The sequence below is a fragment of the Oryx dammah genome, unplaced genomic scaffold, assembly GCF_014754425.2.
Source record: "Oryx dammah isolate SB20612 unplaced genomic scaffold, SCBI_Odam_1.1 HiC_scaffold_28, whole genome shotgun sequence".
NCBI classification, from domain to species: domain Eukaryota; kingdom Metazoa; phylum Chordata; class Mammalia; order Artiodactyla; family Bovidae; genus Oryx; species Oryx dammah.
In genome coordinates, this window is record NW_024070212.1 from 110,194,456 (window position 1) to 110,265,512 (window position 71,057).

Sequence of the window (71,057 nt, forward strand, 5' to 3'; positions counted from 1 at the left end):
GACTCACTGGAAAATACCCCGATGCTGGGAAAGATTGAAGGCAGGAGGAGAAGGGGATGACAGAGAACGAGATGGTTGGATGGCATCGCCAATTCAATGGACATGAGTTTTAGTAAACTCCGGGAGTTGGTGATGGACTGGGAGGCCTGGCGTGCTGCAGTCCTTGGGGTTCCAAAGAGTTGGACATGACTGATGAACTGGACTGAACTGAACTGAGCTGGACTGAACATAAACCGAGCTCATCCCCAAACTGCTTTGCTCTGGACATCTGGCTCCCTCATCCGTGACTACTCTTGGGCAGAGGAGACATCAGTTGACTGCAGGATAATTTCTTTCACTTTTCGATGATTCTTCAAGTAGCACTCCCCCCCCCCCCGCAAAATGATCTTAACATACATATTAAAATCTAGTGTATGACACAGCAGCAGAAGGAATGGGAGACACAAGGCATGAGGATATCACTTCTGTTCACTATAGAAAAACTAATTCCATCAAGAAACACTCAGGCTGCTAAAATGAGTGGGTGAAAGGGGAGAGGGGCAGGCCGTTACATGATCCCAAAATATCTCCCCAAGAAATACGTATTAAATACAAAAGGAAGGAAAGAAACTTTACTTTGAAAATATCAGAGACGTATTGCTTTCATCAAGTGGACCAAGCCATTACCGCCAGCTATGTGACCAGGGGGCGTCACGTGTCACCCACCAGATTGCAAGAGAGGGCTTAGTGCATGTGACACACTCTGACCACGAGGAGACGCTGGGCAGACCCAAATGGAGGTCCATTCCGTGAAATGACCGGCCTCTGCGCTTCAAAGAATACATAGTCCTGAAAGTCAAAGAAAGACTGAGGGGCTGACTTGGATGGAAGGCGACTGCAGAAGCAAGAAAGCTGGCTGTGATGTGTGATACTGAACTGGAACCTTCTCCCTAAACGATGCTCCTGGGACATTCGGTGAATAGTCTCCAGCTGGAGGAGGTACAGAAGCTCTTTGTTCTGATCCTGCAGCTTTTCTGTAACTTTGAAGCTGTTTTATGTTAAAATGTTGAAACAAGCTAGAGGATGGGACTGCCAGCCGTTGAAGAACAGAATCTTCTGCTTCCTGCCCTGAGAGCATCAGACAGTCCTCCCCCAGTCCTCCCCCGCACTCCTGTCAGAAACAACTGGATAACTGGAGGAAATGCTCAAATGGCCTTGGGGAGCAGGCAGCGGGAGGAGAGGGAGGAAATGAAGTGAGTTCTACAGTGGCTCAGGTGGTAAAGAGTTGCCTGCAATGCAGGAGACCTGGGTTAGTTCCCTGGTTGGGAGAAGGAAATAGCAATCACTCCAGTATTCTTACCTGGAGAATTCCATGGACAAAGGAGCCTGGCGGGCTACAGTCCATGGGGTTGCAAAGAACTGGACATAATTGAGCAACTAACACTTTCTTTTCTTATTCTCTCTTTCTGCCAGGAAGGTAAAATCCAAACTGGCACAAAGAAGGGAAACCCAAGTAGAGCCCAGTAATCTCCCTGAGTTAGAGTCAGAGAAAGAAATTTGCAGAGGTCAAGACAAGAACTGACAGGACAGAGCAAGCAGGCAGGGGGAAAGCAGATGAAGAGCTTTGCATGGGGTTCCCTGAGTCTTTGGCGAAATACAAATTGTACACGCAAGGAGGGAAATGCTGTGAGGCAGATGGAAACACTGCCAGGGAAGGAACAATTACTGCAGAGCTGAATGGTTCCCCAAACTCAGAAGCATGAGGAATTGTATTTCATTCCCATCAGCCAAAGTGGAGAGATTTCATTGAATGCATAGGGTGTTGGGTAGAGTCCAGACATGCCACACCTTAGAAGTGGGTTAAATTGGTCATAGAGGAAAGGCTAGACCAACCTTGAAAGTGCTTCAAAACAAGCCTTAAAAGAACAAAGTGATCTGCAAGTAAACTACTAATAACTGCTTCCCATAAAAATTCCCACACTCTTTATTAGGTGTTCTTTAAAGCCCCTTTCCATCTTGAAAGTCCATGGTTTTCTATGCTGATCTTTTTCAGTTTTAGCTTTATTGAAGTATAATTGACATATATAAAGTGTACACTGTGTTGATTTGATGTATGTATACATCGTGAGAACATTCCCCGTCTTGTTAATTAACATATCCATCACCTCACATAATTATCTTTTTTCTTTCCGTTCTTTTTTGTTTAAAGGTCTACTCTCCTTGCAAATTTCTTGTAGCTGAGTAAGGATGAAGTAATTCTTATTGCCGCCACTGGGTGGCACTTCCAGTTTTTAAATCCCCTGCCTGGCGGCAGATTTGAAATCCTCTTCTCTGTAGCTCCGGGAGTTGGTAATGGACAGGGAGGCCTGGCGTGCTACAGTCCATGGGGTTGCAAAGAGTCGGACACGACTAAGCGACTTTTTCACTTTTAAATCTATGTTCGAGTTTGTCTTGTATAGAAGAGAGTGCTACTGCTGCTGCTAAGTCGCTTCAGTTGTGTCCGACTCTGCAATCCCATAGACGGCAGCCCACCAGCCTCCCCCGTCCCTGGGATTCTCCAGGCAAGAACACTGGAGTGGGTTGCCATTTCCTTCTCCAATGCATGAAAGTGAAAAGTGAAAGTGAAGTCGCTCAGTTGTGTCTGACTCTTCTTGATACCATGGACTGCAGCCTACCAGGCTCCTCCACCCATGGGATTTTCCAGGCAAAAGTACTGAAGTGGGGTGCCATTGCCTTTTCCATAGAAGAGAGTATTGGTAACTAAAAGCTTGTAAGATCTGGTTGTCTCCTGAAACTCTGGGATGTGGGAGAAGTCCGAAGCAGACTCACCTGGAACATTAGTGAGGGGGGTTCCCACACTGTCCCTCCTCCTAGGCTCCTGACTCACCTGCCTTCTCCCCTCTGAGGGGCAGGTCCAGTGAGGAGACCCATAGGGCTGGAGACGCCCTGAGCAAGTTCCACGCAGCACAGACCCTCATCTTTAAAGTTAGGGTCACAAGATCCGCCTTCTTGGTATACTCCAAACGTGGGACGCCCCCAGAACATCTTATTTCTAAAATAGAGATCCCCAGGTTCCATCTCCAGGGATCCTGATTCTGGTTAGGGTGAGGGTATTTCCCAGGCTACTGGGAAGACTAAATAAGACTCCACAGGATTTTGGGGAAATCCAGTGAGGCTGTATATGGAAAGTTCCTAGTGCCACGTGCAGCACAGAGTAAGTGCTGGCTGATCGGGAGCTTTAATTGTTTTTACCACCAGGGGTTAGCAGCCCAGGTGCCCATGACTGTGTCTGTATATAGTAGATACCAGTGTGTGCGTTTTCCAAATTTGCTGACATATTGAGTGCAGCACTTTCACAGCATCATCACCTTTCAGGATTTGAAATAGCTCTACTGGAATTCCATCACCTCCTCTAGCTTTTTTCCTAGTGATGCTTTCTAAGGCCCACTTGACTTCACATTCCAGGATGTCTGGCTCTAGGTGAGTGATCACACCATCATGATTATCTTGGTTGTGAAGATCTTTTTTGTACAGTTCTTCTGTGTATTCTTGCCACCTCTTCTTAATATCTTCTGCTTCTGTTAAGTCCATACCATTTCTGTCCTTTATCGAGCCCATCCTTACATGAAATGTTCCCTTGGTATCTCTAATTTTCTTGAAGAGATCTCTAGTCTTTCCCCTTCTCTTGTTTTTCTCTATTTCTTTGCATTGATCACTGAGGAAGGCTTTCTTATCTCTTCTTGCTATTCTTTGGAACTCTGCATTCAGATGCTTATATCTTCCCTTTTCTCCTTTGCTTTTTGCTTCTCTTCTTTTCACAGCTATTTGCAAGGCCTCCCCAGACAGCCATTTTGCTTTTTTGCATTTCTTTTCCATGGGGATGGTCTTGATCCCTGTCTCCTGTACAATGTCACGAACCTCCGTCCACAGTTCATCAGGCACTCTATCTATCAGATCTAGTCCCTTAAATCTATTTCTCACTTCCACTGTATAATCATAAGGGATTTGATTTAGGTCATACCTGAATGGTCTAGTGGTTTTCCCTACTTTTTTCAACTTAAGTCTGAATTTGGCAATAAGGAGTTCATGATCTGAGCCACAGTCAGCTCCTGGTCTTGTTTTTGCTGACTGTATAGAGCTTCTCCATCTTTGGCTGCAAAGAATATAATCAATCTGATTTCGGTGTTGACTATCTGGTGATGTCCATGTGTAGAATCTTCTCTTGTGTTGTTGAAAGAGGGTGTTTGGTATGACCAGTGCGTTCTCTTGGCAAAACTCTATTAGCCTTTGCCCTGCTTCATTCTGTATTCCAAAGCCAAATTTGCCTGTTACTCCAGGTGTTTCTTGACTTCCTACTTTTGGATTCCAGTCCCCTATAATGAAAAGGACATCTTTTTTGGGTGTTAGTTCTAAAAGGTCTTGTAGGTCTTCATAGAATCATTCAACTTCAGCTTCTTCAGCGTTACTGGTTGGGGTATAGACTTGGATTACTGTGATATTGAATGGTTTGCCCTGGAAACAAACAGAGATCATTCTGTCACTTTTGAGATTGCATCCAAGTACTGCATTTTGGACTCTTTTGTTGACCATGATGGCTACTCCATTTCTTCTGAGGGATTCCTGCCCGCAGTAGTAGATATAATGGTCATCTGAGTCAAATTCACCCATTCCAGTCCAGTTTAGTTCGCTGATTCCTAGAATGTCATCTCCTGTTTGACCACTTCCAATTTGCCTTGATTCATGGACCTAACATTCCAGGTTCCTATGAAATATTGCTCTTTACAGCATTGGACCTTGCTTCTATCACCAGTCCCATCCACAACTGGGTATTGTTTCTGCTTTGGCTCCAACCCTTCATTCTTTCTGCAGTTATTTCTCCACTGATCTCCAGTAGCATATTGGGCACCTACTGACCTGAGGAGTTCCTCTTTCAGTATCCTATCATTTTGCCTTTTCATACTATTCATGGGGTTCTCAAGGCAAGAATACTGAAGTGGTTTGCCATTCCCTTCTCCAGTGGACCACATTCTGTCAGATCTCTCCACCATGACCCGCCCATCTTGGGTGGCCCTACAGGGCATGGCTTAGTTTCATTGAGTTAGACAAGGCTGTGGTCTGTGTGATTAGATTGACTAGTTTTCTGTGATTATAGTTTCCGTGTGTCTGCACTCTGATGCCCTCTTGCAACACTTACCGTCTTACTTGGGTTTCTCTTACCTTGGACATGGGGTATCTCTTCACAGCTTTGGAAAACTCAGCAGTGGCCACAGGACTGGAAAAGGTCAGTTTTCATTCCAATCCCAAAGAAAGGCAATGCAGACGAATGCTCAAACTACCACACAATTGCACTCTTCTCACACGCTAGTAAAGTAATGCTCAAAATTCTCCAAGCCAGGCTTCAGCAATACGTGAACCGTGAACTTCCTGATGTTCAAGCTGGTTTTAGAAAAGGCAGAGGAACCAGAAATCAAATTGCCAACATCTGCTGGATCATGGAAAAAGCAAGAGAGTTCCAGAAAACCATCTATTTCTGCTTGATTGACTATGCCAAAGCCTTTGACTGTGTGGATCACAATAAACTGTGGAAAATTCTTCAAGAGATGGGAATACCAGACCACCTGACCTGCCTCTTGAGAAACCCATATGCAGGTCAGGAAGCAACAGTTAGAACTGGACATGGAACAACAGACTGGTTCCAAATAGGAAAAGGAGTCCGTCAAGGCTGTATATTGTCACTCTGCTTATTTAACTTCTATGCAGAGAACATCATGAGAAACGCTGGGCTGGAAGAAGCACAAGCTGGAATCAAGATTGCCAGGAAAAATATCAAAAAACTCAGATACGCAGATGACACCACCCTTATGGCAGAAAGTGAAGAGGAACTAAAAAGCCTCTTGATGAAGGTGAAAGAGGAGAGTGAAAAAGTTGGATTAAAGCTCAATATTCAGAAAACGAAGATCATGGCATCTGGTCCCATGACTTCATGGGAAATGGATGGGGAAACAGTGGAAATAGTGTCAGACTTTATTTTTGGGGGCTCCAAAATCACTGCAGATGATGACTGCAGCCATAAAATTAAAAGACACTTACTCCTTGGAAGGAAAGATATGACCAACCTAGATAGTATATTGAAAAGCAGAGACGTTACTTTGCCAACAAAGGTCCATCTAGTCAAGGCTATGATTTTTCCAGTGGTCATGTATGGATGTGAGAGTTGGACTGTGAAGAAAGCTGAGCGCCAAAGAATTAATGCTTTTGAACTGTGGTGTTGGAGAAGACTCTTGAGAGTCCGTTGGATTGCAAGGAGATCCAACCAGTCCATTCTAAAGGAGATCAGTCCTGGGTGTTCTTTGGAAGGAATGATGCTAAAGCTGAAACTCCAGCACTTTGGCCACCTCATGCGAAGAGTTGACTCACTGGAAAAGACTCTGATGCTGGGAGGGATTGGGGGCAGGAGAAGAAGGGGACGACAGAGGGTGAGATGGCTGGATGGCATCACTGACTCGATGGACGTGAGTCTGAGTGAACTCCGGGAGTTGGTGATGGACAGGGAGGCCTGGCGTGCTGTAATTCATGGGGTCACAAAGAGTCGGACACGACTGAGCGACTGAACTGAACTGAAGTGAACTGTGTGTGTGTGTGTGTGTGTGTGTGTGCTTATTTGCTCAGTTGTGTCCAATTCTTTGTGACCCAATAGACTGCAGCCTGCCAGGCTCCTCTGTCCATGGGATTTCCCAGGCAAGAATACTGGAGTGAGTTACCCTTCCCTTCCCCAGGGGATATTCCCAACCCAGGGATCGAAGCTGGGTCTCCTGCATTGCAGGAAGCTTCTTTACCATCTGAGCCACCAAGGAATCCCAGATGCCCAGTAAATACTGTCAAATGAATGAAAAAACCTTCCAGGCAGACCGTGGGGGTGCAGGCTCCAGAGCCCACCTGCAGGGATGAAGGAAACAGTAAGGCCACCTGCCCCACCAGGGCCCCTCTTCTGCCCACTGAGCCTCCCGTGACCCTGGACTGCACATGCGTCCTGGAGATGCGAGGGGAGGCGGGATGAGGGAAGGGCTGGGGACGGGGGGATGGAGGAGTCCATCCTGAGAAGACAGCAGCCTGGGGGAGTCTACCCAGAGCCCTGAAGCCAGGCCAGGACGAGGCTCTGCTCCCTGCCCCCGGGGCTTCTTGGGAGAGAGCCTCTGCTCCCCGGGTCACATGTATTACATCTGTGGCAAGATCCTCTATGAGCTTCCCTGATGGCTAGTGGTAAAGATTTGCCTGCAATGCGGGAGACATAGGAGATGCAGTTTTGATCCCTGGGTTGGGAAGATGCCCTGGAGAAGGAAACGGCAGCCCACTCCAGTATTCTTGCCTGGAGAATCCCATGGACAAAGGAGCCTGGTGGGCCACAGTCCATGGGCTCGCAAAGAGTCGGACACGACTGAGCGACTAAGCATGTGCACGTGCCTTCTATAACTAGAGGGCTCCAGTCGCCTGGGCAATGAGGAAACCGCGGGCACGGCCCAGCAGCGGGCACCCTGGGCGGTCAGTCGGGATGCAGTGGCAGAAACTCAGGGTGGCAGGTGGGCCAGCCGTGCTCCCAGCTGCTCACCGGCTGGTTGGAGCCACTCCTATGTCTGAATCTCCCTCCCTTGGGCAGAGCAGTTCTGTTTGTCCTCCTAAACCTCAGAGCTTCCAAGAACTAAATCTGAAACCCCTGAGGCATGAGCTGTCCCAGCGATGTGCCAACAGGAAGCTTCTGCTGCCATCCAGAGAAGGGGCAAGTAGGAGGCCCACCCTCCCAGATGGTTCCCACCAACCAGCTGGGTGACTCAGGGAACCATTTGCCATGTGGTTCCCCACGACCTCCAGCAGGGGGCAGCCTATCTGAGAAATTGGGGGGCATGCTCTGCCAACCCTGCGCAGGCTTCCTTAGGTGTGCTTCCGGGTGTCAAAAGAGGATACTGAAGGACAGGGAAGCCTGGCGTGCTGCAGTCCATGGCGTCGCAAAGAGTCGGACACAACTGAACCACAAGCATTGTTCCAGTCTTTGCTGTGATGTAACAAAACACCTGGAACCCAGTGGTGTTCATAAAGTGAAAGTCACTCAGTCGTGTCCAACTCTTTGCGACCCCATGGACTATACAGTCCCTGGAATTCTCCAGGACAGAAGGCTGAAGTGGGTAGTCTTTACCCTTCTCCAGGGGATCTTCCCAACCCAGGGGTGGAACCCAAGTCTCCCACATTGCAGGCGGATTCTTTACCAGTTGAGCCACAAGGGAAGCCCAAGAATACTGGAGTGGGTAGCCTATCCCTTCTCCAGCGGATCTTCCCAGCACACAAATCTTTTACCAACGGAGCTACCAGGGAAGCCCCGTTGTTTTTACCGCAATTCCCAAAGACACAGTGATGGAAAACGGCCACCACCAGTATACTGCATTCACGGACCCTCTGGGTCAGGAGCTGAGCACGGGGCGGTGGCCCTTCTCTGTTCCAGGTAACCTGGGACCTCCCCAGGGGCGACCTCGGTGACTGGGGCGGGAAGACCTGGGTCCCAGAACCCACTCCCTAGATGACTTCTTCGCTCACTTGTGTGGCACGTGGGATGGACTGGCTTCTCTGGGCCCACGGACGATATCCCACCAGGGGCGTCTCTGGCCTGGCAACCTCAGAGTAAGCAGGCATCCTGCCCGGTGACTCAGGGTGGCAAGAACGAGTGTTCCCAGAAGGCAAGGAGGAAACAGAGAGGCCTTTCTTCATCTAGCCTCAGAAGTGATGTTGCATCACTTCCACCACATTCCCCCTCTTTTTGGCCGTGCTGGGTCTTCACTGCTGCTCTTGGGCTTTCTCTAGTTACAGCTCCCAGGCTCCAGAGCATGGGCTCAGGGATGGTGGCACACAGGCTGAGTTGTCCCGAATCATGTGGAATCATCTCAGACCAGTGCAGGAATCTGTCCTCTGCACTGGTCCATCAGGGAAGCCCTTCCACCGTATTCCTTTGATCCTCCAGTCACACGGGCCCATCCAAGTTCAAGGGGTGAGGACACAGACCCTCTCAGTGGGAGGGATGTCAAATCATCTGTGGCCATGTTTCCAAACCACCACAGACACAGATGCAAAAAATTACAAAACCTGAGTACCCATCATGATGAAATTTTCCAACATGAACCACTGGAATTGTTACCAGCAAGATCAGGAAATAAAACACTGTCTGAAGGCCCTCCTGTGTTCCCTCCCAGTCCTTCCCCCAACCCGCATCCCCGATTTCTGACCCTGCTTGACTTGAACTGAATTGTATACTTCAAAATGGTTGATTGTGTGTTTTGTGAATTTTACCTTGCATGCATGCTAAGTAGCTTCAGTCGTGTCCGACCCTTTGTGACCCTCTGGACTGCAGCCCACCAGGGCCCTCTGTCCCTGGGATTCTCCAGGCAAAAAGACTGCAGTGGGCGGCCGTGTCCTCCTCCAGGGGATCTTCCCCACCCAGGGATCATACCCAGGTTTCCTGCATTGCAGGCGGATTCTTTACCAGCTGAGCCACCAGGGAAGCCCCAGAATACTGGAGAGGGTAGCCTGTCCATTCTCCAGGGGATCTTCACGGCACAGGAATCGAACCGGGGCCTCCTGCATTGTAGGCGATTCTTTACCAGCTGAGCTATAAGGGAAGCCCCTAAGCATCAAGGCAAGTACAAAAAAAAAAAAAAAAGAAGATATCTATTAAACCAACATCCCCAGCAAGCAAACATAGAAATTTGATGAAGTCTCAAGTCCCAGCTCTTGACCACCTTTTAGAAAATCCAACCAAAGCCTTCACCAGAGGCCAGCACACACATTAGAAACCAGATTCCTTGCCTTACTTATGCCCATCATCAAACGATCAGAAGCCCTCCTACATCAGTGGCTGAAAGCTGGCTAATAAAAATCAAGCCTTAGGGGCAGGTTAGAAATTTTGGCGGATTCTCATGTCCTTTGCAGTATGGAGGTGGGTGAGGGGTTAAACTATTTTAAAGCAACCCACATATCTCAAAAAAAACAGTACTTTTCATTTCACATGGAGAAGGGAAAGGCTATCCATCCCAGTATTCTGGCCTAGAGAATTCCATAGCCTAGTCCATGGGGTCGCAAAGAGTTGGACACGACTGAGCAACTTTCACTTTGAAGCTTGAGGAATATTACTTCCCTGACCAGGGATCGAACCCTCGCCCTTGGCAGTGAAAGCACAGAATCCTACCCACTGGACTGCCAGGGAATTCCCATAATAAATAATTTTATGTTTAGCAGAATTTGGTCTGGGGCTGACTTTCCTTATAATATGATAACAAGAATGTGGGGGAGTAAATACCCCCTCTAAACTTCTTTGACCAATACGCTAACCAACCAGGTAAAGTCTGAGTTGTACCAGGTTAAACGGGTTTAGGTAAGTTTGCTCATACCCTTGCCCAAGTTTCCATCAGTTTGTTTTCCTTTTTAACCACTGCTCTGTAGGAGTGCCCAAGGAGGTTCTGGTTACTTTGTTGCATTTGTTGATATCTTCTTCCGGTTTACATGTTAAACCTTCCATTACTTTTCCTTGCAATGTTGTTCAGTCACTAAGTCTGTCCAGCTCTTTGCAACACCATGGACTGCAGCCTGCCAGGCTCCTCTGTCCTCCACTATCTCCTGAAATTTGCTCAGATTCGTGTCCTTTGAGTTAGTGATGCTATCTAACCATTTCATCCTCTGCTGCCCTTTTCTTTTGCTCTCAGTCTTTCCCAGCATCAGGGTCTTTTCCAAAGAGTTGACTTTTCTGACTCTTTTGTGATCCCATGGACTGTAGCCCACCAGGCTCCTCTGTCCATGGGATTGCCCAGGCAAGAATACTAGAGTGGGTTGTCATTTCCTCCTCCAGGGGATCTTCCTGATCCAGAGATCCAACCCGAGTCTCCCACCTTGTGGGCGGATTCTTTAGCACTGAGCCACTAGGGAAGCCCTGTAACGGTACAAAGTAACATGCCTAACTCAAGGACCGATTACATGTGCAAGACAGAGTGATTATCATCCATACTCATACGTAACAGAGTATGGAGAGTTTGGTCTGGATGCTTTCATCTTCCATGTTGCAATTACATTTCAGGAAACTATCACTTAGGACTTTTGGTGTAGTAACAAAGAAAAATGATAACCGCAATTATCTGAAAAGACGAAACAAACACTCTCTCCTTTTCCATTTATACATCCAACTACAATCCCAGCTATGATTTATCCAGTAGTGAAAGCTATGGTCAAAGCTGTGGTTTTTCCAGTAGTCATGTATGGAAGTGAGAATTGAACCATAAAGAAAGCTGAGTGCCGAAGAATGGATGCTTTTGCACTGTGGTTTTGGAGAAGACTCTTGAGAGTCCCCTGGACTGCAAGCAAATCAAATCAGTCAATCCTAAAGGAAATTAGTCCTGAATATTCACTGGAAGGACTGATGCTGAAGATGAAGCTCCAATACATTGGCCACCCGATATGAAGAACCCACTCACTGGAAAAGACCCTGATGCTGGGAAAGATTGAAGGCAAAAGGAGAAGGGGACGACAGAGGACAAGATGGTTTGATGGCATCACCAACTCAATCGACATGAGTTTGAGCAAATTCCGGGAGATGATGAAGGACAGGGAAGCCTGGCGTGCTGCAGTCCATGGGGTCGCAAAAAGTCAGACATGACTGAGCGACTGAACTGAACTGACATTCCCAGTGGTCTTTGGAAGCCTGGATTTTCTTCACAGATTTCAAAGAAAGCACAAATCACAGCAATCTAATGCAGAAACAGATGTGATATCCAAGTCTACTGTTAAGGCAGAGATGAAAGGGGTGTGTGTGTGTGTGTGTGAAAGACATGCAGAAATGTAAAGCAATGTTGGACTTCTCGCTTATACTATTTATGTTAATAGGTAACGGCTTATTACTGTCATTTTAAAAAGAACAGATTTGTTGAGATATATTTCACATGCATAGACTTCACCCTTTCGCAGTGTACAATTCAATGGTTTGTATTATACTCATGGAGTTGTACAGTCATCATCACTCTCTAATTTTAGAATGTTTTCAGTGCAACGAGGGACGGCATGAAGAGACTTAGGAAGAGCACAGTTACTTCATTTGCGAAGGACGAATCCTTTTCCTCTAAAACGAATCAAAGGCCTGAGGTTTTGTCTTGTTAAAGAGGTTGACAATGCCAAGATACACAGGACTGCATGCCTCCAGAGAGGGAAGCAGAGCCAGGTTTCTGCTCACTTGGAAGCGTTTTCCCCTTTCTGGACTTGGATTCATTCTGACTTCCTAGTAGCTTGCAGGCCCATGCTTCCCAAGAGGGCTGAGAGACTGGTGCCAACCCATCTAGGCTGAAGGGCATACCTGTTCTTGTCTGAATGCCACAGAACCACGAGAGACTCAAGCCTGCAGGGGTTTTCAGAGAGAGGACTGGCAAATTGTATTTTCCTAAGATGGTCACAGTGGAGGCTTCCCTGGGGTCCAGTGGCTAAGACTCCCTGCTCCCAATGCATGGGACCTGGGTTCGATCCCCGGTCAGTGGATCCCATATACTGCAACTAAATATCCCGAGGGCCACAGCAAAGATCAAAGACCCTGAGTGTCATGACTAAGACTCGGTGCAGCCAAATAAATAATTTTTTTTTTTTTATGAAAAGAGAACAAAATGAGTGATTTTAAAAAATCAATAGATTTTTAAAATGAAGACAGATGATCACAATGACACATATCCCATCTCACACACTGTTTTTAGATGATTTTATCACACCTCCATTGAGAGGTGGAGATCTATTTCTTTATTTTTGGCTGTGCTGGGTCTTCATTGCTGTGCTTTTTTTCACTGGCGAGTAGAGGCTGTGCTCTAGTTGCAGTGCACAGACTCTCCTTTGCAGCTTTTCTTATTGGGAAGCAGGGGCTCATGGGCTTGTGGGCTTCAGTAGCTGTGGTTCGTGAACTCAGTATTTGCGGCTCTCAGGCTCTAGAGCACGGCTCAGTAGTTACAGCACATGGGTTTCATTGCTCTACAGCATGTGGGATCTTCCCGGACCAGGGGTCGAACCTGTATGCTCTGCATTTGCAGGCGGATTCTCACCCACTGGACCACCATCCAGGGAAGCCCGAGGGGTGGAGATGTATGTCCTCTCTCCTTCATGACTGTTCTGACCAATAGAGTCGAGCTGTGTGATTTCTGATCCTATTCATAAGAGGCGATGAAGCTTCTACCTCCCTCTGTCTCTTTGCAAGCCCGCCCTGGGAACCCAGTGACCATGCTGGGAGGAAGCACAGGCCACACGTAGGTGTTCTAGCCAAGCATCAGCCAGCGTCAGTCCGTACCTGGGAGGGAATAAATCTTCAGATGGATTCTCCCCTCCAGCCTCCGAGCTATCCCACCTTGCACCAGGTGGGTCAGAGGAGGGACTTCCCCATGAAGGTCTGTCCAAAGTGAAGATTTGTGAGCAAAGTAAATGTGTTGTTTGGGCCTTAGGTTTGGGGATTTTTTGTTACATAGCAATAGGGAACTGAAAAGAAGTCCTGGAGGTAAAACACGTTTGATTTCCCCTGTGAAATGCAAAGGGGCTTCTCTGATGGCTCAGACGGTAAAGAATCTGCCTGCAGTGCAGGAGACCCAGGTTCAATCCCTGGGTCGGGAAGATCCCCTGGAGAAGGGAACGGCAACCCACTCCAGTATTTTTGCCTGGAGAATTCCATGGACAGAAGAAAGGCAAAATCTCCTGTAGCCATCCCCCAGGAATGTTAGTGAAAGAAACACATTCATGGGATGACAGAGGCAAAATACTTTCAATTGCTCTACAGCTAACATAGCTCCCCTGTGGTACTGTTCCGTTGCAAGCAATCATATTTGTTTTGTTATAGCAGTTCTGTGTAGTCATTGTAGAAAATTCAGAGAAGTGAGAATTAAAATAGTTGACGGAAATGGTTGGACTCCCAGCGTTTAGAACGGTTAATAATGCGATCCTGGGTTTCTCTGGTGGCTCAGTGGTAAGGAATCCGCCTGCCAATGCAGGAGACATGGGTCCGACCCCTGGTCTGGGCTGATCCCACATGCCATGGAGTAACTAAGCCCCTGCACCACAGCTACTGAGCCTGTGCTCTAGAGCCTGGAAGCTGAAACGACTGAATCCACAAGCCCTGGCACGCTATAGCCTGTGCTCCACAGCAAGAGACGCCACCGCAGCGAGAAGCCCGCCCGTGCACCACAGCTAGCGAGGGGCCGCCACTTGCCACAACTGGAGGAAAGCCCACGAGTCGACGAAGAGCGAGCACAGCCGATCTATCAATATAATTATTTTTTAAAATGCTAATCTGGTCCCTTTCTCTTTAGTTTTTTTTTTTTTCCTGTGCACAGAAATGTGTTTTACAAAATATAGGTCATATTTGCACAGTAGTATTGATGTGTGTGTGTTAGTAGCTTGGTCGTGTCCGACTCTTTGTGACCCCATGGACTATAACCTACCAGGCTCCTCTGCCCATGAGGATTCTCCAGGCAAGAATACTGGAGTGGGTTGCTATGCCCTCCTCCTCCAGGGGATCTTTGTGAACCAGGGATCACATCTGTGTCTCTTATGTCTCCTGCATTGGCAGAAAGGGTCTTTACCACTAGTGCCACCTGGGAAGCCCCATTAGGGATGTTTAAAAGATTTTATTTGATCACTTTATTTAAAAACTTAATTTTTCCCTAATTAAATATATATATATATGTATGGGGCTTCCCAGTAGGGATGTTGAAAAGGTTCTATTTGATCACTTTATTTAAAAATTTAATATTTTCCCTAATTATATATATATATATATATTTCGGGAGGATCCTTGGAGGAGAGCATGGCAACTCACTTCAGTATTCTCACCTGGAGAATCCCCACAGCTAGAGGAACCTGCTGGGCTACAGTCCATGGGGTGGCAAAGGGTCCTACAGGTCTGAAGGAATAAGCACACAGGCCTCTCCAGATGCTCAGAATCCCTGCCAGGACCCTCTTGGGCCCTACACACCCCAGTGCCAAAGGCTGGTCCTGGATCTCAGGTGCCCACAGCCAGCAGTGGGGACAGGCCCTGGGGCAGCAGCCCCCAGGCAATCAGAACAAAGTCAGGGCAGAGTCCTCAGGGGCAGAGCGGTGTTTACAAGATTTTTCTCAAGGCTTGGCTGACGTAACAGCCATCCACATCAGCCTTCCTTAGGGAGTGACTTTTTTTTTTTTAACCGTGGTGTTAAAATGCTGATTTATTTCTTTATTTTCACGCTTCTTTTTTACTTTCTTGCGTTTCACAGAAAAAGTCAGAGTCTCCGAAGTGGCTCTGGTGTCTTAACCACAAGAGAGCCAGGAGTTCGTCTCTGCCTGCTTGCCTTTTTTTTTTTTTCTGTTTGCTTATTTGTTTTTAGTATTTTTAGTATGTTTTGGAAACATGTCTTTAGAGTGAGTGTTTAAAAGTCAGCTCCCCTTCCCCGCGCTCCCTAAGGGCGCCTCTCTCTCGCAGACCTCGAGACCAGTGGCGGCTGGGATGCCACCCGCAGTCCTGGGGGCGCGCGGGTGTCACTCGGGGGCGCTCGACCGCGAGCGCCGGCAGGCAGTCGGGGCACTTCTCGAGGACGAGAAAGGAACCGCCAGAACGGTACTGAAACTTTCGCCCGCTGCCATTCCCGGAGGACCTCAGGGTCCCCGGGCCCCCGAGAGCGGGCGGAAAGCTCAGGGTTGATCCGAGGGTCCGCGCCCCATCCCGGGAAGTGCTCGGCCAGTCGACATCCCCGGGACAGGCGGGCACCTGTGGCCTCCGGGGCGGGCGGTCCCCGAGCCACAGCTCCTCCTTAAAGCCGCGGCTCCGCCCCGCCTGCCCACGGTTCCACCCAACCGCCGGGTCCCCGCCGTCTCGGCAAAGTGTCGCAGAGTCGCCAGCCGCCCAGGAGCGCGCTGCCCGCCCAGTCCCTGAGTCTCCGGATCCACCGAGGCCATGGCCAGCGAGGAGCTGGCGAGCAAGCTGCAGCGGCGACTGCAGTGGGAGGAAGGGGACAGCGGGCTCCAGCCGGCGCCCGGAGCCGCCCCAGACCCCGAGCCCCAGCCGCAGCCGCCCGCCTGGGCGCCCACCGCCAGAGCCGACGCCGAGCTGAGCGCGCAGCTGAACCGACGGCTGGACATCAACGAGGGCGCAGCGCGGCCCCGCCGCTGCAGGGTCTTCCACCCCTACTCGGAGTTCCCGGAGTTCAGCCGCCGCCTCATCAAGGACCTGGAGAGCATGTTCAAACTGTGAGCGCTCGCGCCGTGCGCCCCCGGGGACCCGGGGACCCGGAGCCCCGAAGGGAGGGGCGGGGGAGGCGGGGCGGTCTCTCGGCGTCTCGGGCCCCGTTTGGGGTAGGACGGAGGGACCCAGTGCAGCGGTTTCTTTATCATTTAACCCTAACGCCCCCAAGACCCCGCACGCCCCGAGCGATCCCGGCGCGGTGGTGCTGGGGGATCCAGCCGGGCTGAGACACCGAGGGCAGGAGCTGCGGTTCTCCCTGACCTAGCTCAGAAGTTCCGCTCGGGCAACCGAGCCCGAATCCTGGGCTCAGGGGTCCAGACGGCGGGTCCCGCCCCCTCCGCCGCCTGGCTCGGAGATTTTGCCCAGCGTGCAACTTCTAGGAAACCGAGACGCGCTGCGCCTCACCTGCCAACTTTATCTCCCGAGGGAGAAATTAGCCTTCTTTGTCCTTTATCTTTTAAAAACAAAGGAGGAAACTTATCCTTGGCTGCTGCGCGGGGTTTAATGTACCCGCGGAGACAGAGAACTGGGGGTTTGTTAAACTCTTCGCAGAAGATCAGTACGTTCCGGGAGCGAGCGCGTTTGGGGAGCCTCCCGGGGGCGTCGCCTTGGCCGTGTTCCCCCTTCTTGCCTCTTGGGCAGGAGGCGCCCGTCGAAACCGGACACAGCAGCTGGCAACTGGTCCGGCGGGGGTTCAGTACGGTCGTGCTCCTCGGGGGAGCCCCAACCCCGGGCGATGGAGGCAGCTTTGCCTGGCGGCCTGTACTAGCAGTCGGCCTTGTAGCCTGGCAGCTCCCTGGGCCTCAGTTTCTTCATCTGGAGAGTGGGGAGAAAAAAAATCATCCTGCCTTTTAAGGCCAGAAAGTATTTTGCACACCATAAGCTCCCAACGGAGCTATTAATATTTGTTGGAGAATTGCGCCAAGACCGGGAAATGCCTGGGGGGACCGGAGGCCGCCGGCCAGGTCTTGCTTGGGGCGTTTTAAAAAGCGCCTGGAATGTGTTTGTCCTACCCACGGAGGTTCTATTTAAAGGCGCTGTGGCCGCTGTGTGGCGGGAGCCTGAGCCCCTTCCTGAGGCCGGACTGTGTCCAGCTCCAGCCTCGGCACCGAGGTCGGCAGATTGGTACCCGGAACCACTGCGTCTCCTCGGCTTCCTCGAAACCCTAATTTCCCGGTCCCTCGCTTCCAGGCTTTGTTCTCTGGAGTTAACACCTACTACTAAGTTGCTTCAGTCGTGTCCGACTCTGTGCGACCCCATAGACGGCAGCCCACCAGGCTCCCCCGTCCCTGGGATTCCCCAGGCAAGAACACGAGTGGTTGCCGTTTCCTTCGCCAATGCATGAAAGTGAAAAGTGAAAGTGAAGTTGCTCAGTCGTGTCCCACTCTTAGCGACCCCATGGACTGCAGCGCACCAGGCTCCTCGGTCCATGGGATTTTCCAGGCAAGAGTACAGTGGTGGGGTGCCATTGCCTTCTCCTGGAGTTAACACCTGTTGGGTGTAATTTGGGCCATTAAGGAGCCCTGGGACTTCCCAGGTGGCACGTGGTAAAGAAGACATAGAAAAAAGAAAGCGAAGTGAAGTGGCTCTGTCCGACTCTTTGCGACCCCATAGACTGTAGCCTACCAGGCCCCTCCATCCATGGGTTTTTCCAGGCCAGATTTCTGGAGTGGGTTGCCGTTCCCTTCTCCAGGAAAGAAGACATAAGAGATGCGGTCTGATCCTGGTGGGGAAGATCTCTGGAGGAGGGCATGGCAACCCACTCCAGTATTCTTGCCAGGGGAATCCCATGGACAGAGGAGCCTGGTGGGCTTCGGACCCTAAGATCGCACAGAGTCAGAGATGACTGAAGCGACTTATCACAGCAAGGAAAGCTGAGTCGAGGCGGAAGACTGACTGGGGCAGAGACTGAAACCTGTGCGGTTTGTCAGCACCCCTTTGACTTATTTGGGGTTATGCCTTTCCTGGCGTACTCTTCCCCGACTGACGGCTCCCAGGGCCCAGCGGTTCCTCCCAGTCCAGGCGGCTTTAGAGAGGGCGTCGCAGGGACTGTCATCTTCCTCTTGCTTTGGGGTCATTCAGATTTCTTTCATTTATTTATTTTTATTTTTATTATGTTTTTTCTGTAGAACAGTCTTTGAAAGGCTGTTTGTTTGTTGGCTGCCTAAGAGTAATAAAGGGAGTCCATACAATCACATGGCTGGATGGCATCGCTGACTCAATGGACATGAGTTTGAGCAAACTCTGGGAGTTGGTGGTGGCCAGGGAGGCCTGGCTTGCTGCAGTCCATGGGGTTGCAAAGAGTTGGACTGAACTGAACACAATCAGAGGGGCTTGGGAGATCAAGCAAGATGGCACCGATGAGGAAACAGATGCTGAAAGAAGATCAAGCTAAAGGGCAGGCAGTGTGTGCTCTAGGGTCCTGAAGAACTGGCAGTCTAGTCAAGTGTGGGACTTCTTTCTCCAGAGCTACTGTGTGAGTCAAAAGTCTAGGTGGGGTTTTCTGTCACTTGCAACCAAAACTGGCAGAAACGAAAAGGGCATTAATGGGCTCAAGAAGTTAAGAAAAAAGGGCTGGTGTCAGGTATGGCTGTATCTGGGAGCTCAAATGGTGCCCTCGGAGGTTCGTGTCTTTTTCTGAGCCAGCTTCCTCTCTGTGTGGTCCCCATTCTCAGGTGGCTTATTCCTGGTGGTGGCGGACAGCAGCTCCAGTAAATCCAGTGGGAAGGGTAACCATAGCAAAGGCCTTATTGTGTGTGTGTCTTTTGTAGCTTTACTATTGTTTCTGGTTGGCTCTGAATCTATTACTGTGGCCAGAGGAATTCATTGCTCTGATTGGCCGGGCCTGAGCCACGTGCCCCACCCCTGCAGTGACTGGCAGAGGGCTTGGCAGTGGGACTCTTACTGAGGAAGCCGGTGTGTGCACTGTGGTAAAATCACCACCTTCCTGTGAGGGCCGGGTAGCTGCTGTGACTGCCAGGGGCAGGGACCATTGGGACAATCATGCTTTCCCTGACGATGGTTTGGAAAAACCCTTCCCTCCCCACCAAATCTAATGCTGTGCTGTACTTAAGTTGCTTCAGTAGTGTCCGACTCTGCAACCCCACGGACTGTAGCCCTCCAGGCTCCTCTGTCCATGGGATTCTCCAGGCAAGAATACTGGAGTGGGTTGCCATGCCCTTCTCCAGGGGAACTTCCCCACCCAGGGATTGAACCTAGGTCTCCTGCATTGGCAGGCGGGTTCTTTACCACTAGCCATCATCTGGGAAACCCCCCTTAAATCTAGTATCAGGACCCAATTATCCATTTTGAGCTTGGAGAAGGTACAGACAGAGCCCCCCTCCCCCTCATTCCAGGGTCATTCGCTGTGATCGTGGGCAAGTTGCGTAACCACGTCTCGCTCTTCATCTGTAAAATGGGGGCAACTGTTCCTTTCAAGTTTTTTTTAACTGAATTTTTAAAGTTTATTTTCGGCTGTGCTGGGTCTTCGTTGCTGCACGGCTTTTCTCTAGTCGTGGGGCCTGGACTTTTCACGCCGTGGCTTCTCTTGCTGTGCAGCACTGGCTCTAGGGCACCGGGGCTTCGGCAGTTTCAGCCCCCTGGCTCTAGAGCACAGGCTTAGCAGTTCTGGCTCACCGGCTTAGTTGCCACATGTGGGATCTTCCCAGATCAGGGATAGAGCCCACGTCTCCTGCATTGGCAGGCAGATTCTTTCCCACCGAGCCCCCAGGAAAGCCCTCTTTCAAGGGTTTGGTGAGAACTGAGTGAGAGGAGTGGGTGACGAGCGCCAAGTCAGCCTGAGACATGAAACAGGGGCGTTCTGTTGAGAGCTGTTCCCCAGCTTTGGCTCCAAGCCCCATGTCCGTGTCCGAAACTCTCCCCGCCCTGCCCCCCACATGGGCACAAACAGGGACTCCTTGGCCCTGGCCCCCGTGAGCGTCCACCTGAGCCTGATGGGGTCCCCCCCTCAGGGGTTCCTGCCCAGTTTTCTCCCCTGGGAGGCAGCTGAACTCTTGCTCCCCTCACCCCACCAGGGTCAGGAGCTCCCAGCCAGGGAGAGAGACCCCTCTGACTCAGCTCTGCCCTTCAGTCCTCATCCCCCTCCTACCCGCAAGGCTGCTGTGGGGCCTGGCATCTGGGGATTTGCCACCTGCTGGCCTGGCATTGCCACCTTCCTGTAGGTGCCCTTTGCAGTTGATGAGGTCCTTGATCCCAGCTTTGCTCACAGCTCAGCCCAGCTTTCCTGCTGGCCCTCTTTCATGTTTCCCTCTTCCTGCTGTCCTATGTGACTTTAAAAAAAAACCAAAAACACTACATCTAGGTAAGTCCTCTTGAAAACCTCACTGTTGCTCACAGCCCCCTTCACATCCAGTCACTCCTGCACTAAACCTTTTCTGCAGCTGCTCTCTGAGGGCTGGGCAAGGAAGGCACTTCATGGGGGTCTTCTAGGTACCTATGCCTCCTAGGCATGCCCACCCCTCTCTGATCCTCTCCCTGCCCTGTGAGTGCGTTGCTATGGCGTCACCTTATCCAGCCAGCAGCTGGTGATTGCCACGTGTCTGCTCCACCTGAAGCGTACCTCGTTGTTGTTGTTTTTCAGCCACTAAGTCATGTCTGACTCTTTGTGACCCCAGGGACTGAAGCACGCTAGGCCTCCCTGTCCTCAACTATCTCCTGGAGCTTACTCAAACTCGTGTCCGTTGAGTCAGTGATGCCATCCAACCATCTCATGCTCTGTCGTCCCCTTCTCCTCCCACCTTCAATCTTGCCCAGCATCAGGGTCTTCTCCAATGAGCCGGCTCTTTGCACCAGGTGGCCAAAGTACTGGAGCTTCAGCTTCAGCATCAGACCTTCCAATGAACATTCAGGATTGCTTCCCTTTAGGATTGACTGGTTTGATCTCCTTGCAGTCCAAGGGACTCTCAAGAGTCTTCTCTAGCACCACAATTCGAAAGCATCAGTTCTTTGGCGCGCAACCTTCTTTGTGGTCCAATTCTCACATCCATACATGACTACTGGAAAAATACCTCTTCCTCCCTTTTTCTACTTCCTTTGCTTTTTATGCTTAAACTGAAAAAAAATCGTGTGAAAAATCTCAAAGAACACATAACACATTAACTTGTTTTCCATACTTTCCATATTTTATCCACTGCAGAAGCAGTGTTGTGAGACTGTTAAGAACATGAACTCGGAGCCGGGCTCCCTGGGTTCAAACCAACTCTACCACTTGCTACTTCAAAGGTTACTTTAGGCAGATTGCCGGAAGGCTCTGTGCCTCAGTTTCCCTTTCTGTCAGGTGGGGATAGAATAGCACCTGGCTTGTGAGATTATTGTGGGAATTAAATGAATTCATGTATGTGAAGCAGTTAGTGCAGTGCTTGGCCCATGGTGAGGCCAGTAGGTTTGTGTCACTAATTTTCACAGCTGTAATTTGGGTGGATATGCAGATTCTGTGCTGTCCGTTTTGTTAAACAGTTTGCAAACACTTTGCAATGGCTGCTTTATCCTTTGAAGCTGATTTCTCCTGCAGCTTGAGCTGTGGAGTGCGGACATGGAGTGTGGATGTGTGTGGCCACTTGCTGGCTAATTGGTCCCTCTGGGACTGCACCCACGGGGGTTGTTGAAGGGATTTACTCACTGCACTGCGGGGTGAGTGGATGTGAGTCCTAAGGCTGCTGTAACAAGGACCACAAGCTGGTGCCTTAAAACAAGAGAGATGTGTTTTCTCACCATTCTGGCAGCTGGAAACTGAAGTCATGGTGTCAGCTGGGCCACGCTCCCTCTACAGGCTCTAGGGAAGGACGCTTTCGTGCCTCATCTAGCTTCTGGTGGCTGCCAACAGTCCTTGGCATCCTGGGCTTATAGACACATCACTCTAGTCTCTGCCTTGAGAGCCCCATGGCCTTCTTCCTGTGTGTTGTCTTCACGTGGCCTTCTTGTATAGACGCCTATCATTGGATTTAGGGCCCACCCGAATCCAGTGATTTCATCATCTATTTTTTTTTTTGGTTGTGCTGGTCTTCGTTGCTTTGGCCAGGCTTTCTCTCGTTGTGGCAAGCGGTTCACAGGCTCCTGATTGCCGTGGCTTCTCCTGGTGCAGAGCTCAGGCTCTAGGAACATGGGCTTCAGTAGTCGCAGCACTCGGGCTGAGTACTTGTGACTCCCAGGAGTTGTGGCCAGGCTCAGGGACGTGGGGGATCTTTCTCCCCCAACCAGGGACCAAACCCTTGCCCCTTGCAGTTGAAGTGCAGAGTCCTAACCATTGGACCGCCAGGGAATTCCACAGTATGGCTTCATCCTAATTCAATTTATCACGTCTGCAAAGATCCTACTAGCATAGAGGTCATGTTCTGCAGGTCTGGGTGGCTGTGAATTTCAAGGGGCCCCCCTTCAGCTCATTACTGAGGGTGGGCAGAGGTGTCCAGTTGGTGTGTACCATGACTGTCTCGTCCTGGCCTCCTGGGAGAGTGCAGCGGTGGGGAGGCCCTTCCAAGGAGCCCTCAGGTTTAGGAACGTCAGAGTCTTAACCACGTTCGACTATTTAGGTGATTCAGAAATGTCTGAGAGGTAACCCAAGCCAGAATGATTCCTACCCCAACAGAAGGGGGATCAGATGGAGTTGCCGTCTAACTGCAAAAAAACAAACAAAACCAGCAGAAAACCCCTACTTGTGCCAGGAGTGCACTTACTTTCAGCAAGAATTTCGTTTCTAATCAGTCTCTAGATCCAGATTGTGATGTCGCCTTTGAGTTTACCCAGAATCTGACTTGACTGGATCAGAGTATGCCCATTCTTTTTGTCTGGGCCTCTACTCACATAGACATTGCAAAACATGCTTTGATCTCTTTAATACTATTTAAAAGTATTTTGCCTAGGGATTTCTTACATTTTCAAGGTTTTAAAAACTCCTGGATTCTTGCCAGCCTGTGAACACAGTGGATCCTTGGAGTGGGGGTCATTTGTCTTTATATTGTTGGGACCTGGTGTGTTGTAGAAGAGAGAGAATTTTCTAATGAGTGTGGGAAGCCAGAGGCATCACCAGCCCGGCCAGAAAAAGTTCCCTTTCCATCTCCAAGCGTGTTACTGGATAGCCCAGAGAATAGTGGCCTGATTTTAAAACGTAGAGGAAGAGGGCCCCAAAGAAACTGACTCTACAGTGTGTGTCCAGGGCTGTAATAGGAGCTGGTGGCGCGGTCAAGGTTAGACAGGAAATTTTAATTACCCTGCGCTAATCCAGAGGCCCCGTTCAAAAGAAGGTAATGAGGGGAACCACTTAAAGGCAGGACCCAAATACAGCATCTTAAAATGCAGCTGTGATGTTTTTGCAGCATACTAAAAGCTTGTGTTTCAATTCCCCACAGAGAGGGTGGGGAGAGGAGCGTTTGGCTATGGGAAAGTTGTCTTTTTATTCGGAATCCGAAACGATGATGTCATGGACGCCCTGCCAGCACCCGACGCCCTGTCACCACTGAACTCCGAAAAGGCGGGGGCTGTCCTGGAATTCTTCATTTCTCGTCTCCCCCATCCCCAGTTGCTTTTTCTCCTCTCTAGATTTTTCTCTGAGGGAAGGAGGAAGAGATGTGGAGATGGAGGGCTGGGAATTTGCCAAAGGGGTGAAGGGAGCCGAGTTAAGGAGGTTTGCTAGGGAAGGGGGAGGGGAGGCAGCCCACCCACTCTTATCTGTATCTTTCCAGTGAATTGCCTTCTACCCAGAGAAAGGTGGGTGGAAATAACCTAACTAAGTGCTTCTTTTTCCTCCTGTAGAGAAAGGCAAGGGCTCTGGCTCTCCTGATTGTGTCTTTGGTGCAAAGTGATCCACCTTAGAGTTGAAATTCCCTCACCTGCACTGGATTATGCCCGTTTGAGTGTTTTGGTTGAAGGTGGGGCAGGAGAACTCAGGGCTTGTCTGAATTCCTGGCGAGTGGTCAGCCAGAACCCAGCCAGGTCAGCTTCTGTTTGAGGTCTTGGTCTCTGGCAGAAAGATGATGTAACTGGGAACTATTTCTTATAGGGGTTTCAGCACTGGTTTTCTTTGCCCTGGTTGTGTGATGTGGGAGGAGCTGGAAGGAGGTGGCGTGATTTCTGGCGGTTTCATCTTTGCAGAGAGCTTCCTTCTTTTTATTCCTTGCTCCTCATCTCCTCTCAGGGACATCTCCTCCACCCTCCTCATTACAGAGCATCCTGTTTTGTGAGAATTCGAGTGACTTATGAAAATTCTACATGAGGCAAAAATAAAAAGTCTTTTTCCCTTTCTCCCTTGCAAAATTAAGTGCCTGGCGTCAAAGCTTCAGGGCTTCCTCAACGGCTCAGCAGTAAAAGAATCTGCCTGTAATAAAGGAATCTGCCTGCCAATGCAGGAGACTCGGGTTCGAGCCCTGGATCGGGAAGACGCCCTGGAGGAGGAAATGGCCACCCACTCCAGTGTTCTTGTCTGGGAAATCCCATGGAGAGAGAGGACCTGGTGGGCTACAGTCCATAGGGTCACAAGAGTCAGGTACAGCTGAGTGACTGAGCACGCTCAAAGCTTTAACGTCCAGGGGCCTCTAACTGTATTTACACCCTTAGCCCTATAACACCTCCCTGCCCTAGTCTAACTAGTGAATAGAAATACCTTCCTCCACTGGATCTGGGGAGTTTGGTAGACATGGGCTACGTCATGCGTGGTTTTACAGTACAGCCAACCCAGGGAATCTTGCAGGATGTGTTGCATGAATCAAATCTTTGGAGCTAGTGGATCCCAGGCCTGTCTTCTTGGGCAGAGATACTCATGGAGGAGCCCAGCCCTCACGCTGGATTTCTGCACAGCTCACTATCAGCTGCCTGCTTCACGGATAGCTGTGTATCATATGCACTCTAGTAGGTTCATGCCTAGAGGCATGCTCACTCACACTCTCTCACACACAGCTTTGGCCTCATCATACAGTCCTCCTGCAACAAACCTCTGCCTTCCCCCCCCTGCTTCTGTGTCCCCTGAGTGTTGATGACTGAAGGGCACCCCGGTGCTAAGTCTCAGATGCTCCTTGGAAGGCCTGTGTACAGGGGGACCTGAGTTACTGGAATGTGGACTGTGCCATTCTGCAGTCCCGACGTGTACTCAGTGGCCCCAAGACGCAGACCTGAGGCTCCCTGGTAAATCCTTCCTAGATTCCCAGGCTGCCTGGACCTTCTGTGACCCCTCCCTCAGTGCTCCCACCCCTGGGCTCCCGTGACCAGCACTGTCTGTGCGTTTGCTGATGTCTGCTCCTGTGGAGTGGTAATAATGGTGATAATGATGAATCTCTTTCTCACCTCCTGTCACAACCTATTCATTCATTCAGCTCTCTCATTCATTCAGCGAAGCACATGCCAGGTACTGGGGTTGTACAGATTGATCTGGAGGGGTTTCTGTCCTTGAGACGCTCAGCAAACTTTGAACAGTGGGATGGATTGACCACAATACTGCTTGACAGGGAAGGATTCAAATCCCAGGAAAGCCATCCACCACTCATGTACAAGACACCTCTAGCAGACCCCAGGGGATGTTGCATTCAGGAGGGCGGTTGTGGTCTTTCTGGACACAGCCAGGGAGGAGCAGCCAGCCAGGACTGGGAAGGGATCCGGGCCCTTGATGGATCGAAGGCCTCTTGGAGCCAGAGGATGGGGGCTGAGAGCTTGAAGTCTGGTGGGGACCTGCTCGACCTTAGGGGGCAGAAGGTGGGCAATGAAGCTGCAGTGAAAAATACAGTGTAGAGAAGAAAGAACTTTCTCATGGTTGCAGTTGTGGAGCAGTGGAAGGAATGATCTCAAAGGCGGTGAGTTCCTTTGTCGGGAGTTCCAATGGAAGGTGGGTGGTCTGTCTTCATGGAGTGAGAGGTTTGCAGTAGGGAAGAGTTGGAAAGTTCTTGGGAGGCTGGGGGATGGGCTAGATGACCTTCAAGGTTCTTTCTGGGCCAGGGTTGGGCCAGCTTGGTCTGTGAAGGGCCAGGTGGTAAATATATTTGACCTTGTGGGGTCCCTAGAGCCACCCGGCCACTGTGATAGACAGTAGCAGCAGAGAGTGCGTCCAGGAACCTAAACTCAGTAGCATGGCCGCATCCAGAGAAAACTTGGTGAGCGGGGTTTGCCTGCAGGCCGTGGTGTGCCAGCCCCTGTTGAAGGCAGTTGTTTTGGAAACTTCTGAATCCTGAGCCCTGTCTTTGGTGGTCTCATTCATCCCCTCCTTCATTTCTTGGCCTTTCTCCCTGTCTGTGGCCCGGGGTTTCACTGGTTGGGGCAGACCTCAAGCCCCCGGGGGAAAAGGAGCCAGACGTAGACGTGGACATGGACAGGAGAGTGAGCCTGGAACCCGGGACCCAGAGTCACTTCTGGAAGATTGTTGCTGGAGCAGAAGCAACAAGTCTGTCTGCTTCTCTTGCCAACTCAGAGGACCGGGCAGCTGGGAGCCCTCAGAAGGGCTGCCTTGGTGTTCCTTCCTCTGAGAGGTGGCCCAAGGTGTGTTTGAACCAGGCTGTGGTCGGGGAGGGCTTAGGGACTTCCCTAGTGGTCCAGTAATTAGGACTCTGCGTGTCCACTGCAGGTGGCACAGGTTCGATCCCTGGTCAGGGAACCAAGATCCCACAAGCTGAATGATACAGCTAAAAAAAGAGAGAGAGAGAGAGCTTAAAACTCCAGATGAAAAGGAAAGTGAAAGCTAACTTGGTTGCACAAAGTTGCACCATGGGGCCTTGGGTGTCTGCCTCCTTGAGCCCCATGGTTAGAGGAGGCATTCTTCATCTCAAGTTTTTAGACCAGCACCCCTCACCCCCTGCCATGCTCCTTTGTTATCTTTATCATCTCTGATTTCTTCTTCTTTTAGGAGGTCTCCAGGTGGAGAGGCGGGAGTGCTTGGGGCCAGCACCCTCTTTGGTGGGTGTCTCCTTACACTAATGGCTCTTGTGCCCTTTGAAAGTGTGGCTGTCTGATGTTGTCTTGCTAGTGGCCCTTCTCTGTGGGGAGGCCTTTGTGCAAGTTGTGGGTGGGTCGCGGTGTGTGTCCGGGGGTGTCCAGACCTGGTCTTACTTTCTTTCAGTCTCAGCCTGGCAGCTCTGTGTGTTACAAAATGAAAGTCAATTCTTTGATTTTTGGAAGCAAGGGCTGGGTGGTCTGTCCCCGCACAAGGCTGCCTCTAGTTGACAATACATCCTCGTGCTCTGCCAGCTTGGGTCAGGTTTGCAGGAAGTTCAGGACTTAGAAACTCTCATGTGCCCAAGGCTGGCCCTGCCGCCCCTTCCTGGTCAAAATGGCAGGGGACCCCAGGGCTGTGATTGATCCCAGCCTTGGGGTATCAGCTCCTGGGGATCCCCTGGCCCCACCTGGCACTGCTCCCTGAACTCTGTGCCTGGGACGGTGGACCCCGGCCATCTGTCCTCTACCAACAAGGTCTGGCTGAGGACAAGCCCACTTCTGCGCCCTCAGGGACCTGGTGAGCTCTGTTCCGGCCTTGGCGAGGTGCTGGCCCTGATCCTGTGCAGCTCTGTCCGTCTTGGCTTCGGTGACAGGGTCTCTGTCCCCTCCCTAAATGACACGTGCTCCCCGCACCCTTTCCTGCAAGAGCCAATTGTAGGAAATCTACATTCTGATTGATTCCTACCCATCAGAGCCACTGCTAGCAGAGCACCTGCTGTTCTGTGCAGCACTGTTATTAGCGTTTATACATCGTCAGCATGAGGAGGTTGGTGCTTTCAGCATCCCTCAGTTTACAGATGGGGAAGTCGAGGCGCAGAGAAACTAGATGACTTGCCCAATATGGCACTTTGCGTAAGTGGCGGAGCTGGGATTTGAACCCAGGTGGCCCGTGTTCTTGTCCCCTGTGCCACCAAGTCTCAACCATCATTTAAAAAAAAAAAAAAAAATTGTTTTTGGCTGTTCTGGGTCTTCATTGCTTCCCAGGTAGCCTTAGTGGTAATCTGCCCTCCAGTACAGGCAACACAGAGATGCGGGTTCAATCCCTGGATCGGGAAGGTGCCCTGGAGAAGGGTCTTCCTTGCTCCGCTCGGGCTTTCTCTAGCGGTGGTGAGCAGGGGCTACTCTTCGCTGCTGTGTGTAAGCTGCTCATTGCGGTGGCTTCTCTTGTTGCGGAGCACAGGCTCCAGGCGTGAGGGCTTCAGTAGTTGCGCGGCACAGGCTTAGTTGCTCTGCAGCATGTGCGATTTTCCTGGACCAGGAACAGAAGCCTTGTCCCCTGCTTTGGCAGGTGGATTCTTTACCACTTTGGCAGGTTGAATTGGGGCTTCTCTGGTGGCTCAGCAGGTAAAAAAAAATCCACCTGCAATGTGGGAGACCTGGGTTCTATCCCTGGGTTGATAAGATCCCCTGGAGAAAGGAGAGGCTACCCACTCCAGTATTCTGGCCTGGAGAATTCCATGGACTGTTATGGTCCACCGGGTGGCAAAGAGTTGGGCACGACTGAGCAACTTCCACGTCACTTCACTTCTACACCACTGGACCACCAGGGAAGCCCTCAGCCATCCTCGGCACCCTCCCCTGCACAGCCAGGCGGGGCCCTGCATGGCAGGCCTCCTGACATCCAGGTCTTGAGAGACCACCCACTCCCAGCCCGGGGCTGCTACCTCCTATGTGGCCTCCCCTGATCCATCCTACATGCCAGAGCCCAGATCTCATTATCTTGCTTCCCTCTTGAGAAGCCCTATGGGCTGGGGACAGCCTACAACATTTGGTGGCTCCCTATTGCCCATGGAACATAGTCCAGACTTCTCACGATGACCCTTAAGGCCAGTCACGGCTGGCTACTGCACTCTTCTCTCTTGCTGGTTGCCCCAGCTGGGCCCCCCTCCCACTGGGCTGTTGGTCCCCAACCTTCCCCCACCCCCCATCCACCAACCCCCATCTCCAGTCTGTTTCTATTGATTCTTAGGAGGCTCCCCTCTCCCTCCATAGTGTTTATTCTGGTAAAGCAGGCTCGGCTCTTTTTTTTTTTTTTTTTAATATTTATTTTTGGCTCTTTGTTCCGGGGCATAGGCTCCTCTCTAGTTGAGGCTTACAGACTCAGTAGCTGCACAGCAGGTGGGATCTTAGTTCCTGTACCAGGAACCACCAGGGAAGTCCCCAGCCCTTGATGGCTGAGCATGACTGACTTCTTTCTCCAGTCCCCAGGGCTGGACCCCAGGCCACGCGGGTGGAGGAGGGGAGCCTTGACCTCTGTAGAGAGATCTGAGCTCTGTTCTGGAGCTGTCCCTAGGCCCTAAATACGGCCCCAGGGGAGCTTCCCAGCCCCCAGGGATGTCAGGAGTGGGAGCCTTCCCTGTGGTGGTGCAGGGCCCTCTGGCAGTGACGGGCCTGTAAGTGAGACGTGGAACAAGGAAAGTGACCACCTTCTCAGGTTGTCCCCGAGATCACGTGACCACTCGGTGTGCAGTGGCAGCCTTAATTAGGTCACTCCTAGGTTGCAGCCCCAGGTTCTCTCCACTGAGGGAGCTGCAGGTCTGGGCCCCAAGCTGGGCTGCTGGATTTAGGATGGTGCCAGCCCAAAGGGAGGGCTTGGGGGAGGAGCCGCTGCCTGGGAAGTGGTGGGTGGAGGCGGAGGCTCTGAGGACCCAGAGGTTGCCAGCCTGGGTGTCTTCCTTTCTGTTCGGAGGGACCGCCGAGCCGCCCACGGTCCACTTCCTCTAGGCCCGTGGTCCCTGGCCTCGCCCTCCCTCAGGGCCTCCCCCTGGCCATGTCCCTCCCTGACTCAAGGGCTTGAGAGTCAAGGGGGTTTGCATCACTGCCAGGGCTGCCCCAGGCCTGACCAGGTCCGGATGTAGAAACCCCTAGGTTTGGGGTCACCCATCTCCCAAGATCCACAGGACTCCTGGGAATTCCCAGGACAACTAGGTTTCCAGGGGCCCCCTTGGGCCCAGTTTCCCAGCCCACCATGGCTTTTACGGGAGCTGTTGGGAGCCAAGGGCTTCCCTGGTGGCTCAGCTGATAAAGAATCCACCTGCAATGTGGGAGACCTGGGTTCCATCCCTGGGTTGGGAAGATCCCCTGGAGAAGGGAAAGGCTCTACCCACTCCAGTATTATGGCCTGAAGAATTCCATGGACTTTATAGTCCAAGGGGCCGCTCAGACACAACTAAGCGACTTTCAATTTTTTTCACTTTTTTGGGAACCAAGGGGAGGCGCCCCATTGTTACAGGAAAGAACCTACCCTGCTTATTTCCACACTCCGCTGATCAGGAGTGTCCTTGTGGCCTCCACGGCCTCCATCAGGGAGTGCCCATGACAGGTGTCCCCTGGGACACCCTTTCTTCTCACCCTCCTTTCTGGATGAATAGCCTGGTGATTCTCAATTCCCAGACCCATTTACTCTGTTCCTGTTCCCACACTGAGTCCCCAGCTGCCTGTACTTATCCAAACCCAGCAGAGGTGTTCCAATTTCAAAAGGACAAAAGGGAGACCCCAGAACTACGGTCTTTCTCTTAATGAAACATTTCTCTTAATAAGCCAAAACTTAAAAAAAAAAACGGAGAGGAGGAGCCCTTGCTGATGAGCTGAGAGCTTATCTGCCTTCCTGTGATCTTGGTGAGAAGGGAGTCAGTCTGGGGCAAAATCCAGACAAAACCCAAACCAAGGACACATAGCCCAGAACATCACTGGGACCTTGAACCAGGGATGTCTGACACCAGAAACACAGTCCCATCTCCTGCCATCCTCCGCCTTCCTCATGAGGAGCCCACTCGGGCTCCCGTGGGCCCAACTGTGCCCTGTTTCATTTGCCAGGTCAGAAGCTTTCCAGGGCTCGTCCCTCCCTGCCCTGTCACTCGTGGCCAGAGGGTTCTTGGCACCTGGACCCTGCGTGTGGCTGAAGCACTTTGCAGTCCTGACCTGTTAACTGGTGTCACTGGCACGTTCCTCTCGGGGCTGGGGCGGGGGTGGTCACGGGGGGCCTGGCTTGGGGTGCCGGCATCAGTGAGAGATTTTGCACGGAGCTGGAGCCTCCCAGTTTGAAGCCTTTTGCAGCCTGAGAGCACGGACTCGGGGAAGCCCAGCTCACCCTCGGTTCCCTCTCCTTCTGAATCCATGTTGAGGGTCCCAGGTGGGGGCAGTGCTCTCCCACTGCAGGCATTTGGGACAAAGCAGGTTTCCCTGCTTCTCTCAACACCCTAGGTAGCAGCAGCCTGACTCTGTATCCTCTTTGCTGTCTTGCGGGGCCCTGAGCTCACAGTGGGTGCTCTGTAGGGGTGGGGGTGGTGCCTCAGCTCTGCTCTGCCACCCTCCTTTTCCTTATAAGCTTCCAGACACTGTGTATGGACCTACGGGGGGCTAGTCTCCTGCAGCCTGTCGAGGTGTGGCTGCTGTGGTTGTTAGTCACTTAGTTGTGTCTGACACTTTGCGACCCCACGGACGGCAGCGTGCTGGGCTCCTCTGTCCTCCACTGTCTCCTGGAGTTTGCTCAAACTCATGTCCATTGAGCACTATCTAACCAGCTCCTCCAGTGGCGGAGGATGAGATGGTAAATGTGCTGGCCTCTTTCCAGAAAAAGCAGGGTATCAGCCAGAGGTGCATTCCCGCAGCATGGGCTGTGCACAGGACAGGGGAGGCTGGTGCTCACCTGACCCAGAGCCACTGCCACCTCACCTTCGCCCTCCCCACATCTCTCCATGATGGGTACTGTGTGCTCCCCCAGCCGCCTTAGTCTGCTCACTCCATGACCACCCTCCTCTCCCCACCCCCACCCCGCCATCCATCCTGCACATCGAGCTGAGAGCTCTTTTCTGAAGCACCTATCTGATGTCACATCTCTGCTTCATACTCTTTGGGGGTTGCCCCCATTCCCCCTTAGGAAGACACAGCTTTCCCAGATAGCCTGTGGGGCCGGACCCCCTGCCCACTTCTGAGACATCCTATCCCCTGTGGACCTTGCTGGGGACTGGGACTCCCTCCCAGGGCTCTGCAGCCTTGCTGCTGTCAGACCCAGCTCTGCCTAAGCTCCGGCCATATCACAGCTCAGCTGTCTGTACCTCTGCCTCCCCGCTGGGACCGGTCTCTGGGTTCTTTCATCTCTGGAGAGGCCCCGGGTAGACCCGAGCCAGGTGGTGACTGAGTGAATGGAGGCGGCCGGGGGCAGCCTGATTGGAAATCAGACTCTGGGCTTAGGCTTTTGTGCTTAATTCCTCAGAGTCCCCCTTCCTCAGAGCCTGCAGACTCTTAGTTTGCCTGCAGCGGTAACACACTTGGAGACAGGCTTTCTCAGTCTGCAGTGAATCAGGAGGGAGAGGAGGAAAGAGGGAGGAGGAAACGGCAGATAATTTGAGAGCCGGGTGTACTGCACGAAAGACAGGAAACCAGGACCTCAGAGAAGGGGCAGGCAGGGAGGCCTGGAGGAGGAACCCGGTCCTGTGACCTGGGGGAACCGACTCCTTAGAAAAGACCCTGATGCTGGGAAAGACTGAAGGCGGGAGGAGAAGGGGACACAGAGGACGAGATGGTTGGATCGCATCACCGACTCGATGGACATGAGTTTAAGTAAATTCCGGGAGTTGGTGATGGACAGGGAGGCCTGGTGTGCTACAGTCCATGGGATCGCAAAGAGTCAGACGCTACTGAGTGAATGAAATGAACTGACCTGGGGGAGGGGGCTGAGCTCATCTGGGTAGACACTGTTGGGACACCCACAGGCCCTGGGAAAGGCCATATGCTTCGGGCATGGTCTGGTACAGTGCCCTTCTCCTACCTGAAAGAGCCTGCCAGCAGGGGGAACCTTGTGAAAACGCAGGTTCTGATTTAGCAGGTCTGGGGAGGGACAGGAAATTCTGCGTCTTAGACAATCCTGGGCCACTGGTCCGGGGACCACACTTTGAGTGGCCAGAGCCTGCCTGACTGAAGAGGCAGCGCGTGATTCCCGTACCAGGACTTTCTGGGGGAAAGCCGGGTGTTCCAAGCTCCTGGTGCCCTGAGGCCTAGGCACCCCTCCCCCAACATTAAGAGTAAGGCATTTTCTGGGGTGCTGCCATTTCCTGAGAACCCTCTACCCTCTGGGGATCCCCAAGGTGGTTTCTGATGGCCGAGCCCCAGGCAGACAAAAGGCTGGCCCGCTTCTTTCTTCCTTGATAGCAGGATTATTCTGGGGAGGTGAAACCCAAGAAAACCCAGGGGCTCTGCACAGTGGAGCCCAGAGAGCAAGCCATTCATGGACCAGCACTGTATAGACGCTGGAAACTGGCCCTGCCCCCTTGCCTCTCTCCCTTACTGGCAGGGCCTTTGGCAGGGTGAGACTTAGGGCTCATTTGGGCCCCTTTGGCCAGGCTGGGGGCTTTCTCAGGTCATAGACCTAGTTTGGGGACCTCAGACCATCCTGCTTCACTCCACCCCGTTCCACCAGCCAGTGATGGCCCCAGTCAGAGTCAGGAAGCCCTCAAGTGAGGCCTTGGAGGGCAGATCTGATGCTGTCATCAGGACAGGCGGGTGACAAGAGTTATTCTATAAGGGTTTCCTGGAAATTCAGCCTAAGGGGCCGCAGCAGGTTGTGGACTGCAGTTTCTTCCAGAATGCTAATGGTGTTGGATGCTGTTTGAGGCCAGTGGGTGTCGGTACCTCTTCAGCAGCAGCCCTGGAAGTTGTCTGCTTCCTCTTCATGGTTGTGGACAGGTCCTACTTTTAAATATAGCTTCCTCCCATCGCACGCTTACCAGGCACAGGGGCCAGAGCTGGTGGGTTATCTTTTTTGGCCCCTCAACAGCTCTGCACGGCACAGACAGCTCAGTGATGGTCTGCAGTGGGCTTGCTAGCCCGTCTCTCCCACGTGAATGGCAAGGCTGGGACTGCACCCAGGCCTGTATCTGCAGGGCCATGTGCACCTCTGATGGGGCTGGAGTCTCCCCACTCAGAGGTCCTGGAGAATAGCAAGAGGAAAGGAAGGTGGACCTTTCAAAGCAAAAGCAAGAGAAAAAGCTCACCAATCCAGAAGAGGGCTAGAAAGAAGCCCCAGGAGACAAACAAGGTTGGGGTGGGGCAGGGGGTGTCTTGGAACCATGAATGGCTTTTCTTTGTAATATCCTAGACTGCCTTTAAGAGGGAAAATGTGGGTTAAAATTTAAATTATAGGGGGAAAAAAACTGGTGAATGGAGCGAAGATATTGGTAGAGGAGGAGCCAAGGACTTAAGGGGATACCAATAGGACTCAGCAACGCGGCTCCTGTTATCTCTGCCAACGTCATCAGATACAAATTGTAAAACATCTAACTCTCGCAGTTAACTAGTGGTCTGTTTGTTGGAATATCATGTATGCACTCTGTCACCACCTGTCAAGGGGGGTGACTAATAACCACCTCACAGCCCGGCTGAATTAAATAAGGTGACTTAGCACAGTGCCTGGCACTTAGGAAGTGCTCAATAAAGAGTAAACGCAGGCGTCTATTATTAATTCTTCATAGGAATGTTGAAAGGGTTCCTGTATGAGACAATGTGTGTGAGCTGCAAGGCAGACCAGTGGTAGTTACTAGGTGCTTTGAACCCCATTGTCTGCGCCGACGGCAGACGGTCATCGGATGATTTGAGAGGAGCAGATAAAACCGTGAGATGATGAGGGGCCACCTGGGAGGGTTTTTCTGCCTGCCTTGTAAATGCAGGCCCTGGAGGAGGTGGCTGTGGACCAGCCCTGAGAGACGGTCACTTTAAAGGGAGAAGGGCGTGCTTCTGGATTACAAATCCCAGTTCCAAGGGGAGGGCGGGGACACCACTAATGTGGTCTCTTTCTAGTCTGGCCGGGACTTAACGATGGTGCTTGGCCGGTGCTTCAGGCAGGAACAAAGGGACGCAGTCTTTGCTGGGTCCCTGGGAGTGGAGGCGCTGGCTGGCTCGTGACCCCTGTCTTCCCTGCCCCTCTTCCCTTGGAGACGTCCCCTCTCTGTCCACACACGGGCGTTATTCCTAGGCCAAACTGGCCCTCTGGCCGGATGGCGGACCCTTTCCTCCGCCTGGGATTTGTCCTCCGAGGTGGTGGGCTTCTGCACCCACTATGGTCAGCCCCCAATTTCCTGCCTATTTAAAGAAATGGGAATTCCTTTCACCTGTTGCCCAGCCTTCACCAAGGCTGTTTCTCACACATTTGGCCTTTGTTCTTAGGCCTGGAAAGTATTTCAGGCTTGAGGGCTTAAGAGAAGTTTTCCAACCCTTCATGGCCCTTCTGAGTCAGAACCCCGGGGAAATGCATGGGTAAGGTCTTTGAGCCCCTCGCTGCCCACAGCCCCAGCCTGACCGCACTTTGGGCTGGGGAGCCCGTGTTGGCTGCAGGCTCAGGTGATGGGGGGTGGCCCTGGTCCTCCCTGCCCCTGCCAGGCGAGGACAAACTCCTGCCTTGTTCCCTGACCTTTTCTTATCTCGTCCCAGTTCATCTCCGGTTCCTGAGGCCCTTCTCCTCACCCTTGAGCGTTTCAGCTGTTCTCGTTTTCCCTTCATTTCCCTCCCTTTCTTCTCCGGGTTCGGACCCCGACTCTCAGCCTCTGCCCGGAAGATCTGTATCTTGGATGCACCCCATCTTCGGTTTCCGTTTCCTCTGCAGACTTCATTGGGACCAGCATCGTACGCTGAGCAGAGGGCAGGGAACACCTGTCCACACTCTGGGCCTGGAGGGCAGAGCACAGGGGCCGTTCACCTGGCCGCCTTTCTGAGGTAGCGTTGCCCTGAGAAGCTGTTTCCCCAAGTGTTTTCCTTGGAACGATTGCTTAGAGGAGCCTCCCCCCGTAGAAAGTCCCTGAACGCAGAGGACCGTGTGGCCCGAGCGCTGTTGCCTTCGGACACATGACCGTATGGAAGGCTTTGGAGAGCTCCACACTAGAGAAGCCTGTTCACTTGGAGCAGGACTCCCTGTACCAGAGACCGTCCCTCCGGCCTGTTTGTAAGAGCTCTTCTCACCTCAGGTCCTGTGTTAGCTGTTTTTGCCAGGAAGGTCTTCCTTGTTATCGTTCAGTCGCTAGGTCGCCTCCGACTCTTTGCGACCCTGTGGACTGCAGCTTGCAACGCTCAGATCCGGCCTTCCCTGGGTCGGGAAGATCCCCTGGAGAAGGGCTTGGCAACCCACTCCAGCGTTCTGGGCTGGAGAATCCCACGGACAGAGGAGCCTGGCGGGCTGCAGTCCATAGAGTCTTAGAGTCGTACACAAGTGAAGTGAATTAGCACACGTGCTAACTATGATAAACAGTAACTCCCCATTCCCCATTCTCTCCGCCACCATTCTCCTTTCTGTCTGTGAATCTGACTATTCTCGGAATGTCAGACAGCTGGAATCATGCAGAATTTGTCCTTTTGCATCTGACTTACTTTCACTTAGCATAACGTCTTCAAGGTTCGTTCATTCTGTGATGGGAGCCACTCTTCACTGTGGTGCGCAGGGCTTAGTTGCTCCGCAGCACGTGGGATCTCTTCCCAGATCAGGGGTTGAATGTGTGTCTCCTGCCTGGGCAGGCGGATTTACCACTGATCCAGCTGGGAAGCCCTGCCCCAGCAAATTTGACAGTCAGCACTCTTCCTAGGTGGCCTACCTATACCTACCTAACAGGCCAGCCACTGAATTGCATGGGCATCTACCCCTGTTTATCTTTCCCTCCAGAAGCCTGATAGAGGGCCTTGCTGATTCTGATAGAGTCAGTCCTGGTGTTCTGGTGGACCTGCTTGACCATCTTGTTTCAAAAGCAAGAGACCCAGCAGTTCTGCCCTGGGATATTGACCCAAGGGAAATGAAGGCATATGTCCATACAAAACTTGGACAGAAGTGTTCATAGCAGCATGATTCATCATAGCCAGAAGTGGAAACAACTCAAATGTCTCTCAGCTGAAGAATGGATAAACAAAATATGGTATATTTATACAATAGAATATTATTCAGCGATAAATAACAAGAATAAAATAGTGATTGATGTGTGCTACAACATGGTGGACCTTGAAAACATTACCCTAAGTGAAGGAAGCCAGACCCAAAAAGTCACATATAGAATGGTTCCATTTATATGAAATGCCGAGAATAGGCAAACACACAGAGACAGAAAGCAAGCTGGTAGTTGCAGGAGATTGAGAAGAGGGAATGGGGAATGACTGCTGCAGGGCGTGGAGTTCTTTTCGGGGTGATGAAAATGTTGGGGAGTTATTAATAGGCAGTGATGGATAGTTCTACAACGTTGTGAATATGCTAAAAATCACTGAGGTGTGCAATTTAAACTGCGCCACCATAGCTCAGTTGGTAAAGAATCCACCTGCAATGCAGGAGACCCCAGTTTGATTCCTGGGTTGGGAAGATCCGGTGGAGAAGGGACAGGCTACCCACTCCAGGATTCTTGGGCTTCCCTGGTGACTCAAGTGGTAAAGAATCCGCCTGCAGTGCGAGAGACCTGGGTTCAATCCCTAGGTTTGGAAGATTCCCTGGAGAAGGGAAAGGCTACCCACTCCAGAATTCTGGCCTGGAGAATTCCATGGACTGTATAGTCGATGGGATCACAAAGAGTCGGACGCGACTGAGCGACTTTCACTTCCACTTCAATTTAAAAGAGTGAATTTTGTGGCATATAAATTGTATCTCAATAAAGGTGCTATTTTCAGTGTTCAAGTTCTTTAAAAAAAATCATTTATTTATTTATTTTTGACTGCTCTGGGTCTTCATTGCTGTGCTCGGACTCTCTCTAGTTGTGGCAAGCAGGGCCCACAGGCACTCGGGCTTAGCTGCTCCGAGTCATGTGGGATCTTCCTGAACCAGGGACTGAAACTATGTCTCCTCTACTGGCAGGCGGATTCTTAACCACTGGACCACCAGGGAAGAATGATAAAGCTATTATTATTATTATTTTTAAAGCTAAAAACCAAGAAAATACGGCCAATCCCTGAATCACTTTTAGGGAACCCCTGGCAATCACTGTTTCCTCTTTTAAGTGCTCACAAATCATGTTGATAATACTAGATCCAGAGCTAGTCCATCTGTGATTTATAAACTCTGCCTGCTTCCTGGAAACCCTGGCACACCTGGAAACCGCACTGGAACACCTGTCTTGTCCTTCAGGGTTTTCAGAGCCCACCAAGAACTTCCAGGGGACTCATCTGTGAACTTTAGCACAGAACTTTTGCAACGTGTTCCTTCCAGCCAAGAAGGTGGTGGGAGTCCAGGGGGAGCACAGAGCTGCCTGGAGGAGGTGGCATCTGTTCAAGAACAGAGGGCAGACAGTGCTGTTGGAGACCAGAGGAAGTGGGGCAAGCTCCTTGGCTCCAGGGGACAGAAAAGGCCACCAAGGAGGGTGGGGTGGGAATATGTTGTGGGTGGGAGGAACGGCATGAGCTGGCCACTGTGGCTGGAACACAGCACCCTGGGGAGTACTAGGCTTCATCTCCAGCAAGACCACGTGGGCCTCAAAATACCACCAGCCCACATGGTTAGATTTCTGGATGCCCACAGGCTACGAGTGTGGTGTGCTCCCCAACAATGGTGGTTTCTTTTGTGGAACTGAGGGTGGGCAGAACTGACAGTCAAGAAGTCTGTTTTTTTGTTTGTTTGTATTTATTTTTTTTTAACTGTGGTAAAATATGCATAATGTTTACCATCTTAACCATTTAAGTGTTGAGATCACCATATGCTCACATTCTTGTGTAACCATTACTACCTTCCATTTCCAGGACCTTTTCTTCATCCCAAATTGAAACTCTAAACCGTGAAACAGTAACTCCCACCCCACCCCTCTTCCCCCTGGTCTCTAGTAGCTACTCTAGGAATTCTGGAAATCTCATATAAGTGGAATTATGCAGGTTTGTCTTTTTGTGTCTGGTTTATTTCAATCTTAGCATAATGTTCTCAAGTTTCATCTGTGTTGTAGCATGTATTCAGTTCAGTCGCTCAGTCATGTCCGAGTCTTTTTGACTCCATGAACTGCAGCACACTAGGCTTCCCTGTCCATCACCAACTCCTGGAGCTTGCTCAAACTCATGTCCATTGAGTTGGTGATGCCATCCAACAGTCTCATCCTCTGTCATCCCCTTCTCCTCCTGCCTTCATTCTTTCCCAGCATCAGAATCTTTTCCAATGAGTCAGCTCTTCGCATCAGGTGGCCAGAGTATTGGAGCTTCAGCTTCAACATCAGTCCTTCCAATGAATATTCAGGACTAATTTCCTTTAGGATGAACTGGTTTGATCTCCGTGCAGTCCAAGGGACTCTCAAGAGTCTTCTCCAACACCATAGTTCAAAAGCATCGATTCTTCTGTGCTCAGCTTTCTTTATGGTCCAACTCTCACATCCATACATGACTACTAGAAAAACCATGGCTTTGACTGTATGGACCTTTGTCAGCAAAGTATAGAATTTCATTTTTAAAATAATTTTATTTATTTATTTTTGACCTCGCTGGGTCTTCGTTGCTACAAGGGCTTTCTCTAGTTGCAGTGCGTGGGCTTCTCATCGCAGTGGCTTTCCCTGTTGCAGAGCACAGGCTCTTCGGTGCTCAGGCTTTAGTAGTTGCTGCCCACGGGCTCAGTAGTTGTGGCTCCTGGGCTTAATTACTCTGCATTGTGTGGAATCTTCCTGGACCAGGGATCAAACCCATGTTCCCTGCATTGGCATGTGGATTCTTATCCACTTCACCACCAAGGAAGACCAGAATTTCATTTTAAAAATGGAGAATAATATGCTATTGTGTAAACATATAATGTCCCATTGTATGGATATACTTCATTTTGCTTATCTGTTCATCAGTCAGGGGATTCTGGGGTTGTTCCCACCTTTGGGCTGTTCTGAATGGATTTGATTTTAACGCATGATGTTCATACTGTAGTAACAAAGGATCTCTGGGGAGTGGAGACTAGGATGGATTTGCTAGGAGAAGAGCCAGGGAGTCTGTGAGAAGCTCCATAATAGCCCAAGTGTGTAGAGAAGGATGCTGGGGGTGGGGCTGTGTGGAGTGGCTGGGGGAGAAGAACAGAGGCTGAAGAAGGGTCCCACAGGGCTGACCCAGGCACTCAGGAGTACAGGGCAGGGCCAGGATCCCTGCCGTGGGGAGGCTTGGGGGCTTGGGGCACCGTCAGCAAAGGTGCTGGCCCTGTGTCGAAACTTGGCCAAGAGTATTGTGCCAAGTCCCGGCTCATCTATAACATCCGGGCATGGCCATTCAGACCTGGGGACTGGATATCTGGGAGCCGGAGGGCTAAGCGTGAAACCAGAGTGCCAGGTCGGCAAAGCAGCTTCCAGAGACAGGAGACCTGCGGACGAGAGGAGAGGTGGATGGAAATGGGGTGGTGGGGACCCAGGGACTGGTGACCGAAGGAAGCTTCCAGAACCGTCAGTGTAATAGAGTGGGTGCATAGGGTGCCTTGTGGCAGCCCTTCCATTGTCCAGCGTTAGGAGTTCCGTGGATCTTTGTTGACTAAAATGGGGAAAAATATAGGTAAACAGGCGTGTTTTTCATCCTCAGGAAACTTACGGCTTAATTAAGGCGTTAACAGATATGAAAACATTCCTGGAGTCCAAGACCCGCTTTGAGTTGGACCCTGCAGAGTCCAGAGGTGTTGAAGGAGAGGCCGGGGACCCTTCCAACGCAGTGACCCTGGTGGCCACTGCAAGGCAGGAGTAGTTTGAGTCTTTTTTAAGTAACTAAAGCCAAAAGCCAAAAGCATTTCAAATGGTAGGTTAACAAGTGTCTTTTGGTCCTGGCCGTGGCTATCCCTCACCAGCGCCCTGCGTTTGACCCCACAGGTATGATGCTGGAAGGGATGGCTTCATTGACCTGATGGAGCTGAAGCTGATGATGGAGAAGCTGGGGGCCCCCCAGACCCACCTGGGCCTGAAGAGCATGATCAAGGAGGTGGACGAGGACTTTGATGGCAAACTCAGCTTCCGTGAGGTACCTGCGTCCTGGCCGTGAGCCCCTGGAGGGTGAGGGTCCGAGAGGACCCGCTGATTTACCATCCCCTGGACTACACAATGTCTTGGGCCCCTCTAGAGAGCTGCTTGGATATTTAACCTGCAGTTCTGCTTTTTAACATATCTTTAAGGAGCTAGTGAACCACAGTGCTGGCATGAGAAAATGCTCAGCAAGCAGTTTGAAAATCACTTTGGGTAGGATAGCCTCCTTTGGGTAAAATGGTGAATATTGAGCAATCTGGAGGGATGTTCACTAAAACATTCATAGTAAATGTTTGTGGGTACAAAGTTTTGGTGGTTTTTAGTTTCACACTTTAAAAATATATTTAAACTGTTAAGTTTTATGTTGTTGTTGTTTAGTTGCTAAGTCCTATCCGACTCTTTGCAAACCCATGGATATAGCCCGCCAGGTTCCTCTGTCCATGGGATTTCCCAGGCAAGAATGCTGGAGTGAGTTGCCATTTCCTTCTCCAGGGAATCTTCCTGACCCAGGGATTGTACCCTTATCTCCTGCTTGCAGATGGATTCTGTACCACTGAACTACCTGGAAAGCCCATTAATTTTTAAAATATGCATTTTAAAGTAGTTTTTTAAAAAAATAATTAAACAAAGGGTCTTACTTTCTGCCCCTGAACCTTCTCCTCCAAACGAGTCCAGGATAGGTTTTTGGTCTTTGGACCCCTGGAATTGTGAGCAAAATTGTGTACATACAGATATATTCCTGGAAGAATACACATAGATCCTCCTGATTTCCCAATGGGTGAAAACCTCAGCCATTTTTACTTTGGGGAATAAATCTCAAGGCCACTGGGTTTCTTCCATGGCAAGAATGCAGCTCCACAAGGAAGGGAATTGCATGTCTTGTGTGTTTGAGTTTTATTGAAAGGTTTTTAGATGTATCCATGACCTGGTATTAGAATAACTTTGGCAAGTCCATCCAGGCTGAAGGTTTGGACATTAGCCCAGCTGCTGTGGTCTCGTTTTCAGTCGTGTCTCTTTTGGGACCCTCGGAAGCTGAAAGAAGAGAGGACAGTCCTTGTCTTCTGGTGTTTAACCTTGATTATTCCAGAAACAGTGGAGTGCGGGCATCCTGGTTTCTGAGGGTGAGAACTTTGGCCAAATACTGGTCTTCCGTCCAGGCTAGATAGGGCCTTTGGATGCTCTTCCTGGTTGCGGGGGCGGGGGGCTGGGTGCAGTTCTCTCTGAAGCTGAGTTTGCAGCCATGAGTCCCTTCCCCAGCTGACCGTGCCTCTCACTGCTCACAGATCAACTTCAGAATCCCCCATCTCTTCCTTTCCTCAACTGGCTGATGTGGAGATAGATCATGGAAAACCTGTGTTGGGCGTAACCCTCAGGATAATCTGCTGCCAGACTTCTCATTTCAGAGCTAAGGAGCTAGAAGACCGAAAAGGTCAGCACTTGCCTGAAATCAGATCCCGGCTCAGGGCTGGGCCTGGGAGACAGCCTGCCACCCTCATTTACCACGTTCAACTTTGCGGCTGCCTCTCTGGTTCCCTTGCCTCTCACTTGTATTACTACAAATTATTAATAATAATAATACAATCCTTTGTATTATTCATGCATCATGCTAGGCATTAGCTCTTTCTTTCCAGTGTCTCAAGTGGTAAAGAACCAGCCTGAAATGCAGAAGACGTGGGTTCGATCCCTGGGTTGGGAAGATACCCTGGAGGAGGAAATGGCAACCCACTCCAGGATTCTTGCCTGGGGAATCCCATGGACAGAGGAGCCTGGCAGGCTACAGTTCATGGGGTCACAAAGAGCCGGACGTAACTGAGCACACATAACGACAACAATAATCTGGCTACCCCTGGGATGTAGAAAGTAAAGGATTTTGCCTTGGTGAAGCTTTGGAGGCACTGCTGGGGAAAGAACTTCTGTGGCAAAGTTTTAACCTCAGGGGAATGGAAATCGAGGGTGCTTAGATGTCTATGCAAGTCACCAACTGAAAATCCCTCCCCTCTGTTTGACCCAGGATCCTCCTGCATGCACCCCTCTCTGTTTCCAAGATGCTCAGTTAGCTTTTGGTTAGCTGCTGGTTTGGCCATTTCGATCTGAAACTTGGACATTTTCAGAGGGTTTCATTGTGGGTACTCAACCCACCTACAGGTCTTCAGGGGTGTTCGCGTTCAGTCCTTTGTCAATTCAGAGTCCCACTGTGGCCCCATCTCTAGGAGTCGTGCCCAGAAGTACAGAATTGGACGTGTGGATACGTTTGCCACACAATACTCCACAGCCCAAATTCCTGCTCTTAGGATTTCACTCTGCTAGTATCCACCCATGTTGTAAGCCACTAGTGGGCTGATGCTGAGTTTGTATAATGAAAAGAGGTGTACATTCCAACCTCCATCTTCCACACAGAGCTGCATAACTGGAACACATTATTTCTCAGCCTCAGTTTTTATGTCCTTAAAATAGGGCTGTTAACAGCTTTTGCTTGGAACTGTTTTGAGGACAAAGTTCTCTTTCTATGCCTCTATCAGTTAGAATGCTTGACTGCTAGTGATGGAAAGAGAATGCTAACTAATTTAAACAAGGAAAGAACAAGTGACTCTTGGTTCACATATCTAGGAGATGAAGTGAAAGTGTTTTAGACACCAGTAATCAGTAATTTTCTCTTGCTGTACCTTGACTGTGCTTTTTTCTACATCCTTTCTTTCCAAATAGGGTGTTGTCCCTGGGGCCTGCCATGATGGTTGCTCTCGGCTCCAGGCTACATTACCCCAGGGGATGGAGGGCTACTTCATCCCAGAATCCATAACAGTCTCAGAAGAAGGCTTCTGATTGGCCCTCATAGGGGTACATGCCCACCTCCTGGACCAATCATTGCATCCAGGATACTGTGATTGGTTAGATTCAGGTCATGTGCCACAGGGCATCATAAAACAGCTCCACCACCATCATCACATGTGGCAGGAGCTGCCAGATAGACAAAATGTCTCATTTCTATAGTGCCTTCCTGACCTGATGCTTAGTGGGTACTTGGTGAGTTTATATTCCGCCCCCCCCCCCTTTTTTTTTGGATTAACTTGACTGAAGTGAGTTACATCTAAACAAAAGCCCTTTGATACAGAAAATATGTCTTTATTAAGCACCAGTTTGCTACTTTCCCTCAACGTTCAAGGGAATTGATCCTTCTTTTAAACCATTTCTTTTCCAATTATGAAAATTATATGTGCACATTCAGGGTATTTAACAAAATGGCACACAAGGAGCCTTTAAAAACGATGATCTAGCACAGTGTTTGATGACCAGAGGACAAACGTTGACAGTGTGAGAAGCAGGAACAAAAGCATATTTCCAAACTGTGTGTAAAAGATAATTGTTTGCGTTTATAGTTTATGTACATGTACAGACTTGTAGGAGAAGTCACAGGATGCACTGGAGTTAGCAGTTCTATCTCCGTAGCTCTAGGGATCTAGAATCGGATTCCAGGCACTCCCCACCTCAGACTCCTTTGGAGGCAGACAGAGAGGCCTTAATATCTTCCTCCCTTTTTCTTGTAGTCCTTACTAATTCCATTACATCTGTCTCAAAGCAGAATTGCTCCAAGACCAGACATGTGGTGGTTTTGTACAAAGGCTGGATAAGGGGTTTACTAGATTACGTGTCAGTCCTGGGAACTAGGTGGCTTCCCAAGGGGTTCAGAGGTAAAGAATCCACCTGCCAGTGCAGGAGACCCAGGAAGGAAGATTCCTCTGGAGGAGGAAATGGCAACCCACTCCGGTATTCTTGCTGGGAAAATCCCATGGACTGGGGAGGCTGGCAGGTTACAGTCCATAGGGTCTCAAAGAGTCAGGCACGAGTGAGTGCACACACACACATGCACGAATAAGCACACACTGGAAACGTAGGTCTTCTTTTCTCCTCCCACTCTACCCTCCCTAAGAGGGTCCCTGGCAGCCCTGGCTGTCCTGGGTTGCACCCCTGTCTGTTTATGGTTGATTGGACCTGGGTGGACCCGTGGCCAGATTAGGTCAATTGGATTCGTATCTGGGAATTTGGGGCTGGAATTTGGCACACTGGCTCTGCAGGTGGCTGTTCCTGCAAGGATAATTCAGTGTGGAGTGGCCAGTTTCTGCCCTGTGGTCCAGACACAAGAGCTTGAGAGAGAATGTGGCCTCCGGTCTTGAACACATTGGCTCTCCCCATTCCAGTCTTCATCCAGGCCTCTGTATTTTGCCCTTGGCTTTTGAGATATCCTATTTGTATAATGAATACCTCCTTTTTGCTTAAGCCAACAAGTGTGTTTCTGTCACTCGCCACCTAAAAGCTCTAACTAATGTGGGCAAGTGTTTGTATCACCAGTCAGAGCCACGGAATTAAAAATTCCCTTAAATTCATCACAAGCATTTGCTAGCTCATGTCTGAAACTGCTTTTTAGCTTTGTGAGTTCTCTCTGTTTCTTTGTTTTCTGCTTCTCCTTCCCTCCCCCCTCTTTGCTCAGAGTCACAGCTAGGACACTTTCCAATTCTCTACAACATACCAGTCTTTGTGGACTATAAATAGGAAGACAAACAAGGCTGGGCAGTTGGAGAAATTGTCATTCAGGGGTTGGTGATTGTGATACATTAAATGGGAAAGTCTGGCATGCTCTATGGAAAGCTGGAGATTTTCAAGTTGAGCTGGATCTTTTTTCTTTAACTGGCTGGGGCAGGGAGACCCCTAAGTTATGACAGAGCTGCTGGTGGTTACCTGTGAGCCGGCAGAGTTGAGAGTGAGCACTCGTGGCCGGGATCCACTCAGGGGAAAGGACTGTTGAGGAATACTTTAAGCCCTTTTGTTGCTGGTGGTGTTTAGTCACTCAGTCGTGTCTGACTCTTTGCGATCCCATGGACTCTAGTCCACCAAGCTCCTCTGTCCATGGAACTTTTCAAGCAAGAATATTGGAGTGGGTTGCCATTTCTTCCTCCAGAGGATCTTCCCATACTCTTCTGTAAACACCTACATTGTCATCTTTGCTGCAGAGTAAGAAAAATAAATTTTAGAGAAGAGACTCCCCTGCCCCAGGTCACTAGGATTGGTGCTAGGCTGCGGGCGGTGCTCCGTCTTTCCTAAGCTCCGGAGGGGCAACCTGTTTTGTGTCCTCCTTATAAAGACTTGGGAAGGAGGGTGGCTTCTGCTAAATGCTTTAAGGACACATAGGGGACCGAGGGATGGTTGGATATTTTACTCTTTCCCTGCTCACGTGTGCAGGAATCTTCAGTCTCTTCTATGAGAGCCCACTCACCACCATCCCCCAGCCCCCTTGTCCCCCATCCTTTTCTTGGGGGAACCTCTCCTCCTTCAACAGGCTTGACTTCCAGGTCTTCTTTGGAGCCGGTGATCTGGCTCTGAGAGTCTGCCGCAAACTGAGTCTTTGCCGGCCTCTAGTGAGAGAGTTTGAAGCTGCAGGTGGGTGACCGTGGCATTTCTGTCGAGCCAAGCTGACCACGGTGGCGGTCTCCTCCATGAAGCTGAAAATCCTGCAACATCTTGCTTCACCGGTTGCTTTGTTTTTGGCGAAGTCCACAGCAGAGTTAGGACCCTTGAAGCAAGAATGACAAAGAAGGACTTGTTGGCAAGGCGTTTGGGGGTGGTGATGGTGGAAGCTCGGACTTTCACTTAATGAGACACACTTCCCTCTAGGCGTTAAGAGACACTCAAGTTGAAATTTGGAAAAAGTGCATTGAGCTTGTCTTACCTCTCATTCTGCTTTAGAAAATGTTCTTTCCTCTTGGGGAAGATAATCTTTAGAGGAAAATTGAAATTTCCCTTTAGGCATACATATTGTGTGTGTGTGTGTGTGTGTGTGTGTGTGTGTCTGTATGTGCTCAGATGCTAAGTCATGTCTGACTCTTTGCAACCTCATGGACTACAGCCCACCAGGCTCCTCTGTCCATGGATTCCTCCAGGCAAGAATTCTGGAGTGGGTTGCCATTTCCTCCTCCAGGGCATCTTTCCCAACCCAGGGATCGAGCCCACATCTCCTGCCTTGGGAGGGGGATTCTTTACCACTGAGCCACTTGAGAAGATCTATTCTTCTTAGATGGATAAATTATGGAAGTGGTATAGAAGCTGTTTGACAAATTCACAAAAAAAATTTTAAAGAAGAGAAGTAAAAAAGCCATAAAACTGCCTTGGGGGTGATGGAAGGACATGCAAGGGGTGAGATAGAGCAAGGACTGCGCTTTCGGGTTGACCTATTTGTTTATTTTAAAATGTATCCTCCAGAGTATTGTATGTATTGTCTTCTCTTAGTATAGACTGACTTTAAAGACAAATTCATTCAGGTCACATTTTGAATCTTCAGGAAGATGATGGATTATTCAATAAGTGGTGTGGGGATTACTAACTAACCATGTGGAAGAAAATAAGGTTAATTTTCACCTTTACATGGCAGATCAAAATAAATTTCAGAGATTAAATATTTACATTTTTTTAAAAAGAGTCCTAAAAGCTGTAGATAAAAACACAGGTTTCTGATTGTTTCTGTAACCTTGGTGGCAAGGAAGGATTTTCTAAGCATAACACTGGTGAGAGAAAAGCAAAGATTGATAGCTTTTGAAAAACATTTCTACCGTAAACAAAATTGAAAGGCAAGTGACAGAGCTAAAGTAGAAAACACCGAGAAAGATAAATAGTTTAATGCCAAAATGGGACACAAATGGGAAGTAGGAATGGTTTCTTAAAATGTCAGAAATATTACATTATTCAGTTTTAAACGTAGTACATACCAATCTATTGGACCTTTTCTTTCATGGCTGTTAAGCAGGATGTTGCCAATTTTTTGCTTTTATGCATAGTGCTTCTTCTTAAACCATTTAATGTAATGTTTTTATGCGATATAACATTTATGTGCATGTTTAAGGGATGGATTCCAAGCAGGGGAATTAATGATTAGAAGGGTGAAAGCATTTTATTTTTAGTAGATATTTCCAAAACGCCTTCCAAAAATTTTGATTCAGGTTACACTCTCATCAACATGAGGGTGCCCCTTCCCCTACATCCCTGTGGGAAGATAGGCCTTTTGAAAAAAAAAAAAATTGTGTATTTGTTTGTTTATTGGCTGCAGTGGGTCTTCATTGCTGCATGTGGGTTTTCTCTAATTACGGCCAGCGGGTGGGGGGGCCCTCTTTGTTGCTGTGCGCAGGCTTCTCATTGTCGTGGCTTCCTTTGTTGAGAAACACGGGCCCTAGGGTGAGCAGTCTTCAGCAGTTGTAACCTCCGGGCTCTTAGAGCACAGGTTCAGTACTTGTGGTGCCCGGGCTTAGTTGCTCCTTGGCATTGTGGCATCTTCCCAGACCAGGATCGAGCCAGTGTCCCTTGCATCGCAAGGCGGAGGCTTAACCACTGGACCACCAGGGAAGCCCCTTGTTTTGTTTTTTTTGACTGTGTCTCGCTCGAGGCATATGGGATCTCAGTTTCCCCTACCAGGGATCAAAGCCACATCCCCTGCAGTGGAAGCATGGAGTCTTAACCACTGGACTTCCAAGGAATTTCCCCATGTTTTCAGTGTTGACAGTAAATAGCTTGTCATGTGGACACCCTTTGTATACACCCTTTGTAATAGGCATGGCTGCAATGACTGTAGCTTGGGTCAGAGGGAACTGTAAATCTCTTGGTGACATTGACTTTGGCCCTTGCCAACCTTCCCCTGCAGTTCCTGCTTATTTTCCACAAGGCCGCCGCGGGAGAACTGCAGGAGGACAGCGGGCTGATGGCTCTGGCGAAGCTTTCTGAGATCGACGTTGCCCTGGAGGGCGTCAGAGGTGCCAAGGACTTCTTTGAAGCCAAGGTAGGTGCCTCCTTCCTGCGCGGCACAGCGCCCCCGTCCCTGCACCCTGCCCAGCCGAGCTCCCAGCTGGTGACCAGCTTATCAGGACAAGGGAGATGGCACTCGCTTGAGCACGTGAGATGGTAGGGAAAGGAGAGTGTGTGTCTGTGTGCCATCTGAAAATTAAAAACGAAATGGCCCAATGGCAAATGCTTTGGATCCTGGTTTCAGATTTTTTTTAAATTTTTGACTGTGCTGGGTCTCCATCGCTTCTCGGGCTCTTCTCTAGTTGTGGGGTGCCGGTTCTCACTGCAGTGGCTTCTCTTGTGAGGAGCATGGGCTCTAGGGCACTCGCGTTTCAGGAGCTGCAGCCTGTGGGCTCAGGAGTTCTGGCTCCCAGGATTTCTAAAGCACAGGCTCAATAGTTGTGGTGCATGAGCTTAATTGCTCGGCAGCATGTGGGATCTTCCCAGACCAGGGGTCGAACCCGTGTCTCTTGCATCGACAGGGGGATTCTTTACCACTGAGCCATCAGGGAGCCTCCTGATATCAGATTCAAACAGGCTTGCTGGTACAATGGTCCCAGATGACTCTGGAGTCAGACTTTCCTAGAGAATTCCTCTTTACCCCAAACCACGAGTTACTTGAACGGCTACCTCCGTGTTTGCATCTTAGACACCTGCGTGTAAACGAGTGACCCGAGAAGGCTGCCTTGTTGGCTTGCCCTGGATCAGAATCGTTATGTGCAACGTTGACGATGCCAGGGAGCCAGGAAGGATTCTGCAGCACGTGGTCTTGGAGCCCTTCTGGGTGCTTCTCTTCATTCATGAGTTCATACAGTCATTGAACGTTTCTGGAGATTTTATCTCAGTCTGGGTGCTGTCATTTTCCTCTCCACAGAGCACACTGGCAGAAAGAGAGATCAGGAAAACACTCCAAATGTCCTTCTGCAATTGCGGGTGGGGGTGGGGGTGGGGCTGGGGAGACGGGTGAAGGGGTGCAGTGGATAAGACCACCTGGGTTCACATTCTGCCTCCTCCACTTACCTGTCACCTGTCCGTGCCTCAGTTTCCTCATCTGTACCATGGAGCTGATAATGAGATCACCACGAGGATGAAATGCTTTCTTTCGTCTGAAGCATTTAGCAAGTGCCTGGCTCACTGAGCACACTCCGTACATGATATGAGCTATTGGGACTCCCTGCAGCTCCAGCCAGGGGCCAACCCCTTGTGCTGGTTGTTTAGTCTTCCTGATCCAGGGACTGAACGCACATCTACTGCACTGGCATGCAGATTCTTTACCACTGAGCCACCGTGGAAGCCCCACCGCTCCTGGCTTATCCCAGGAGTTTCTTTGCCCAGAAACAGAGTGTCCTGGGTAACACAGCCTGGCCTGTTCAGGCCTCAAAGCAGCGTGCTCTCTCCGCAGCTCTGTGATGCTGCGTGGAGATAGGAGTCCAGCATCTTTCTGCCAGGCAGACCCTTATCCATCACACCACCAGGGAAGTCCCTGCCTTGAGGATTTTATCCTTCAGAGACACTCGTGCCAATGCACCTAGATGTATAGACAAAGCTTTTCATACAGTGAGGTTGGTAATAGAGGAGAACTGAACGTAACGGAAATGTCTGTGACCCAGGAATTGAGTCCACTGTGGTTCACCCACACATTTACACATGCTACAGCTCTAGAAGAATGAGATGCAGCTGCATTTACGTTTGGCCGTTGTTCAGTTGCTCAGTCGTGTCCGACTCTTTGCGACCCCATGGACTGCAGCACACCAGGCTTCCCTGCCCTTCACCATCTCCCGGAGTTGGCTCAAACTCATATCCATTGAGTCGCTGATGCCATCCAACCATCTTGTCCTCTGTCATCCCCTTATATGTGGACAGATGTCCAAAATGAATTAGGCAAAACGGTATGCTTGAAAGCCAATTTTGTGAAATAGTAAATACAACCTGGATAATTTTATACCAAGTATTAGTAATAGTGATGTCAGAGGGACCAACTTTTTAAAATAATTTTGTGAGGCTTTATAATGTGTGTGCATTATTTTTACAATGGGAGAAAAGATGAAAAGAATAACAATAAAGTTTTTTGAACTTGTTCTGTTTATTCGTCTGCCTCCTCGCCCACAGACTCAAAGGCAGCTTAGGTGTGTCACCTGTGTAATTACAGCGCCTGGCTAATAATGGCCCTCAAGAACTGTTGGCATGAATGACAAATGGAGGAAGCCATCGCCCGAATTTGGGAGAAGGCCATAAAGCAGCTGACATTCGCGACAGATGTTAAGAGATGAATGGGGATTCACCTTGTAATCAGGGAGGAGAAGGCGTTCCTGCCATGGGAACTGTGAGAGCAAAGGCTCTGAGGCATGGGGTGGGGAGGGGCAGGGAGGGCTTGGAGGCTGGCCCCTGTCCATACTGGACGCAGCTGGACAGGAAGCTCTGGGTTCCCCTGAGGGTCAGGCTTTCCCCAGCCTGTGGATCACCAGAATTATCTGCTGACTAGCTTCCCAGGCCTCACCCAACTCTCCCTGGGCTCTGCGGGAGGATTCAGTGCGTGGCCAATCTTGGAGAGCAGGGCCTTGCTCTGATCAGCCTTGGGTACAACGGGGACAGACTTCCCTGGGGAGAGACTGGACTCAGGGAGGCTCCGTAGACGCCTGGAGAAGAACTGTAGGTCCAACGAGGAGTGTGACAGTGGGCTGGGGAGGAGGTGGGGATGAATCCCAAACCCCCTAGAGCTCTCAGTGTTGGGACTTCCCTGGTGGGCCTGTGGTTAAGACTCTGTGCTCCCAGTGCAGGGGGCATGGGTTTGATCCCTGGTCAGGGAACTAAGATCCTGCACACTGCACACTGCAACAAAAAAAAACAACCCAGAACTCTGTGTTCATGTGATTGGAGGTGGAAAGTAAAAAGCAACAAGATTGTTGGAGCTGTGGGGCCAGGGGTTGGTGATACTAAGAAAAATCAAAACAGGACCCCTGTCCCTGAATGTGAATGATTTCGGGAGGAAAAGCGATAAGCTGGGTTTTACTGTTAAGCCCAAGGTGACTTCAGGCAAGGGAAAGACCTGCCCCTTTATCTGAAGGGCACACTGTTGTTTGCTGCTAGGTTCTGCTCAGCCCTATTGGACAGAACTTGGCCACACCCTGTTAAATGGGAGGCTACAGAATGCCTTTTGTTTCTTTCCTGGGCATCCATGTGCCCAGATGCAATTCTGATACTAAGGAAGACAGGCATACTAGATACTGTAGTCATGGAATAATCTCTTCCACGCTTGTCCATTCCTGAACTGACTCCTGGCGAGGGCTGGAATATTGTTTCTCTGATTGGCTTCTCTCCTTGAGCCCAGGGGTGAGGCCAGTCTCCCCTAGGCCCTTGGGCCATGTGATAGGGAAGCATCTCATAGAAAGAAAGTGGGGGAGGATGGATGTTTCCTGGACAACCAGCCACACAGATCACAGGCGCTGTCTTCACGGGATACAGACTGAAACCTGGGAACTAAAGGGGCAGAATGTCATGGTGACTAGAGTGGGAAAGGAAATAATCAGAGATACAAGGAAACTCTGGAAAAATGCTATATGGAAGACAAGAGCAATTTCAAGAATAGATTGAATCAGATGAGGTTGGGGCAGAGGTGTTGGGTCCAGCAAGTGGGTCAGTGGAGACTCATTCTGAGAGATGAGGTTCACTATGGAGGGAGGGCAGATTGTAACAGGGTAAGGAGTGGGTGGGAGCTGGGGGGAAAGAGCCCTGATAGCTGGCTTTTTTGTCTAGAAAGTTGGCAGAGGAGGCCTAGACAAAGTGGGGATGGTAGCTTAGGATCAGGAAAGAAACTTTTTTTTTTTAGCCTAGAGAAGATAGATGTCAGCATGTTTCTAGGTCACAAGGAAGTGATCCAGGGAGAAGAAAACATAGAGAGTGGAGTGATTGATGGACAAGTACTCAGAGATGATAGAATCAAGAGGAGAGGTGGACTTTTATAGTGGAGAACAAGGACTCCAAGTAAAGTAATTGCACAGGTCCCCAGCTTTCCTCTGACCTGGCCAGGAATGGGTAGGTGGGTGATTACCAAACATGTGAGTGTTGATGGTGACCCTGTGCTGACCGCTTCAGATTCAGGTTGTATCTAATCCTCATACAAGCTTTCTGCAGGTGGGTGTTATTATCCCACTTTGCAGATGAGGAGACTGATGCTTAGACAGTGGTTTGTTGATCGATGTTTAACAACTGTTTAACACTCTGGACAAAGAGTGTGTGTGTGTGTATAATATATACACACACACACATATTTATATGGGCTTCCCTGATAGCTCCATCGGTAAAGAATCCGCCGGCAATTCAGGAGACCTCAGTTCGATTTTTGGGTTGGGAAGATCTTCTGGAGAAGGGATAGGCTACCCACTCCAGTATTCTTGCGCTTCCCTTGTGGCTTAGCTGGTAAAGAATCTGCCTGCAATATGGGAGACCTGGGTCTATCCCTGGGTTGGGAAGATTCCCTGGAGAAGGGAACTTATATATTTAAGTTCTTATATATAAGAAGGCATATATATATGTATGCCTAAGTTTATTATAGATTTTGCTGATAAAAAGGATACATAGCATGCAATGTACAAATAATAAATATACACCATTTTTATTGTAGATTTCATATAGTCTATTTTTTTTTTAATGGCGATAGTTTAGCTGCTAAATCATGTCCGACTCTTGCGACCCCATGGACTGGGAACCTTCAAGGCTTCTCTGTCCATGGGATTCTCCAGGCAAGAATACTGGAGTGGGTTGCCATTTCCTTCTCTAGGGGATCTTCCCAACCCAGGAATCGAACACAGGTCTCCTGCATTGCAGGCAGATTCTTTACTGACTGAGCTACAAGGGAAGGCTAAAGAGCAAAGTATTTTAAAAATACTTATTTTAATTTATTGTGTTGTACCAGGTCTTCATTGTGGCATGCAAACTCTTAGTTACAGAATGTGGAATCTAGTTCCCTGACCAGGGATTGAACTCTGAGCATTGGGAGCTCGGAGACTTAGTCACTAGGCTATCAGGGAAGTCCCCCTTGTAGGCTATTGATTCTTAAAGAATAATTCCTTGATTTTTGCTGGACTCTTGTGTCTGTAGGCAGTCTACGATTGCAACTGACAAAGGAATGTAGTTCCAACATGCATGTTGGTTAGTATTTTGTATAATTTACAAGAAAAAAGTGAAAAGACATGTGTCAGAACTTGATTCATTCCTCAATGACATGAGCAGCATCCCAGATGGTAAAAAGCATCTACCTACAGTGCGGGGGACCTGGGTTTGATCCCTGGGTTGGGAAGATCCCCTGGAGAAGGAAATGGCAGCCCACTCTCGTATTGTTGCCTGGAAAATCCCATGGACAGAGGAGCCTGGCAGGCTGCAGTCCATGGGGTCACAAAGAGCTGGACACGACTGAGCAACCTCACTTTCACTTTTAAATATTGGAAGAACAGCCTTTCCATGTTGGAGCTATTTATAATGTGAAGGCTACAGACACTACACATGTTTACCTTTAATCTGCATTTTTGACATTTTGCCATCACTTTCTTAAGAAAAGATTGTCTAGACAGTCACTGAGAGAATAATCAAACCCGTGTTGGTAGCATTATTCTTCCAAGGTGTGAATCCCCCTCCTGGGATTGCTTTTAAAGCTATCCACAGGATGCCTTTGAACATGGAGTTAGGACAGTTCATGGTACCAGGTCATCATACACGATTTCCATCTTAGAGATGTGACAGACGCAGATAACCTTGAGGACACAGATAGTAGTAAATGAAGCACAATCACCAGAAAGTGATGACTCTTAAGTATGTGTTACCTTTGCTTGTAATATAATTTTATTGTGAAAATATATAAATCTAGTTTTTATCAGTTGCTTGGACTTCCCTCACAGCTCAGTCGGTAAAGAATCTGCCTGCAATGCAGGAGACCTGGGTTCGATTCCTGGGTTGGGATGATCCCTTGGAGAAAGAAAGGGCAATCCACTCCAGTACTCTTGCCTGGAAAATCCCATGGACAGAGGAGCCTGGTCGGCTACAGTCCATGGGGTCGCAAGAGTCAGACACGACTTAGCGACTAAACCACCACCAACCATATTTAGCAACCAGCTCATAAAATTCCTGCAAATCAAATAACTGGCTTGCAAGCAGGTAGCAGCTAGTGCACCTCTGGTCCCCGAGATGTTCAATGATGCTCCCAGGGTCTGCTTCCTGCCCACCCTGAAGCACAGGGAAAAGGGGAGGGATGAAGAGGGTGGGAAAGGAGTCCAGAGTGGACAGACTACATTCCTCTGTGTTGTCTGAATGAGGGAGGAGGAGATGGCCTGCAGGGTGGCAGGGTCCCTGAGGATGCAGCCATCTGCTTGACCACTGTGGGCAAAAAGCTGGGAGGAGGGCAGAGCCTCAGTGAAGGACCAGCCCAAACTGGAAATCCTCACCCTAAGTGGGTCCTGGTGAGGCTTCTAAGAAAGACACATTCTCAGCCTGGAAGCAGGAGCAGACAACGTCCCTGGTCCAAGGGTGGGACGTGGGGGTGGGGGGCAGAGGTGGAGCATGTCCGGCAGAAGGGCAGGACCTGGGGGTTGGAAGCTATGTGACAGTTGCTGTTGTGAAGATTATTCAGGCATCTGTTCTGGGTTAGAAAGTGAATAAAGGCGAGGTGAGCACATTAGGAAATAGGAGCCTGAACCCAGGTTGTAGGATTCTACAACCATTAGGGATACTTGGGGAGGGGCTGGGTAGACGACAGTAAACTCCAACTTGGACATCTTGCCAAGATCAAGATAGAGCAGTCTCTGAGGACTCTGACATAGGGAGCCAGGGGCGAGAACTGCTGGGTCAGAGCAGGGCCCCAAGGGCCTGAGAAATACCTGGGTGGGGGGCAGTTTGGAAAACATAATTTCCTTGACCCTATCCCTAGGGATTCGGATTCAGAAAGAGTGAAAACATAATACGTACTGCCTACTGATAATTTCATTGGTATCTTGTCTTCAAAAATGGACCCTTGTGAAGTACAGGGAGAATTTAAAAAGGATATTATAATTTTTCATTGAAATATGAGACTCAGCATTGGGCTACCATGGATGTGGTTTTCCCCGGTGGCACAGCAGTAAAGAATCTGCCTGCCAATGAAGGAGAAGGGGATTCGATCCCTGGGTCAGGAAGATCCCCTGGAGAAAGAAATGGCAACTCACTCCAGTATTCTTGCCTGGGAAATTCCATACATAGAAAAGCCTGGTGGGGCAACGGTCCACAGGATTGCAAAGAGTTGGACACAACTTAGCCACTAAACAACAGCAGCCATGGATGTAATGAAATGAAAATCAGAATGGACTCAATAAAAAGCATTGTAGGGAATGGTGAATCTTAGCTGCAGCGCTGCAGAGAAGTGAACGAGTGGACCAGGGGATAGACTGATGAGACAGACAAGGAAGAAGCTAGTGACAGAGAAATCAAGGAGACGATTGCCCATAGGTAGAAATAATGAGAGATGATGATACATCAGTTTAAAACCATTAAAAGCTCCATAAAGAAACTCATGTATACAGAAAACAGATTTGGTAACCAGAGGGGAAAGAAGGTGGGAGACAGATGGGAGAAATGGATGAAGAGAGTCAACTATGGGGTGATGGATGGTAATGAGACTCATGCTGGTGATCACTTTGTAGGGTATTCAGATGTTGAACTGTAATGCTGTATACCTGAAACTTACACAAAAGGCTCTATCACATTCATTCTCTAAAGCCATTATGAATCTGATTACAAAATCAGATGAAAATAACACCAAACAATTTATATATCCATCTAATAAGTATCACTGTAAGAATCCTAAAACATTAAGAAATGGAATGCAATTAAAATATTTGAAATTTATGTTAAGATGACAGGGATAATTTTTAAAATATACTCATATCATAGGTAGGTTAAATTAGAAAAATGTGACCGTTGCAAGTAGATGTCTCAAAAACATTTGGGGAAGTTTAATACATATTCATAATCACACATTTGAAAATAAGAAAATATGCTTCTTAAACATAAGATAAGATTTACTTTACAAATATTAAGGCATTCTATAAGGCAGTAATATTAACTAATGTAGTATAGGCACAGGAATAAACAAACCAGTTAGTAGGATGGGGTAGAAAATAATAAAAGCAGGTCTCCTTCATGTGGGAATTGAGTATATGGAAAAGATAATTTTCAAATCAGTGGGATTCATGTCAATCTATGCCAAAACCAATACAGAATTGTAAAGTAAAAATTAAAAAAAAAAAAAAAAAAAGTTCCAGACCAAATCAGTGGGAAAATAATGGGCTATTCAGTAACAGGTGTTGAGACAATTGGGTATCCACTTAGGAAAATGAAGTAAAGCCCTCCATTAGGCTCCCTCACTAAAATAAATTGCAGACTTAAAGAGCCAAATGTAAAAATGAAAACATACAAGTATGAGAAGAAATTACAGGAAAATGGGTTTAGAACCTGGGTGGTAGAGAAGAACTTCTTAAACATGATATAAAGTACAAACTTGGAAAGGAAATAAGTGAACTTTTTGATGACATCAAAATTTAAATGTTTGTATGACCCAAGATACTTTGAAGTAAAAAAAAGACTGGAGGAAATTAGCTGAAAAATATATACCTAAATTATGTAAAGAATTGAAAATTAAAGGAAAACTAAACACTAGCTGAATAGAAAAATGGACAAAGAATATAAATGGATAGTTTATCAAGAAAAGAAAGAAAGTAAGTGAAGTCACTCAGTCGTGTCTGACTCTTGGCGACCCCATGGAGTATAGCCTACGAGGCTCCTCCATCCATGGAATTTTCCAGGCAAGAGTACTGGAATGTGTTGCCATTTCCTTCTCCAGTTTATCGAAGAAGAAATAAAAGAAGGTGCCAATTTTTCTTCCACATCAGATTAGCAAACAGGAAAAAGGTTAATGATAAGTGTTGGTAAGGTTATGGGGAAATGAGCCTTGCATTTCATGATTGTGGGTGCAAATTGGAGCAGCTCTTTGGAGGGCGATCTAGCAGTTTTTATTAAAAATAGCGTACATCTAAAGATGGGGTTTCCCTGGTGGCTCAGGGGTAAAGAATCTGCCTACCAGTGCAGGAGATAGGTGTTTGATCCCTGGGTCGGGAAGATCCCCGGGAGAAGGAAATGGCAACCCATTCCAGTGTTCTTGGCTGGAAATCCCATGGACAAAGGAGCCTGGTGGGCTACATACAGTCCATGGAGTTACAAAGAGTCGGACACAACTTAGTGACCAAACAACACCACCTAAAAATATCCCTTTGCCCCAGGCAGATTGATGCAGTCCCAGTCAAAATGCCCACAGGGAGCTCATTTTGTTCTTGACTTTTCCTAGAACTAAATAATACCATTGTGAAATTAAAGGTGGAAAGTAAGTAGAAGTGGGCATGGATATGAACAGTATCCCGGGACTTCCTTGGCGGTCCATTGGCTAAGACTCCATGCTCCCAATGCAGGAGGCCCAGGTTTGAACCCAGGTCAGGGAACTAGATCCCACATGCTGCAACTAAAGACCCAGTACAGCCAAATAAATAAATATTAATTTTTAAAAAGTATCCTGAAAAAGAAGCTAGAAAAAAAAGAAAAAAGAAGCTCAGGTGGAATAGGCAACCCCAGCAGACTGGAAGGAGCATCTGTAACACAGAAGCAAGTAAAATGCTGATATCCCCACTGTTAGAAAGCAAACATCGGAAGACCAAGGGCAGGGAGCATTGGCTCAGGGGCCCTGCCTCCAGCGGGGCTGGGGTCCCAGGCCATGTGGCTGGAGGCCACCGAGTTCTGTTTGGTGGGCTGCTCCTTCTCCAGGCGTCTCTTTTGTCTCTCACTCTGTTGATCTGCCCTCACTGTTTCTCTGCAGGTCCAAGCCTTGTCTTGTGCCAGTAAGTTTGAAGCGGAGCTAAAAGCAGAGCAAGATGAGCGGAAGCGGGAGGAAGAGAAGAGGAAGGTCCGCCAAGCAGCCTTCCGGGAACTCAAGGCCGCTTTCAGTGCTTAGTGGGGCTGACCCTGACCTCTGACCACAGCTGTGCCTCACAGATGCTCCGGGGAGAGCTGGCCAGACACCCTCACCCCTGCTGACCCTTTGCCCCAGCCAACCTCCACACCCATCACCCAGTGCACACCCCTTGGCCTCGTGGGGTGGCAGGAGTAGCTCTCATCCGCATTTGGGAACCCCTCCCAGAAGGTCCCACTGCCCTCCTCGATTCTCTCTCCTGCACCCTTCTCTGTAGCCAGAACGTGCCTCGACTTGGCAACCTCTGCTTGTTCCTGTCTCTTTTCCCCTCCACATCAAAGAGTGGTCCGCTGTGTTAATTCGTGCAGATACTTCTTTCCTTGGTGGTCCTCAGAGGAGAGAGTCGCAGGAGGCCAGTGATGGTAACAGTATCCATTTCCTTGGGTCATCCTTTTCTGTGTCTCTCCTTTCTTTCTCATCCAGCCTCCTTGTTCTCATTCTTTGCCTGATCCTGCCAGATGCTCCTGCACCTTCTGTCCTTTGGTGATGGTGAGGTTTAAGGCAGGCCAGGCTGGACCACAGCCTGGTCCCTCTCCACAGTGGGCCACAGCACGCTGCTGAGGTGACAGAAAAGAGTGAAGAGATGGGAGATTCTGGTCCTCCCCATCACCTTTCTCCTGTCCTTAGCATTCCACTTAGGTCCCTCCCTTTTCCTTCCCCTTTGCACTTCTCAGCAGTTTCCCCCTTCTCCTAAATACTGTGCTACTTAACCGTAAGAATGAGAGAATGATTACAATATTAATGAGTAGAACAATTCTTATTAACTCTGACTTGATGCAAATTATATTACAGTAGACCCTTGCCATCACCAAGTAACAAATCCAGAGTCTTTCAGAATCTGAAAAGCTATGACCATTTTCACCATCTAGCCAGTTTCCAACATCTGCTCTAAGGTGTTCAAAGTGAAGCTGTTCTTCAGCACAAATTTGTACATGTTATGAGTCCTTGGGATTGCTCCCAGATATCAGGGGTTTGTTGTACATGATAAAATAATTTCTAACGTCATATTTATTTCTTCCCTTTTTTAACTGCTGTCTTTTACAATGAAGAAAACATCTGCATTTTTACCTTACAGCTATTCTTTTTAAATAAACGGTGCAAGTGGGCTTAGCCATCACATCAGCGTGCTTCTTGTCTTCTTTGAATTGGAGGAGAGAGGAGGATGTTTGTGTGGGCCGCTTCCAGCCCAGGCTCCTGTTTGACACCGAGTCCCTGAAGTAGAGTTAGAAGTGGTCTCTGTGGGACTTCGCTGGTGGTTCAGAAGGAAAGAATCTGCCTGCCAAATGCAGGAGACATGGGTTCGATCCCTGACCCAGGAGGGAGCTAAGCTCCCTGGAGCATCTAAACTCATGCGCCACAACTATTGGGCGTATGCTCTAGAGCCCAGGTGCCGCAGCCTGAGAGTCTGTACTCAGCAATAAGAGAAACCACTGCAGCGAGAATCCCGTGCACCCCAGAGAGAGAGGAGCTCCCCGCTCAGTGCCACGAGAGGAAAGCCTGTGCAGCAACGAAGACCCAGCACAACCAAAAATAAATGAATTAAAAATCAATAAATAAAACTTTTTTTTTTTTAAAAGTGAAGACTAGAAGTTTGGTTTTCCCTCCAGGGCATTCTGAGTAGGAAGGTTGTCTGTCCGCTGCTCTTCCCTTTCCTATCACTGAGGATTCTTTAAGCTGCAGATGAAATCTGTAGCTTAATTTCTCTTGCTTCCTGCTACTGCTAAGTCACTTCAGTCGTGTCCGACTCTGTGCAACCCCATAGACGACAGCCCACCAGGCTCCCCCATCCCTGGGATTCTCCAGGCAAGAATACTGGAGTGGGTTGCCATTTCCTTGCTTCCTAGACCCCATGAAACTCTGATGAGGGCCAGTGACCCCTTGCTCCCATGTATAATTCCACAGTATATAGTGGACCTTAATATGGTAAGGACCCCTGGCCTTAAAGAACACTCTTGGCTCCCCAGGGAGGACAATTTCTGTTTCTACACAAATCCAAGACCTACAATTCTATGGCATCATTTTTCCATGGAAGGTCATCCCACCACCTCCCTGCTGGAGGAAGTGGACATAGAAAAGGAAATGGAGAAAAAGGAATGGAGAGGAATGGAAAGACTCTTGCCATATAATCCAGCAATCATGCTTCTTGGTATTTATCCAAATGAGCTGAGATCTTTTGTCCACGCAAAAGCCTGCACATGAATGTTTATAGCAGCTTTATTCATAGTTCAAAACTTAGAAGCAACCAAAGTGTTCTTCAATAGGTGAATCATTACACTGTGGTTGAGCCATACAATGGAGTATTAATTAAGTGGTGAAAAATGTTATTCAGTGTTAAAAAGAAATGAGTTATCAAATTACAAAATGACATGGAGGAAACGTAAGTGCATATAGCTGAGTAAAGAAAGCCAATATGGAAAGATTACATTGTACATGGTTCCAGTTATGTGAAATTCTAGAAAAGGCAAACTTACGAAGACAGTGAAAAGATTAGGGTTATCGGGTTGGGGTGGGCAAGGAGGGATGAGTAGGGGATTTTTAGAGCAGTGAAACTTACTCTGCATGTTGCTACTGTCTTAGTTGCTAAATCATGACCTACTCTTTTGCAACCCCATGAACTGTGGATGGCCAGGCTCCTCTGTCCATGGGGTTTTTCAGGCAAGAATGCTGCTGCTGTGCTGTGCTTAGTCGCTCAGTCATGTCCGACTCTTTGCAATCCCATGGACTGCAGCCCGCCAGGCTTCTCTGTCCATGGGGATTCTCCAGGCAAGAATGCTGGAGTGGGTTGCTATTTCCTTCTCCAGGGAACCTTCATGACCCAGGGATTGAACCTGTGTCTCTTGCTTTGGCAGGCAGGTTCTTTACTACTGAACCACCAGGAAAGCCCGCACGATGCTACAATGGTCATTATACATTTGTCAAAACCCAGGTAGAATATACCACAAAGAGTGGGACCTAAGGTTACTATGGACTTTATTTAATAATAGTGTGTCAATGGGAGCCCATCAGTTGTAACAAATGTACCACACGAATGCAAGATGTTAATAACAGGCAGAATGGGAGTGGGCAGGAAGGGAGGGATATGTGAAACTCAACTTTCTGCCAATGTTATCTGTAAACCTGAAACTGCTCCGAAAAATAAAGTCTATTAATAAAGCAAAGGAAAAAGAAGGAAGGAAGGAATGGAGATGACAGTTTAAATACTTCAAATGCCTTTTTCCTTCCACGGACTTCTAGGCCCATGTGAGAGCTAAGATCTCTTGTTTGCAAATGATAGAAAATGAAACACAAAAGGACTTACGAGGGAAACAAGGACGACTGTCGGGTTATGGGACTACAAAGGCCAGGGACAGGTCGCCTCTGCCCCCTCTTCGTCATCAAGTCCTGTAAACAGTGTTCCCTCCACGCCCTCCATCCGCAGCTCCCCTCCTCAACAACATCGTCATGGCCTTCATTGATTCGTCCCTGGGACTCTACAGTGGCCTCATAACTGGTGTCCCTGTCCTCAGTTTTCCCTGAGTTAGAATCAACTTTCTAACCTGTAAAGTGTTTCTAGGCATCTTCCCTTCAGGTTTTGGCTCCCCGCCTTCAGGATCTGGCTCCTACTCACCCATCTTGTCTCATATCTTGCCCCTCCTCCCCTCCAAATGGTACTCTCCTGGAACACGCAAGACCTAGTGATCCCTAGGAAGGGCCACTCATCCAGACCTTTCCAGTTCCCTCTGCCTGGTACGCCCTCCCTTCCCCCGCGAGTTCTCACTGTCACTCAGCTCAGAGATGATCCTCAAGAAGTGTTTTGAGGCTTCCAGATACCCCGTCTCAAGAGTTCCCATTTCACCCTAAGTTTTTCTCCACTGTAATCCTTATGACATCGTGCAGTTTTCTTTTCTTTACTTCTCTTCCTCCTTGTTTTAAAGATTAATTTTTTTTGGGGGGGGGGAATATAGTTGCTTTACAATGTTGCTAGTTTCTACTGGACAGCAAAGTGCATCAGCTACACCTGAACGTATAACCCCTGTTTTTTTTTTTGGTTTCCTTTCATTTAGCTGACCACAAAGCACTGAGTAGAGCTCCCTGAGCAATACAGCAGGTTCCCATTAATGTATCTATTTTATATGTAGTATCAATAGTGTATCTATGTCAATCCCAATCTCCCAATCTCCTAACCTCCCAATTCATCCCATGCCCCTCCTCCTTCCTCCTTCTTTGGACTTTTGAACCCTTTGGACTATGAACTCTTTGAAGGGCAGAAACTCTGCCTTACCCTTTGTTGCGAGCCTAACATGTTGCTTGGCATGTGAGAGCATGTCCCCCCCACCCCGCCCACCCACCCCATGCATATTTGTTTCACAAGGACGTACCAGGTTCTTTGGAGCAGATGGATGAGACAGGACCACTACCACTGACTCAGGGACCTTCTGGATGCCTGACATGGGAGCCTGGCCCGAGGGGACAGCTCTGAAAGTCAGGACAGCAGAGACTGTGCAGACATCTGTCTCACGGAAAGGTGACAAGTCTACTCCCCAAGGTTCTCCTTTGAGCGGTAGGGAACACCAGCAAACAAGTCAGCTCTGCCTCTGCCCTGGAGACTGTGTGATGTCATAAGAGCTGCAATCAGATACTAATTAGGCCGGAACTGTATCCTCGATGAGTCTCTGTTTCCTCATCTGTAAAATGGGAACGTGATTGTCCACCTGGAAGATTCTATGTCTGGCATTTACTTAGTGCTCAGGACATACGGGTCCCCTCTCCAGCTTCTACCTTCCCCTGCTACAATTCTGTCTCCTCCTGAGCTCTGGGTCTTTAAGGTCATGTGCAAGAGATTCCAGGCTAGTTTGTATGTGCTCAGAAACTTAGTCGTATCCGACTCTTTGCAACCCCATGGACTATAGCTCACCAGGCTCCTCTGTCCATGGGATTTTCCAGGCAAGAATCCTGGAGGGAGATGCCATCTCCTCCTCCAGGGGATCTTCCCAATCCAGGGATCGAATCCACATCCCTTATGTCTCCTGCCTGGAAGTGCTCAGTCCTGGCTGTTGCCTTGGCCCCATGAAGTTACTCACTTACCCAGCTTCTCTATTTTCTTAAGTCCCCTTTCCCAAACAGCCTGGAGAGATTTCTGCCTCTCTGCCCGCTCCCCCGCCACACCCCTGCAGCTGACACTTGCTGAGCCCCCCTGGCCGGATCGTGTGACTTGACAAGTGTGGCCTTGTCCCTGCTCAGATTTCTCCTTTCTGACCCTGCTTGTACACCAGGCCAGATTCTGGCCACATCCCTGCCCACTAGCCTGACTGGTAGGGGGGCTGTAGGGGACGAAACTTATAATTTCGCCCACTTAGGAAGACACTGGGGAGGGGACATTATCCGGGGTCTCTGCTCCTTTCCTCTCCTTTCCAAAACCAATCACTTTTGGCACTCTGCCGCATGGTATTGGTGGTGTACACATTGCTCTGGTCCTTTTGAAGGGCAGTCTGATAGACTGCTAAAATTTAGAATTGTGAGGACTTCCTTGGTGGTCCAATGGCTGACTCCACACTTCCATGGCAGGGGGCCTGGGTTCGATCCCTAGTCAGGGAACTAGATCCCACATGCTACAGTTAAAGAACTGATGCTGCAGCTAAGATTTGATGCAGTCAAGTAAATTAATTAATTGAGTTGTATCTGTGTCAGTCATTAATTTCTGCTTTAACAAATCATCCTATAACTTAGTGGCTGAAATCAATAATTAACATTTATTATGCTATACCCTTTCTGAGGGTCAGGAATTCAGAAGTGGTTTAGCTGGTTTCTAGCTCAGGGTCTCTTATAAACAGTCAAAATGTCGCTTGAGGCTGCAGCCATCTGAAGGCTTGACTGGGGCTGGAAGACCCATCCCTAAGCTGACTCACTCATGTAGTTCACAAGTTGGTGCTGGCTGTTGGCCAGAGGCCTGTTTTCTTGCCAAGTGGACTTCTCTGCTGGACGGTCAGAGTGTCCTCACAGCACGGCAGTTGGTCTCTCTCAAAGCAAGTGATACTAGAGGTGTAAGCTACCCACAATGTCTTTTAAGACCTCACTTTGGAAATCACGTTCTGTCAGTCCCACAATATTCTACTGGTTACACAGTCCAGCCCAATTGGTAGGACACACCGGGAGCCATCGTGGAGGCTTACTTCTACAGAATCAGTCTGGATTCTTAATTGCAAGTAACAGAATCTAAGCAGACTGATTTAAGCAGAAGGAGAATTTCCTGAAAAGACATCGAGGGGCTCACAGAATCACCAGCTGGGTTGGGGGATTAGGCTTAGGAAACAGGCAGGAAGCCAGGTGTCTGGGGACCACAGCCAAAAGAGCTCCATGGAGACAAGCCAGGCCTGGTGCCACTGCCCTGGGTGATAAGAACTTTGGGATGCCCTGCTTCTGCAGGTGCTTAGTCCAGATTCAGAGTCTGAGGGGGAGCCCAGTCATGCCCACGTGTTGGGGGTGGGAAGGGATAGTATCTGGACCACCTGTCTTCTGTAAGGGGAGGTCTCCCACCAAGATTCTTATTTTCCCCAAACATGGAAAAGTATTTCAGATGCAGAACAGTTGTGAATGAAAGGCAGGTGTCTGCTGCAGAGATTGTTGTTCAGTTGCTCAGTCATGTCTGACTCTCTGTGATCCCACAGACTGTGGCACGCCAGGCTTCCCTGTCCTTCATCATCTCCTGGAGCTTGCTCAAACTCATGTCCACTGAGTCGGTGATGCCATCCTACCATCTCATCCACTGTTACCCCCTTCTCCTCTTGCCTTCAATCTTTCCCAGCATCAGGGTCTTTTCTAATGAATCTGCTCTTCGCATCATGTGGCTCAACTATTGAAACTTCAGCTTCAGCATCAGTCCTTCTAGTGAATATTCAGGATTGGTTTCCTTTAGGATTGATTGACTGGTTTGATCTGCTTGCAGTCCAAGGGACTCTCAAGAGTCTTCTCCAACACCACTGTTAAAAAGCATCAATTCTTCGGCGCTCAGCCTTCTTGATGGTCCAACCTTCGCACATATACATGACTACTGGAAAAACCATAGCTTTGACTAGATGGACCTTTGTCGGCAGAGTAATGCCTGCTTTTTAATATGCTGTCTAGGTTGGTCATAGCTTTTCTTCCAAGGAGCAAGCGTCTTTTAATTTCACAGCTGCTATCACCATCTGCAGTGATTTTGGAGCCCAAGAAAATAAAGTCTGTTGCTGTTTCCACTGTTTCCCCATCTATTTGCCATGAAGTGATGGGACCGGATGCCATGATCTTCATTTTTTGAATGTTGAGTTTTAAGACAGCTTTTTCACTCTCCTCTTTCACCTTAATCAAGAGGCTCTTTGGTTTCTCTTTGCTTTCTTCCATAAGGGTGATGTCATCTGCATATCTGAGGTTACCGATATCTCTCCCGGCAATCTTAATTCCAGCTTGTGCTTCATCCAGCCCTGTATTTTGCTGCAGAGATACTCAGGAGCGTTGATCCAGGGATTCTACCCCTGGGAGTTTATCCTATAGGTAAATATAAACATGAATAAGGGTATACTTAAAGGGAAATTTATTATTGCATTATTTGTTATAGCAAATATAATGGAAACAATCAGGGTGTCTATCAGCAGAGGATCAGTTAAGTGTATTCTGATGTGTGCTGTGCTTAGTCGCTCAGTCGTGTCTGCCTCTTTGCAACCTCAGGGACTGTAGCCTGCCAGGCTCCTCTGTCCATGGGATTCTCTAGGCAAGAATACTGGAGTGGGGTGCCATGCCGTCCTCCATCCATGTAAATAATCACTGCTAGGCAGACACTGAAAAGAATGTGGAGGACTCCAGGACATATTCTTGGAGAAAGGCCGGGAGCAGAGCAGTAAACACAGAACCACCCAGGTGTTTTGTTCTGTTTTACATGAGATACAATGCCACGTCTCTGCCCACGTCGGCTAGGCTGCATGAGCTCAGTGCCAAGTAGATTTTGGGCAACTGCTTGTATCCTCAGCTCTCGGTGGTACTGAGAGTTAAGAAGCACATCATGCTTGTTTCCTTATACAACCAGAAAGCCACACAGGAAACTGTCATCAGTGGGTTACTTGAGAGGGGAAGGAACCTAAGGGTCCTGAGTTTCCTAGGGAAAGAATCTAGGTTTGAGAGGGTTTTAAATTTTTTCTGTTATATGTCTTTGAATTCTTATAAGTATTAAACTGTAAACACATACTGCTTTACTGTTGCAACTGCTAATAACAGTTACTAAAAAAGAAAAGGGACTCTCTGACTGCAAAGAAAGTGAGAAGAGCACTTGAAGATGCGTGTGGGAACTCTTCGGGACAGCAAAAATATGAAATCCTCAATATGCAAGACTCAGGAGAAAGCGAATACCATTTTGGGACACACTGTGGAGTGTTTACATGAAAGGATATGTTTATCGTATTCCAAGATCGTTTTTACGATTTAATTTTCTTGGTACATCTGGAGGTTGGAAATTTTTTTAAAAAAGTTTAAATATGCAAGTACTTTTAGAATAAAAATGTTTTCAAACATAAAAATGGATCCGTTTCCATAGTTATCATCTGAGCAGTCTTTCCTTGCTGTTTGCTGTGCTCTCTTCCCGCACTCTCTTTCTTGTGTTTCCTCTTTGCTTTTCAGCTGTGTACCCAATGCTGTAAGTTAGGGTACCAATCTGAGTGGCACTGCCTTCTCCACTAATGAATCCATCTTCCCCTTTTTTTTTTATCTACTTCCAAATGTCTGCACCCTCCCTTCCTCATCACCTACTCTTTTCTAATCCTCTGTACTCTCTGCTCCACAGACACACCTCCAGTCCCCAGGCCCAGGTGCCTTGATAATGCTACAGATTTGGCACTACCAGCCAATCTCTTCCTCCCTCTCTTCTGAGACTGGTTCCTGCTTCTAACCTGGTCCTCCCTGTAACTTCTTTCTGTCCACTAGCTACACTTTTTCTTCCTAACAGCCTGCCGTAACTCCATGCTTTTCCTCTCTACAGTTGCTGAAGTGAAGTGAAGTCGTGTCCGACTCTTTGCGACCCCATGGACTACATGTAGCCTACCAGGCTCCTCTGTCCATGGGATTTTCCAGGCAGTAGTACTGGAATGGATTGCCATTTCCTTCTCCAGGGGATCTTCCCGACCCAGGGATTGAACCCCGGTCTCCTGCATTGTAGACAGACGCTTAACCGTCTGAGCCACCAAGCTGGTTATGGGTAATTCCCCAAGGTTTCACAGATCTCCTCTCCATGGGTGACTCTCAGATTTTTAGTTCTGACTGCCTCTAAATCGCCTTCATTTCAAACTGTCTCTTTAAAATTTTAGATGATTCCATAATGGCATCCCATTCCGGTATTCTTGCCTGGAGAATCCCATGGACAGAGGAGCTTGGTGGGTTACAGTCTGTGGGGTCGCAAAGCCTGGCGGGCTACAGTCCATGGGGTCTCAAAGAGATGGACACAACCGAGCAACTAACACTATTAGTTTGCTAGGGCTGCTTTAACAAGGTACCACCAATTGGGTGGCTTAGCAGAAATTCATTGTCTCACAGTGCTGGGTGATAGAAATTCAAGATCAAGGTGCTGACTGGTTCTTTCAGAGGGCTGAGGAAGAATGCTTGCTCCACGCCTCTCTCGTAGCCTCTGCTGATGTGCTGGCAACCTTTGGTGTCTCTTGGGGTGTAGAAATATCACCTGATTCCTACCTCATGTTCACATGGAGTGCCCTGTCTATACATTTCTGTGTCCAGATTTCCTCTTTTTAGCTTATTTTCTTTGTTATTTATTTATTTGGCTGCGCGGGGTCTTAGTTACATCACATGGTATCTTTGTTGGGGACCTCGGACTCCAGACTCCGTGGGCTCAGTAGCTGCATCTCTCCGGCTTAGTTGCCTAATGGCACGTGGTTGAACCCACATCTCCTGCACTGGAAGGTGGATTCTTAACCACCAGACCACCAGGGATGTCCCCAGATGTCTTCTTTTTTAAAAAACAAGCAAACCTAACGTTACTCATTTATTCTTGGCTGTGCTGGGTTTCCGTGGCTGCGCGGGTGTTCCTCCAGTTGCAGTGAGTGGGGGCTACTCTCTAGTTGTGGTGGGTGGGTTTCTCTTGTTGCCAAGCACAGGCTCAAGGCACAGGGGCTTCAGCAGTTGTGCATGTGGGTTCCGGCGCGGGGGCTTGGTTGCTCCGAGGCGTATGGGATCTTCCTGGACCAGGGTTCGAACCTGCGTCTCCTGCATTACCACGGAGCTACCAGGGACGTCCCCAGATTTCCTCTTTTTATAGGGACACTTATCCTGAATTTTGGTCCACCCTAATGATTTCATTTTAGCTTGATTACCTCAAAGACCCTATCTCCAAATAAAGTCACTTTCTGGGGTACATTCTGAGGTTTGGAGGCCAACATATCTTTTTTTTGGGGGGGCGGGGACACAATTCAATCCATAAGGATATGCTCCAGTCACTATTGCTATGTAACAAATTATTCCAAAATTTAGTGGCTTCAAACAACCATTTTATTATGTTCATGGATCTAGTGGACCAGGAATTCAGACAAGGCACAGTGAGGCTACCTGTCTCTGCTTCATGATGTCCTGCGCTTGGATGCCTGGGTACTACTTAGCTGGGGCTGGCATCATCTGGTGGCATTTTTCACTCAAATGTCTGATTGTTGATACTGGGACTTTAGCTGGGGCTATAGATGTGGACAGTTACTTGGGTCTCTCCTTATTGTCTGGACTTCCTCCCAGAATGGCAGCCTCAGGACATTTGGACTTACCATTTGTCAGCTCTTTTTAAAAATTATTATTATTATTATTTGACGTCAGCTCTTGCCTTAAAAGGGACTGTGAGCAAACAAGCTCCAGCACCTTTATGATTTAGTATTGGAAGGCATCTTGTTTCACTTTCACCAGGGTTTACTGGTTATAAGGGATTGAGGAGAATTAAACTCCAGTTCCCCGGTGGCTCAGTGATAAAGAATCCACCTGTACTGTAGGAGACATGGGTTCGATCTCTGTGTCGGGAAGATTCTCTGGAGAAGGAAACAGCAACCCACTCCAGTATTCTTGCTTGGACAATTCCATGGACAGAGGAGCCTGGCGGGCTACAATCCATGGGGTCCCAAAGAATCAGACAACAGACAGCAATATCTGGAAAGGGTAGTGGGTAGGTTCTAGAAGAGTATGTTGAACAGATGTATTTTCTTAAGAAAAATATAATCTGTCACAGTTAATCAACCTGTGTTCATTTCAAATTAAATTCATTTTGAGCTAAGCTCCTTACTCCTTCTTCCCCACCAATGATCTATTATTTTTAACTTCTCTGTTTCTATCAATGATATAATAAACCTGAAACTTTGTCATTATACAATGACTAGGGCAGACATAATCATGAATATTCATTGGAAGGACTGATGTTGAAGTGAAGCTCCAATACTTTGGCCACCTCATGTGAAGAGCCGACTCACTGGAAAAGACTCTGATGCTGGGGAAGATGGAGGGCAAAAGGAGAAGGGGCGGCAGAGGCTGAGATGGTTAGATAGCATCACTGACTCAATGGACATGAATTTGAGCAAACTCCAGGAGACAGTGAAGGACAGGGAAGACCACATGCTACAGCTCATGGGGTCACAAGGAGCTGGGCACAAGCTGGTGACTGAACAACAACAAGGCAGGCATGAGTCTACTGCTGTCGCTTTAAAACTACTGTTGGAAGAAACACTGGAGAGACAGAGAGGATGAAAGGAGAAAAGTGCCATTCCTGAGGAGTAGGTAATCAAGAATTTATTTGATTCTATAGGGATTGATATTTTTTGAGTGCTTACTGTGTGTCAGGACAATGCCAGCTGCTGAGGGTGCAAAGTTGAACAATACAGTGTGTATAAGGTTAAAAGCAGGGGACTTCTGTTAGCTTTCCTCATCACCATCATTATCACACCTTAACTTTGTTTCTTGCTCTCTGAAAGCTTATACTGGGTTACAAATATGTCTAAGGCACTCTGAAAAATGATTTGGCAGTTTCTGATACAGTTAAACAAACATTTGCCATATAACCACCGATTTCATTCCTAGGTATTTACCCAAGTGAAATAAAACCCTTTGTTCACACAAATACCTGCATGTGAATATAGCTACTTTATTCATAACCTCTCCA

General features: G+C 49.0%; 1 protein-coding gene across 2 annotated transcripts; it reads left to right on the forward strand.

The window, feature by feature from the left end:
* Positions 1-15,570: 15,570 nt before the first annotated feature.
* EFHD1 (EF-hand domain family member D1) lies at positions 15,571-60,038 on the forward strand. 2 transcript variants are annotated; one of them, XM_040231773.1, is made up of 4 exons: positions 15,571-16,242; positions 40,915-41,062; positions 48,743-48,877; positions 58,769-60,038. In XM_040231773.1, exons 1-4 carry the CDS (start codon positions 15,950-15,952, stop codon positions 58,901-58,903), a joined length of 711 nt encoding a protein of 236 aa, XP_040087707.1. In that variant the 5' UTR covers positions 15,571-15,949; the 3' UTR covers positions 58,904-60,038. The 2 variants fall into 2 exon arrangements, with proteins under 2 accessions (XP_040087707.1, XP_040087708.1); XM_040231774.1 differs by lacking the exon at positions 15,571-16,242 and adding an exon at positions 39,989-39,993.
* The last annotated feature ends 11,019 nt before the right edge of the window (positions 60,039-71,057 follow it).

Coding starts and splice junctions, on each gene's coding strand:
- EFHD1 (XM_040231773.1), top strand. CDS start 15,950: ATGGCCAGCGAGGAGCTGGCGAGCAAGCTGCAGCGGCGACTGCAGTGG. Junction 41,063..48,742: donor GCAAACTCAGCTTCCGTGAG/GTACCTGCGTCC, acceptor CTTCCCCTGCAG/TTCCTGCTTATTTTCCACAA. Junction 48,878..58,768: donor AGGACTTCTTTGAAGCCAAG/GTAGGTGCCTCC, acceptor GTTTCTCTGCAG/GTCCAAGCCTTGTCTTGTGC.